Source organism: Trichomycterus rosablanca, chromosome 1, assembly GCF_030014385.1.
Source record: "Trichomycterus rosablanca isolate fTriRos1 chromosome 1, fTriRos1.hap1, whole genome shotgun sequence".
Taxonomy (NCBI): Eukaryota; Metazoa; Chordata; class Actinopteri; order Siluriformes; family Trichomycteridae; genus Trichomycterus; species Trichomycterus rosablanca.
This window is the reverse complement of record NC_085988.1, coordinates 32,467,473-32,539,561: the sequence shown is the minus strand read 5'-3', so window position 1 is coordinate 32,539,561 and position 72,089 is coordinate 32,467,473. Positions and strand designations below refer to the sequence as shown.

General features: G+C 38.6%; 3 protein-coding genes across 3 annotated transcripts in view; all 3 read left to right on the top strand.

Annotated features, from left to right (window-relative positions):
- Positions 1-9,385, top strand: part of dus2 (dihydrouridine synthase 2) — a 12,321-nt gene extending 2,936 nt beyond the window's left edge. Inside the window, exons 3-16 of the mRNA XM_063001711.1 lie at positions 1-6; positions 1,103-1,194; positions 1,277-1,320; positions 1,417-1,477; positions 1,645-1,692; positions 1,810-1,875; positions 2,925-2,995; positions 3,114-3,200; positions 3,405-3,573; positions 3,727-3,848; positions 5,226-5,369; positions 5,524-5,611; positions 7,682-7,755; positions 8,782-9,385. The exon at positions 1-6 is cut by the window's left edge and continues 40 nt beyond it. Of these exons, the coding sequence (XP_062857781.1) occupies positions 1-6; positions 1,103-1,194; positions 1,277-1,320; positions 1,417-1,477; positions 1,645-1,692; positions 1,810-1,875; positions 2,925-2,995; positions 3,114-3,200; positions 3,405-3,573; positions 3,727-3,848; positions 5,226-5,369; positions 5,524-5,611; positions 7,682-7,755; positions 8,782-9,049 (1,340 nt within the window). The 3' untranslated portion in view covers positions 9,050-9,385. The remainder of the gene's footprint in view (positions 7-1,102; positions 1,195-1,276; positions 1,321-1,416; positions 1,478-1,644; positions 1,693-1,809; positions 1,876-2,924; positions 2,996-3,113; positions 3,201-3,404; positions 3,574-3,726; positions 3,849-5,225; positions 5,370-5,523; positions 5,612-7,681; positions 7,756-8,781) is intronic.
- Positions 9,386-16,553: 7,168 nt separating this feature from the next.
- nfatc3b (nuclear factor of activated T cells 3b) lies at positions 16,554-46,087 on the top strand. The gene is made up of 10 exons (XM_062998685.1): positions 16,554-16,641; positions 25,638-26,808; positions 28,872-29,034; positions 31,671-31,870; positions 32,129-32,301; positions 34,607-34,747; positions 34,842-34,897; positions 35,009-35,135; positions 36,087-36,857; positions 45,446-46,087. The coding sequence occupies exons 1-10, from the start codon at positions 16,554-16,556 to the stop codon at positions 45,514-45,516; spliced, it is 2,961 nt and encodes a 986-aa protein (XP_062854755.1). The 3' UTR covers positions 45,517-46,087.
- A 4,937-nt stretch (positions 46,088-51,024) lies between these two features.
- Positions 51,025-64,105, top strand: amfra (autocrine motility factor receptor a). Its single transcript, XM_062991450.1, has 13 exons — positions 51,025-51,440; positions 51,527-51,619; positions 53,093-53,257; positions 53,436-53,588; positions 53,681-53,721; positions 53,869-54,001; positions 56,199-56,332; positions 56,439-56,549; positions 56,733-56,923; positions 57,605-57,708; positions 58,240-58,374; positions 59,224-59,414; positions 60,133-64,105. Exons 1-13 carry the CDS (start codon positions 51,174-51,176, stop codon positions 60,350-60,352), a joined length of 1,938 nt encoding a protein of 645 aa, XP_062847520.1. The 5' UTR covers positions 51,025-51,173; the 3' UTR covers positions 60,353-64,105.
- Positions 64,106-72,089: the final 7,984 nt, after the last annotated feature.

The following is a 72,089-nucleotide window of genomic DNA, read 5'->3' as shown; positions in this document are numbered from 1 at the left end:
TGAACGGTGAGTATGAATATTTTTTTAGTATGATGATATTTTAAAGTCCTTTTGTGTTCCTATTAAGTGAGACAAACGTTTCTTGTTCCATTTTCCAGTTAAAAGAGCTTTTACAATCTCTGCAACTGTTAGCATGGATACAAGTATTGGGACACTCGTAATTATTAAATTCTTGTTTTCAGCCTCAACAATTGCTAACAGGTGTAATAATCAGTTATATAAAGGAAATTATAAGCTTTTAACTTTGCAGCAACCTTGTAAGGCCATTTCCTCTTCCAGCATTACTGTGGACATGTGCACAAAGTAAGTTCTATAAAGACATGAAGAAACTCCGGTGGCCTGCACAGAGCCCTGACCTCACTGACACTGAACAGGTCTGGAATGAACTTAAACATCAGTTAAGGTTTTCTTGACCAACATCAGTGCCCATGCATACAAATGCTTTTTTGACTGAATGGGCACAGATTTCCATATACACACTTTAAAGTCTTGTGAGAAGCCTTTTCAGAAGAGTGGCTGTTATAGCTGAAACGGTCACACTATTTTAATACCATTTGTTTTTTTAATGGAATGTCCAACAAGTTCATGGTCAGATATCCTAATACTTTTGGCCGTATAGTATATTATCCATCAGTGAAGGTTTTTTCATGTTTAGCAGTACACGGAGCTATCCTGTAACTTGTAGGCGTAACACAACTTTTACCATGTATTATATTTTAAGGAACACTTGCCTGTCTCTTGTACCTTTAAATTGCTTGTATAATTGATTCTGTTTGGTCAATGAGCTGTAATGTTTTGTCTCAGATTACACTTTTGCAACACATCCAGTCTGGTCTTTCTGTTAATAAAAATCTGTATGAATTTGTCCACTCTCGTTGAAATGAACGAACATCCTTTTTGAATATTTTACAATTGCAACTGAATTACCAACATGGTAAAACTAAAGAACACATTATGTTTAATCATGTAACATTTGAGCTTGCTGCTGACAAATATTAAGCTCATTTCAATTAGAAAACCAAAACACTTGGAATTTGACCGAGGATGCTCAAACGTTTGCATACAACTTTAAGGTTAGTAGACTTGTGTCTTTCATTGGTAGATGTGTTGGAGACAGTGGACTTTATAGCACCAGATGAGAGGGTGATGTTCAGAACCTGTAGTAAAGAAAAAGAGCGAGTTGTCTTTCAGATGGTGAGTGTTCACCTTTCATTTTTGTAAATATAAAAAATGTATTTGTTTGATTTTAAAATGTAATTTTGTGTTTGGTTTTTAGGGAACAGCTGATCCACATAGAGCACTGACAGTGGCCAAGCTTGTGTGAGTGGCCAAGCTTATAATATTGTAGGCAATTTAATAGTTGTAATGAATGATCTAAATACATTGTCTTGTCTACAATATCTTTTTCCTGAACAGTGAGAATGATGTTGCAGCTATTGATGTGAATATGGGCTGTCCAAAAGAATACTCCACTAAGGTGTGAACTACATGTCTAATACAACAAATGTCACTAAATCTCCATCAATCCTTTAGTCTTAGAAGACTTTTCTTGTTTCTATATATCACAATAGAAAACAGTGGACTAGGTTGGATTAGTCAGGTGTGTGCTTATGTGCTAATTACTGATTTTTATGTCATATCCAGGGTGGGATGGGATCTGCGCTACTTTCTGATCCTGACAAAATTGAGGCTGTAAGTATGTTTTTTTTTTTTTAATTCTGTCATAGTTTTCTATTAGTAGATGGACTACTGTACCTCCAGTTTTTATATATCCAAAATAACTATTGCCTTTGCTGTTATGGTGTGTAGATTCTGACCACTCTTGTGAAGGGGATATCAAAACCAGTGACGTGTAAAATCCGAATCCTTCCAACTGTAAGTAAGCATGGGTTATTGAGGGGAAATATTTTTCAATTATTTAGTTTATTTATTTTTCCTTTTTTCCCCTTTTTCTCTTTAATAGCCCCGTGTCTGTGTGGGTTTCCTCTGGGAGCTCCGGTTTCCCTCCACAGTCCAAAGATACAAATTTGTCCATGACTGTGTTTTACATTAAAAACTTGATCACCTGATGAGTCTTGTGTAATGAATAATTACCTGTCCTGTCATGATTGTAACCAAAGTGAGTTAAACATGATGTTAAAATTTGATGAAATAAATAAATTAATTATCTTTAATATAGTCATATCCAAATTTTTCAAAGTGATTATTTCTTTTTAAATAAGGCTAAATGGCATAGAAGCGGTCCCACTTAAAGTGGTTTTAAGGCTAAAGTGTGCTTTTATTTAAAGGGACTTCTTAAAAAATTAAGTTTATTTTACTTTTTAACAATTTGTCTCATATGGTGTCTTAAACCAAAGGGTATATCCCATACCACATTCTATATTAAATTTTTTATTAGGATTTTAACGTCATGTTTTATACACTTCGGTTACATTTATGACAGGACAGGTAGTTACTCGTTACACAAGATTCATCAGTTCAAGTTTAATGGACCCAGACTGCTCCACCTGGTAATCAAACCCAGGACCTTCTTGCTGTGAGGCAACAGTGGTACCCACCGAGCCACTGTGCCGCCCTCCACACACACACACACACACACTCACACTTCCCCATTACACACATATCATGTCTGTGTAGATGACTAACTAGCCGATAGCACCACTGAAATTCCAACCCCGGACCTCAGCAAATTAAGATTCCTGAGATCATTTTTAGGAATACCCCCTCCTCTTTACAGTTTCTGTCCAACAGTTTCAATAGAAGCACACAAGCCTGCATTCTTAACACAATAAACTATGGGAGTTTGAAGTTAAAAAGTATAGATACAGTAAATAAATCATAATAATTGTAAAACAGATATATGAGGATACTTTGCTTTGTTTATCTTTGTGGCACTAATAATCACTTTGAAAATTCTTTTTCAGGTGGAGGAAACAGTGAGTTTGGTGAAGAGAATTGAAAAAACTGGAGTGGCAGCAATAGCAGTGCATGGCAGGTAATCATACTCTGAGTGTGATTTTTGTTATTTCATGGTTTTTAACAGTAATGTGCACATATTATGCTGTTTTGACAGCCTGTTAGTTAGCCTATTAGTTAGTCTGTCTGTTTTACAGGATGAAGGATGAGAGACCACGGCATGCAGTCCACTGTGATTACATTCAAGCTGTAGCAAAGAGTGTTTCTATACCGGTCATAGCAAAGTGAGTATCAACAAATTAGCCTCAACCTGCTCACGTTAACACACTGATTTATGTAATGTGAATTAGTATTACAACACTACTTTACATTACACATGCAGCTGAATTTACAACTCCTGCACAGCTGTTTCAAAATTACATCTGTTTTGTTTAGTTGCTCCTATTAATATAGATATTCTTGCCACTCATCTTTGTCTCTTTTTGAAGTGGTGGCTCTGTGGATCCTGTTAAAAGTTATGATGATATTGAAAAGTTCCGCTCAGCAACAGGAGCATCCTCTGTTATGTTGGCCCGAGCTGCAATGTGGAACCCATCAATCTTTAGCAAGCAGGGAATGGTATCAGTAGACGAGGCAATGGAGGAGTATATGAAATACGTGAGTGGTGAGGCTTATAAGGTTGCTTAATAAACAATTTACACTGTGCAGTGTTCTTTGTAAATATGTAGTATTTCTTTCCTTTGTGCTCTGTCCATAAATTAGATTTATTACAGCCCTTCAGTAGTGGGTGTTTTTTGTGTTCGTCTGTAGGCTGTTTGCTATGACAACAACACATTCAACAGTAAATACTGCCTGTGCCAGATGCTGAGGGACAGAGTGGAATCGCAAATGGGCAAACAGCTCCATGCTGCTCAGACCAATGGAGAAATCTGGTAAAACTACCACTGAGATTATATAAAAGCATGTATGCATGTATGTATGTATGAATATGTGTGTGTGTTTTTTAAACTCTATTAAGAATTTCAAAAACAAATGACATCACTCCTCTACATAGTCACCTTCTGATGCATTTTTCCCCAGCGTCATACCAACGTTTTAATGCCACCAGCAAAAAATGTTTTTGGTTGAGCGTGTAGCCACTGATGCACCACTGCTTTCACATAATCATCACATGAAAATCTTCTTCCCCTTAAAGCTTCTTTGATCATCCAAAAAGGTGGAAATCAGATGGTGCTAAATCCGGACATTAAGCTCTCTTTCAGTCTCTCAGACACGACCAATTCCTACTCCTCCTGTCCTCACTGTTTCCAACCTTTTGAATATGCCTGATTTCCACCTTTATATTTTTTAAATTTTTTAAAGCTTGTAATAGATCTCTGCGACCATGGGATTCTCTAAGCACCTGACTGCTGCCTACAAATCAAGATAAGACTATAAATGTATTAAGGAACCTCTAGTTTGCAATTATATTTGTTCAATAGTGGACAATTAATACCAACAAAGCATAGAAGCATACAAGCTCACAATTTCTACTGTTTGAAATTGCAGTTTAAGTCAAGGCAAAATGTCAATCACCAATTCTTAAATAAAAATGCTGTATGATGACAAAGGACCTGCAGGATAATTTATTTGACCACAAAAGTGGTTATGTACCTTTCTGCTGTGCAGCACTGCTTGCACAAACATCTCACTAAACTCATCTGGTAATTCATCACAAAAGTCAACGTCTGAAGTAAAGTCCTTGGGCAAAAAATGGATCAAACCCAAAATTTCTTTTTAATGGTCCTGACAACAAATCATTGCAGAAAATTTGTTAAGAAAAGAGACATATGACACTGGTCTGGAAAAAGTAAATTAGTCACCTTGTTTGCAAAGAAATTTATGAAAAGGTTTAAATATGATTAAAATCTCTAAATGTAAAAAACAAACACCAGAAAATATTTTAGACATTTTTGAATATTAGTTTTATTTTGGGTTTGGCTATTTCTTTATCTATAGAATATGCAAAAAAACAACTAGATAATGTTTCTCTTAAAAACAAATTATATTTGTAATCTGCAATTACAAAATGTTTTAAAAAAATGCATCAAAAAGTCGGATCAGGTGTGCTGGGACCAGACAAAAACCTGAAACTCTGCTGGACAACAGACATTCAGGATTGGTGTAGAACCCTTGCTCTATAAAGAAAATATGCTTTACCAATCAGGTTAAACTTCTAACATTTCTAGCTTTGATGGATATGTTACATTCTGAAAATGTTATTATAACGTGGGCACATGTAACAGTCTTTGTGTTCATGACTTGTGCAGTGAGGTGTTAGGAATGACTGATTTCTTCAAGAAGACTGATGCTGAGCTACAGGCTCGAAAAAAGGCCCTTCACACCAACAGTGACATTTCCAACCAGCCTGTGCTGGATGGTGATGTCATCACTATGGCGGTCAAGTTTGAAAGGTTTGTTCCAAACTAAAATAGTACAATATTGCATTAAAGTACAAAGTAGTGTTATTTTGTTAATGTAGAATTATGTATTGCATAACATGTGCATTTTAGTTTCTGTATATGATAAAGTAACACTTTTTGGTTAAATTTCTGGGTTTTTTCCCAGGAGAGAATATCCCCCTCAGATTACACCAAAAATGTACTTGCTGGAATGGAGCCGGAATGAAAAGCTAGACCAACCAGTTTATGAAACGGTAAGAGAAAACATGAAATGAAATTGTAACATGGCACAGAAAAACTTTCAGTGCTGAGCAAAAATATTTATACTATGAAATTCTATAGTACCATTTAGCATGTTACCTTTTCTGATTTGATGTATACAATATATTATTAAAGTGCACTCTGTAGTTCCCTTTTACCCTTTCCATTGATGGAAAAAGACCACAAAAGAACCACAACTAACATTAATACAGTCAGGAGCAAATACAGTGCCTAGCAAAAGTATTCGGCCCCCTTGAACTTTTCAACCTTTTGCCACATTTCAGGCTTCAAACATAAAGATATGAAATTGTAATTTTTTGTGAAGAATCAACAACAAGTGCGACACAATCGTGAAGTGGAACGAAATTTATTGGATATTTTAAACTTTTTTTAGAAATAAAAAACTGAAAAGTGGGGCGTGCAATATTATTCAGCCCCTTTACTTTCAGTGCAGCAAACTCACTCCAGAAGTTCAGTGAGGATCTCGGAATGATCTAATGTTGACCTAAATGACACATGGTGATAAATAGAATCCACCTGTGTGTAATCAAGTCTCCGTATAAATGCACCTGCTCTGTGATAGTCTCAGAGTTCTGTTTAAAGCGCAGAGAGCATCATGAAGACCAAGGAACACACCAGGCAGGTCCGAGATACTGTTGTGGAGAAGTTTAAAGCCGGATTTGGATACAAAAAGATTTCCCAAGCTTTAAACATCTCAAGGAGCACTGTGCAAGCGATCATATTGAAATGGAAGGAGTATCAGACCACTGCAAATCTACCAAGACCCGGCCGTCACTCTAAACTTTCAGCTCAAACAAGGAGAAGACTGATCAGAGATGCAGCCAAGAGGCCCATGATCACTCTGAATGAACTGCAGAGATCTACAGCTGAGGTGGGAGAATCTGTCCATAGGACAACAATCAGTCGTACACTGCACAAATCTGGCCTTTATGGAAGAGTGGCAAGAAGAAAGCCATTTCTCAAAGATATCTATAAAATGTCTCGTTTAAAGTTTGCCACAAGCCACCTGGGAGACACACCAAACATGTGGAAGAAGGTGCTCTGGTCAGATGAAACCAAAATCGAACTTTTTGGCCACAATGCAAAACGTTATGTTTGGCATAAAAGCAACACAGCTCATCACCCTGAACACACCATCCCCACTGTCAAACATGGTGGTGGCAGCATCATGGTTTGGGCCTGCTTTTCTTCAGCAGGGACAGGGAAGATGGTTAAAATTGATGGGAAGATGGATGGAGCCAAATACAGGACCATTCTGGAAGAAAACCTGTTGGAGTCTGCAAAAGACCTGAGACTGGGACGGAGATTTATCTTCCAACAAGACAATGATCCAAAACATAAAGCAAAATCTACAATGGAATGGTTCACAAATAAACGTATCCAGGTGTTAGAATGGCCAAGTCAAAGTCCAGACCTGAATCCCATCGAGAATCTGTGGAAAGAGCTGAAAACTGCTGTTCACAAACGCTCTCCATCCAACCTCACTGAGCTCGAGCTGTTTTGCAAGGAAGAATGGGCAAAAATTTCTGTCTCTCGATGTGCTAAACTGATAGAGACATACCCCAAGCGACTTGCAGCTGTAATCGCAGCAAAAGGTGGCGCTACAAAGTATTAACGCAAGGGGGCTGAATAATATTGCACGCCCCACTTTTCAGTTTTGTATTTCTAAAAAAAGTTTAAAATATCCAATAAATTTCGTTCCACTTCACGATTGTGTCCCACTTGTTGTTGATTCTTCACAAAAAATTACAATTTCATATCTTTATGTTTGAAGCCTGAAATGTGGCAAAAGGTTGAAAAGTTCAAGGGGGCCGAATACTTTTGCTAGGCACTGTATCTGCGTTCGCAATGAAAATATTGAATCAACAGTGACCCTTGGTCAAAAACTAACCCTGACGGTCTTAAAGCTTAATCAACTTGTTCCAAAAATTAGTGTTTTGCAGACCAATAATGATGGATATGTATTTATGTATTTTTTAGCTTTAAGATATATCTACACTGCTGCAACACAGCTGTTTATTTACTTAGTTTTCTCTTTCCAGGAGCAGCGCACCCAAGACAGAGCTTTCCAGTCAATAGTTACTGTGGCAAATAAGAAATATAGATCCACCCTGTGGTAAGTTCTGATTTATTACTAAAAACATTTATTATTGGACAGCACAACTCTACATCAGGAAAAGTTGGGACAGTAAGGAAAATGCAACTTTGACTTTTATTTCATTGCAGACAGTATAAACCCAAGATATTTTGGTTTTTTTCTGGTGAACTTTATTTAATTTGGTAATATACATCCATTCCTGCATTACAAACCTGCAACACATTTCAAATAAAGTTGGAACAGTAAAGCATTGACCATTTAATGTTGCCAAGACGTTTTGGCAGGGATAGCAAGTGATAAAGTGATGTCGTGCCGTCTGAGGGTTTGGAGATCAGCTTAGGCTTGCTTTCAAGCCATTTATGCACTAAAATTCCTCCAGATACCTTGAATCATTTAATTATATCATGCACTGTATAGGGAGAAATACAGTATTTCAATATTTATTTTACACATTTGTTGACAAATTGGAGATCCTCAGTCTTTTATGGATACTGCTTCTGTACCAAATCATGATTACAACTACTTGTTGAATAAAATCACCTGTGCCATTATTTAGGGTTTTTTTTGTTACCTTATTGCTAGCCCTTAAAAGCTCCCATCCCAACATTTTGGGAATGTGTTGCTAGACTAAAATGCAGGAATGGATGTATATTAACAAATGAAATAAAGTTGACCAAAGTTGAAACATGAAATACGAGGGATCTTCAAAAAGTTTCCGCACTTTTATATTTTTGTTGGAAACGGTGAGGGTTGGGAGGAGTAGTAATTGGTCGTGTTTGAGAGACTTAGAGTGAGCTTATAGTCCGGATTTCGCGCCACGACGCTGGGGAAAAATGCCACATAAGGTGGTGTAGAAAAGTGATGTAATTTGTTTTTAAAACTCTTAATAAATAGAGTTTAAGTGCGGAAACTTTTTGAAATACGCTTGTATTTACCCTATTTACGAAATAAAAGTAAATATACTGTAAAAAATACTGCATTTTTTTCATTTGCTTTTTCCATACTGTCCCAACTTTATCTAATTCGGGGTTTTTTTTTTTTTAGGGAGAAGTCGAAGAAATCTGCTGAACAAGCTGCTGCCATTGTATGTCTGCGCACACTCGGTTTGCCTGAGGGCCGTATCGGAGAGGAGAACTCGGGATTGGTAAACAAGAGAAAGAGGGAGGTGAAAAGACAGGATACGTCAGAGGACGGTGCCGTTACGGACTCTACAAATAGAAAAAGATGGCTCACTGAGCCATCAGAAGAAAACGATCAGGAATCAAATGACAGTACAGTGGTAGTAAATGGCTCCTGTGGGCAGACATCCTGACCACAACTGACCACCACGGCTCACAATATGAGGAGTGTGTCTGCAGCTTAACAGCTGAAATTCCTTTGTATGGATGAAGCATATCATCTCTAAAGATTATACACTGAGACTAACGGCTTGAAGAAATGCTTGTACTGCTTGCCTCATCTTACCCTCCTTTTATTGGAGCATTCTTGTTTTTAGTGTATTTTAAAATTGTATGTGTGTGTATGGATGGGATAACTGTATTGTGCATATTCAGACAGGGGAAATTAAAAGGGAAAAAAAAACACTGTCTCTTGGTGCACTTTGACATTTACAATTCTCAGAAACTGTACTGAATAATTAAAATAAAATAAAAAATATTTTTAACTTCACTTTATCCACTGATAGTAAATATAATTTTTTGACACATCAGTGAAAAATATCTGATTGGATTTGGATCAGGGGACTGCAAATGCCATATATTATTTTGCTACTGATCAGCCATAACATTGATACCATCTTCTTGTTTCTACACTCACTGTCCATTTTATCAGCTCCACTTACCATATAGAAGCACTTTGTAGTTCTACAATTACTGACTGTAGTCCATCTATTTCTCTACATACCTTTTTAGCATGCTTTTCACCCTGTTCTTCAATGGTCAGGGCCACCACAGAGTAAGTATTATTTAGGTGGTGGATGATCTCAGCACTGCAATGACACTGACATGGTGTTGGTGTGTTAGTGTGTGTTGTGCTGGTCTGAGTGGATCAGACACAGCAGCGCTGCTGGAGTTTTTAAATACCGTGTCCACTCACTGTCCACTCTATTAGACACTCCTACCTAGTTGGTCCACCTTGTAGATGTAAAGTCAGAGATGAATGCTCATCAGTTGCTGCTGTTTTAGTTGGTCATCTAGACCATCAGTGGTCACAGGATTCTGCCCACGGGGTGCTGTTGGCTGGATATATTTTTGGTTGGTGGACTATTCTCAGTCCAGCAGGGACAGTGAGGTGAGTAAAAACTCCAGCAGCGCTGCTGTGTCTGATCCACTCATCCCAGCACAACACACACTAACACACCCCCACCATGTCATTGTCACTGCAGTGCTGACAATGATCCACCACCCAAATAATACCTGCTCTGTAGTGGTACTGGGAGAGTCCTGACCATTGAAGAACAGCATGAAAGGGGGCTAACAAAGCATGCAGAGAAACAGATGGACTACTGTCAGTAATTGTAGAACTACAAAGTGCTTCTATATGGTAAGTGGAGCTGATAAAATGGACAATGTGAGTAGAAACAAGGAGGTGGTTTTAATGTTATGGCTGATCGGTGTGTGTATATAACTATTATGTGTCCTAATGCTGAATAGATGGGGCATAGTCATCCTAGAGGAGATATAGACCAAACCACTAAAACGCTTCATTTATGTGTTTCCACTCTGTATGCTAATTGTATTAAATTTTTTAATAAAATTTTATTAAATAATTTTATTTATTTTTGTGGCAGTTATGATATTAATGGATGTTCTTGTACTGACCAAAAGGGGGCAAGCTATAGTAACTTTTAATTACTCAGAAATTATAGGCTATGTTTGAAAGGACACATTGCTCAGTGCCAATATTGTCCTTAAAAAGTATGCACCACTCAATCATCATTTGGTATACCACACATCATTTGACTGACCGGTAATTAATTTTAATGCTAAACAAACTAATACCCCATGATAAATTTATGTCTGTAATGTAATTCTCTTGTTTCCCCAACTGGATGCAGCAGATTTTATATACACAGTATTTAATTTAATGCTTTACGTCACAGTCTCCATAATGCTGGTATTATTATAATAATAAAGAAAGAGTAAGTGGTGTTTTTTGATTTAATGGGATTTGTTAAGATGCAAATCACTAGATAAACACTGTACACCCAGCTTCATACAACTTATTTGCCTAAAAAGCGTTTTAATGCATTTCAAGGCTTCACGGCATAATCAGTGGAATTTATTTTTAAATAAAGTTTCTGGGGACGCATGATTTTTGGTTGATGATGCTTGGAAACTAGTGCCAGCCAGGCTTACCTGAAGCCAAATTCTACTACCTGGTTGTTACTTCCCACTAGGTTTCCACCTTTTATTTTAATGTGAGTAATTTGCATGTTGTGATGCGGTATGCTATTACCCTGCTTTTATAATGTAGAGCTGAGTCAGAGTAGCACGTCATCAATGTATATTTGTTTTAATAAAAATGTTTAGTTTGCATATACCACACTGGTTTTGTGTTTAATATGTGTTACAAACATTATACACCATTCCAAACACAGCTGATGCATGCTGTTAAACATGGCCTAAAGCATTTAAGGTGTTATACAGTGTATCACAAAAGTGAGTACACCCCTCACATTTCTGCAGATATTTAAGTATATCTTTTCATGGGACAACACTGACAAAATGACACTTTGACACAATGAAAAGTAGTCTGTGTGCAGCTTATATAACAGTGTAAATTTATTCTTCCCTCAAAATAACTCAATATACAGCCATTAATGTCTAAACCACCGGCAACAAAAGTGAGTACACCCCTAAGAGACTACACCCCTAAATGTCCAAATTGAGCACTGCTTGTCATTTTCCCTCCAAAATGTCATGTGACTCGCTAGTGTTACTAGGTCTCGGGTGTGCATAGGGAGCAGGTGTGTTCAATTTAGTAGTACAGCTCTCACACTCTCTCATACTGGTCACTGAAAGTTCCAACATGGCACCTCATGGCAAAGAACTCTCTGAGGATCTTAAAAGACGAATTGTTGCGCTACATGAAGATGGCCAAGGCTACAAGACGATTGCCAACACCCTGAAACTGAGCTGCAGCACAGTGGCCAAGATCATCCAGCGTTTTAAAAGAGCAGGGTCCACTCAGAACAGACCTCGTGTTGGTCGTCCAAAGAAGCTGAGTGCACGTGCTCAGCGTCACATCCAACTGCTGTCTTTGAAAGATAGGCGCAGGAGTGCTGTCAGCATTGCTGCAGAGATTGAAAAGGTGGGGGGTCAGCCTGTCAGTGCTCAGACCATACGCCGCACACTACATCAAATTGGTCTGCATGGCTGTCACCCCAGAAGGAAGCCTCTTCTGAAGTCTCTACACAAGAAAGCCCGCAAACAGTTTGCTGAAGACATGTCAACAAAGGACATGGATTACTGGAACCATGTCCTATGGTCTGATGAGACCAAGATTAATTTGTTTGGTTCAGATGGTCTCAAGCATGTGTGGCGGCAATCAGGTGAGGAGTACAAAGATAAGTGTGTCATGCCTACAGTCAAGCATGGTGGTGGGAATGCCATGGTCTGGGGCTGCATGAGTGCAGCAGGTGTTGGGGAGTTACATTTCATTGAGGGACACATGAACTCCAATGTGTACTGTGAAATACTGAAGCAGAGCATGATCCCCTCCCTCCGGAAACTGGGTCGCAGGGCAGTGTTCCAGCATGATAATGACCCCAAACACACCTCTAAGACGACCACTGCTTTATTGAAGAGGCTGAGGGTAAAGGTGATGGACTGGCCAAGCATGTCTCCAGACCTAAACCCAATAGAACATCTTTGGGGCATCCTCAAGCGGAAGGTGGAGGAGCGCAAAGTCTCGAATATCCGCCAGCTCCGTGATGTCGTCATGGAGGAGTGGAAAAGCATTCCAGTGGCAACCTGTGAAGCTCTGGTAAACTCCATGCCCAGGAGAGTTAAGGCAGTTCTGGGAAATAATGGTGGCCACACAAAATATTGACACTTCAGGAACTTTCACTAAGGGGTGTACTCACTTTTGTTGCCGGTGGTTTAGACATTAATGGCTGTATATTGAGTTATTTTGAGGGAAGAATAAATTTACACTGTTATATAAGCTGCACACAGACTACTTTTCATTGTGTCAAAGTGTCATTTTGTCAGTGTTGTCCCATGAAAAGATATACTTAAATATCTGCAGAAATGTGAGGGGTGTACTCACTTTTGTGATACACTGTATGTATATTTAAAAATGTAAGAATTAAAAGCTTTTGTTGCATGGAATGATTGCTAGCTATTGTTGCATGGAATGATTTATTAAAACACATTTTAATTACACCTATACACTTGCTTATGTGGCCATTCATGTGGCAGCAGCAAAATACATAAAATCATACAGACACTGGTCAAAAGTGTCAGTTACTGGGCCAAAAAAAGAGGGAATGTGATCTGGGTGACTTTGACCATGGCATGTTTGTTGATGCCATACAGATTGGTTTAACATTTAAGTTTTAACCACAACCGTCTTTTGGGTCTACATAGAATTGTGAAAAAACAAACATCCAGTGAGTGTCAGTTCTGAAGGTGGAAGACCTTGATGAGAGAAGTTAGAGGAGAATAGCCAGACTGGTCCAAAGTGACAGTAAAGCTACACTTTATGGACAAAAGTACTGGGACATCCCTTCTAATTTCTAACTTCATGTGTTTCAGCCATAACAATTGCTAATTGGTGTACTAAATCAAATATAAAATTATATGCTTCTGACTTTGCAGCAACAGTTTAGGGAAAACCCTTTCCTGTTCCAGCATTACTGTGCCCATGTGGACAAAGCAAGGTCTATAAAGACATAAAGAAAAGCTTGGTTTAAAGAAACTCTAATAGCATGCACAGAGCACATACAAATGCTCTTCTGACTAAATAGGCACAAATTCCCACAGACATACCTTAAAGTATTGTGAGAAGGCTTCTTGAGCAGCACAGTGGCTCGGTGGGTGGCACCGTTGCCTCACAGCAAGAAGGTCCTGGGTTCGATCCCCAGGTGAGGCGGTCCGGGTTGTTTCTGTGTGGAGTTTGCATGTTCTCCCCGTGTCTGCGTGGGTTTCCTCCGGGAGTTTCGGAGACATGCAAGTGAGGTGAATTGGAAATACAGAATTGACCAGGACTGTGTTCAATATTACCTTGTGAACTAAAGAACCTTGTGTAATGAGTAACTACCGTTCCTGTCATGAATGTAACCAAAGTGTAAAACATGACGTTCAAATCCTAATAAACAAACAAGAAGCCTTCTCAGAGGATTGGCTGTTGTTACTGCTAAAAAGATCACTTAGATGTTACTTTATTTTAATTCCATTTGTTTTTATAATGGGAGTTCATACAAGCTCATGGTCAGGTGTGCAAATACTTTTAGCCATATTGTGTATGTGACACAAATATCCACTCAAGAAGTGCAGTAAGCAGATAAGCATCTCAGAAATCATCCCTAAGACCATACAGACATATTGCTTTTTGCTCCTGCTAGACAAAAACATGAATTTATGCAAAATTCTGACCCTATTTTAATCAGACCAGGCATTGTTTTTCTAACTTTTACCTGTTCAAAGTCAGCAAGCCTTAGTATTAGATGCCTGTTTTGTCTTGATGAGTGAAGCCTGGTGTGGCCTTCTGCTGTTTTAGCTTCAAGATTGCACTTGTGATATCTGAGATGTTTTTTCTGTCACTAGTGGTTGCAAACAGTGGTTAATTAAGTTGCCGTAGCCTTCCTGTCTGCTTGAATCAGCATTTGATTCTTCTCACCAACAAGTTGATTGTGTTTTGTTTTTGGCACCATTCTGTTACTTTTGTAACAGAATGGTGCCAAAGTGCCAAATGGTGTTTTTTTTTTTTTTTTTAGATTAAATAGGGTGCATACTTCCACAGTTTTAGAATTACCCCACACCAGATAGATTTGGTCCCTGTCAATGTTCAGGTCATGGCCACGGCTTTGCCTTATAACCTTATAGCTGAAAACCATTTGCCATTGTTTCTTACGTTTTAAAACTGCCAAACACGTGATTGCAAGAACTAACATTGTTTCTTTGTGGTGTCTGAATACTTTTTAATGAATTTGGTTGGTAAACATATGCTTATAAATACCTACGTCTTGTTCATTTTTAAAATCCAAGAGTAAGAGTATATAGTGAGGCGGCATGGTGGCTCAGTGGGTAGCACTCTCGCCTCACAGCAAGAAGGTCCATCCTGGGTTCGATCCCCAGGTGGGATGGTCTGGGTCCTTTCTGTGTGGAGTTTGCATGTTCTCTCTGCTGCGTGGGTTTCCTCCCACAGTCCAAAAACATGCAAGTGAGGTGAATTGGAGATACAAAATTGTCCTTGACTGTGTACACTGATTAATCTTAAGTAATGAGTAACTACAGTTTCTGTCATGGATGTAACCAAAGTGTGCAAAAACATGACGTTAAAATTCTAATAAATAAGTGATTATGACCAAAACAAGGTTGAGAACTTGTTTCCTCACAATGTACACCGATAAGCCATAACATTAAAACCACCTCTATCACTGACTGTAGTCCATCTGTTTCTCTGCATGCTTTGTCAGCCCCCTTTCATGCTGTTCTTCAATGGTCAGGACTCTCCCATGACCACTACAGAGTAGGTATTATTTGGGTGGTGGATCATTCTCAGCACTGCAGTGACACTGACATGTTAGTGTGTTAGTGTGTGTTGTGCTGGTATGAGTGGATCAGACACAGCAATGCTGATGGAGTTTTTAAACACCTCACTGTCACTGCTGGACTGAGAATAGTCCACCAATCAAAAATACATCCAGCCAGCAGTGCCCAGTAGGCAGCGTCCTGTGACCGCTGATGAAGGTCTAGAAGATGACCTCAAACAGCAGCAATAGATAATAATAATAGAAGCGATCGTCTCTGACTTTACATCTACAAGGTGGACCAACTAGGTAGGAGTGTCTAATAGAGTGGACAGTGAGTGGACACGGTATTTAAAAGCTCCAGCAGCGCTGCTGTGTCTGATCCACTCATACCAGCACAACACACACTGCAGTGCTGAGAATGATCCACCACCTAAATAATACCTGCTCTGTGGTGGTCCTGACCATTGAAGAACAGGGTGAAAGCAGGCTAAAAAAGTATCCAGACAAACAGATGGACTACAGTCAGTAATTGGAGGACTACAAAGTGCTTCTATATGGTAAGTGGAGCTAATAAAATGTACAGTGTGTGTAGAAACAAGGAGGTGGTTTTAATGTTATGGTTGATCAGTGAGTGTAAGTACACGTTCCTGCAGCAGTGTTGTAAGCTGGTGGCTAATTTATTCAGTGTGTACAGTATATGCACCATGTTTTGTTTCTTGTCTGTCAAACAGGTTGACGTCACGTGGTGTAGCTTAGCGCCCTCCCTTGCGTAGTGGAGAAGTTTTTAATAACATTGTAGCTCTGCCTTACAGAAACGGACGTGTTTTAGAAACACCCTTGGACTTCTGCATGGAAATCCGAACAGCCGATAACTACATTACATTTCTAGCTGAAGCGAAAAAGCAAATGTTATATATAGTGAATTGCAGTTAGCGCGTACTTTGAGCGAGTGTTCCGGGTTTGCGAGCTGGCACCGTGTAAACCACACTTTAGAAAGTTGGCATCGACCGGGTTTAACACGTATTAGTAATAACGCAGTGGTGATCTGATAGAGCAAATAGAGCTATAGCGGTTTCTTCTTTTATAAACAGTTTGTATAAAGCGAATCTCAAATGCAATGACTGCAGCCAAGTACAGCAGCGAGGAGCTCGACTTCAGACTGACTTTCGGGGAGGACACACAGCCTACGGCCTTAGGCCACACTGGTGAGTCAATTTCTGCTCACATCATGTACTGTAATAACATATATCAATATCAACAATATCTCTGTACAACATGCGGGACGTGCAGCGGTTTCACCCCCTCTGCCAGCTGCGCGTCTCTGACAGAGGAAGTCGTGCTGTAAGTTTCAGTCTGAATCATGAAAGCTGCTTTTCTGCTACAGTTGTGTCAGCTTCCTCTTTTTAAAATAGCTTTCAACCCCTTTCTGTACTATGTATAGTTTTGGTTTTAAAGTTTGCCAGTGGAAATGCCATCATACTACTCAACAAGGGTTTTCTGACCTACTAAAGGACATACTTCATCACTTCAGTGGTTAAATACATATTAGACTAGTTACTGTATGCTAAAATGATACTGTACAGACATGAACTAAGCAAAATAGCATTTAGAATGAAAAAAAAAATCAAAAAAATATTTATCATATGATTAATGTGTACCGGTCAATACTGAAGTATCCTTTCTATTGCAAACAAGTTGAAAATATCTCGAGAAAACATTAAAACAGAAGTAATTTTACCACAATCTTTACTGCACACAAATAAAATTATACTGTACAGACATGAACTAAGCAAAATAGCATTTAGAATGAAAAAAAATTACAAAAAAATATTTATCATATGATTAATGTGTACCGGTCAATACTGAAGTATCCTTTCTATTGCAAACAAGTTGAAAATATCTCGAGAAAACATTAAAACAGAAGTAATTTTACCACAATCTTTACTGCACACTAATAAAATGATACTGTACAGACATGAACTAAGCAAAATAGCATTTAGAATGAAAAAAAATCAAAAAAATATTTATCATATGATGAATGTGTACCGGTCAATACTAAAGTATCCTTTCTATTGCAAACAAGTTGGAAATATCTCGAAAAAACGTTAAAACAGAAGTAATTTTACCACAATCTTTACTGCACACAAATAAAAACTCTTATACTAAACTGCTAGACTCTAGTTGTAGGGCTTAAACAAAATTTGCAGCTTTAGTTCACTTTGTAACCACATCAGTTAATTAGTCAAAATAAATGTATTTCTCAAAAAATATATCTATATATTTTTTGCAGTATAACAGGTTTTATTTCACTAAATGTTGCTATTGTTGACATAAATAACATTACAAAACAAACAAACAAACTAAAAAATTCCATATGAGTATACAGTGTGGGCCAAAAATCTGAGACCCAATTAAAAATGTGTCTATTTTAGGGATGCAAATTTTGTTAATCCACAACTGAAAGTCATTTTCGATGGTTAACCGTTAACCAAAATGCTCATAGCATCTCACTGAAATGTCTTCAAGTTTTATTTATTTATTTAAAAAAAAGGGATTTCGAATACACCGTTTTAAATCTCAGCACTGCCATCCGGCTGGGCTGGGCGGCTGTATGAACAACGTTTGGTTGTTGTTCATACAGGGCTAGGGAGTTGGATAGGGACCTCAAAACTGATGCGATTACGACCTCTGCTGGCTGGTTAATGGCGTCTGCACATAGTAGAGGAATAATGCTGATCAGGGTGTGGCTCTCCGTGCACAAAGCTGATTCGCATATGAACTCTGCTGGTGCAGGTGAAAAAATGCAGTCGCTACTGCTCACGTATCGGAGGGGACGTGTGTCAGTTCGCGCTCCTCAATCAGGGGCGGGGGTCAGCACCAGTAGAGAGGAAGCAGAACGCAATTGGGTAATAATTGGACGCGCTAAAAATCAGGAGAAAAAGGAAGAAAATGCAAAAATATAAAAAAAATAAAAACGCGTAACGTGGTTGTAATGTAGAACAGTAAGATGAACATAAACATCACATGCAAAACTATTTTGAATGTAGATTTTAAACAATAGCAAACATTAATTACGAGCACTAAATAAATTTTCTAAGCAAAAAATGAATATGCACTTCATATATTTAGGGTCTTCCTGACAGCTTGTGTAGTTATTGTAAAATGATAAGCTGAGTTCTACCTCTATATTGGAGCATAATGCAAATTATCCACATCATTGTTGTTAAAATAATGCTACAGATCCGCATGTGCAGAGTTTAACTTACAGTATGATTCTATATTGACTAGGAACTAGGGTCATAGATTAACCGATAACGGAAGTCATTGTTTGATTTAGGCTGTTGGTTAAATATGTCTTTTTAATTAATTTCCAACCGCTGACGGTTGATTCAAATTGAGAGTGCAGCTACAATCTGTACAAACAGAGTGCTTATGTGAAACACGCCCCAATTTACCCCCAAGTGCACATTTGCCAACACCAGATACAAGCTGAATTTGGAGCTTATCTGAACCTCATTCATATACCTTAAATGATGAGCAACAAAACTATTATACTGTAGATTACAATCACAAACAGTGAAGCTGTTTTTGTGCAAGTGTGGATTCTGACTTAATGTTAAAATATGCATCTAGGGATCTGTGTGTATGTTTTATCTATTTATTTATTTTACAAAAATGTGGATATTTGGCATCACTTGTTTCAGCATAAAGACAGAACTCTGATTATAACCTTATTATAACTATACTTATGTTGTCAGAAGGAGCTTTAATATATCAACCGCATTTCTAGCATGATTAGTCAGCACTTGTAATGAACTGTTCGTTACAGACTCAGTTTAAAATCTACATTCTGACAGCTGAACTGGTTCTACTTACAATGTTTATTTCTATATTACTGCCATGTGTTATTAAGTTACGCTGTTTTTTAATAAACGCATGAAGACTTGTTGAAATGAAACACAGTGATGTTTTATATTTTAATGTGACTAATTTAATACAATGTTTTTATTACAGTTTGATTAACAGGTAGAGTAAAATTCAGAATAGTATTTGGTATGGCTATATTTAAAGTAGGTGAACAATTGGTGTAAATAACTTTAACAAGCCTCTGATGATCCCCTGGCATCTGAACCCGTGCTTCAATAGAAAGTGTAAAACTCAAGGAATTTTAACCTATTGTTTAAATGAATTGACATGGTAAATTTCAATAATGTGCATACTTACATTTACTAACACTTAACACTAAGAATCGAAAATGAATGCAATGATTTGTAATAAAAACATTTACAGAATAACAGTTTACATAATGCTACAGTCTTAAGGGGCAGCACGGTGGCTCAGTGGGTACCACTGTCGCCTCAGAGCAAGAAGGTCCTGGGTTTGTTTGCCTTGTGAAGCGGTCCGGGTCCTTTCTGTGTGGTTTGCATGTTCTCCCCGTGTCTCCATGGGTTTCCTCCAAAAGCTCCGGTTTCCTCCCACAGTTAAAAGACATCAGTGTTAACTGTCCATGACTGTGTTTGACATTAAACTTGAACTGATGAATCTTGTGTAACCAGTAATTACCTGTCCTGTCATTAATTTGAGTTAGAATAGGGTTTGAGAGGTGACACATCTGTAAACAGGGTACATACATTGTGTCAGACAGACAGCAAAAGGTTCAAGAATCATACAGGTGCTTTTCAAATATTGATCATGGTCACACTTTTTCCTAAAACCGACCCAGCCATGTTTAATACAGACATTGCACAAAGCAGTGTCTCACACTGTAATAAACAAGCTTTGTCTTGAGAGTGATTATTTCAGAAATAGACTTACTATTCAATTTAGCTTTTTTAGTCATTTTGATGCACTGTTATATTTTTTTGCATCCTTAAGCATGGATAACAGCACAGCATTATGTTCCTATGTACCATTATTCAATGATTTATTTTATGCTACTGCAAAGTCAACAGTTCATACAATATAAAGAATAAATGTTTAACTGCATTGCAAGACACAACTTTAACATTACTAACATGTTATGTGGTGTTTTTGTAATGAACATTGTTTAAAAGTGATTTCCTTGCTGTGTCCCAAACCACATCCTATGTGCTACATACACCGATCAGCCATAACATTAAAACCACCTCCTTGTTTCTACACACATTGTCCATTTTATCGCCTTCACCTACCATATAGAAGCACTTTGTAGTTCTACAACTACTGACTGTAGTCCATCTGTTTCTCTGCATGCTTTGTTAGCCCCCTTTCATGCTGTTCTTCAATGGTCAGGACTCTCCCAGGACCACCACAGAGCAGGTATTATTTGGGTGGTGGGTCATTCTCAGCACTGCAGTGACACTGACATGGTGGTGGTGTGTTAGTGTGTGTTGTGCTGGTATTAGTGGATCAGACACAGCTGGAGTTTTTACTCACCTCACTGTCCCTGCTGGACTGAGAATAGTCTACCAACCAAAAATATCTAGCCAGCAGCGCCCTGTGGGCAGCATCTTGTGACCACTGATGAAGGTCTAGAAGATGACCAACTCAAACAGCAGCAATAGATGAGCGATCGTCTCTGACTTTACATCTACAAGGTGGACCAACTAGGTAGGAGTGTCTAATAGAGTGGACAGTGAGTGGACAGGGTATTTAAAAACTCCAGCAGCGCTGCTGTGTCTGATCCACTCATACCAGCACAACACACACTAACACACCACCACCATGTCAGTGTCACTGCAGTGCTGAGAATGATCTCCCACCTAAATAATACCTGCTCTGTGGTGGTCCTGACCATTGAAGAACAGGGTGAAAGCAGGCTAAAAAAGTATGTAGAGAAACAGATGGACTACAGTCAGTAAGTACAAAGAACTACAAAGTGCTCCTATATGGTAAGTGGAGCATAAAATGGACAGTGAGTGTAGAAACAAGGCGGTGGTCATAATGTTATGACTGATCGGTGTATAACATTAAACATGTGTAGTACAGTAATCCTAGATTTAGTGTTGTAGATTAAGTTATGTCGAATGCCACTTGTATAATTCAAACAAAGTTTGTTTCCTTTCTAGTGAATCTTTGTTCACGCCCAGCGTTAAGCCACTATCGCTTGACAGATTTGTAACAGTCTGGCCCCATGAGACTAAGCTAAGGTTGAGCTCTTTAAGCAGGCCTGGGTGCTGGGTAAAAAAGTTTCCAGTTTCCTGTATTTGCAGATAATGGCTCTCAATGTGTGAAGTAAAGCCCTAGAGCCTCGAAATGGCTTTTAACCCACCCAGCATTATATATTTAAAAACAGTTGTGCATGATTAACCCTTTTCCTTACTGTACATAAGCTACCTTTGTGTAATATCATGTATTAAAATCATTAAGTGTGACATACAGTGTATCACAAAAGTGAGTACACCCCTCACATTTCTGCAAATATTTCATTATATCTTTTCATGGGACAACACTATAGACATGAAACTTGGATATAACTTAGAGTAGTCAGTGTACAGCTTGTATAGCAGTGTAGATTTACTGTCTTCTGAAAATAACTCAACACACAGCCATTAATGTCTAAATAGCTGGCAACATAAGTGAGTACACCCCACAGTGAACATGTCCAAATTGTGCCCAAATGTGTCGTTGTCCCTCCCTGGTGTCATGTGTCAAGGTCCCAGGTGTAAATGGGGAGCAGGGCTGTTAAATTTGGTGTTTTGGGTACAATTCTCTCATACTGGCCACTGGATATTCAACATGGCACCTCATGGCAAAGAACTCTCTGAGGATGTGAGAAATAGAATTGTTGCTCTCCACAAAGATGGCCTGGGCTATAAGAAGATTGCTAACACCCTGAAACTGAGCTACAGCATGGTGGCCAAGGTCATACAGCGGTTTTCCAGGACAGGTTCCACTCGGAACAGGCTTCGCCAGGGTCGACCAAAGAAGTTGAGTCCACGTGTTCGGCGTCATATCCAGAGGTTGGCTTTAAAAAATAGACACATGAGTGCTGCCAGCATTGCTGCAGAGGTTGAAGACGTGGGAGGTCAGCCTGTCAGTGCTCATACCATACGCCGCACACTGCATCAACTCGGTCTGCATGGTCGTCATCCCAGAAGGAAGCTGACGCACAAGAAAGCCCGCAAACAGTTTGCTGAAGACAAGCAGTCCAAGAACATGGATTACTGGAATGCCCTGTGGTCTGACGAGACCAAGATAAACTTGTTTGGCTCAGATGGTGTCCAGCATGTGTGGCGGCGCCCTGGTGAGAAGTACCAAGACAACTGTATCTTGCCTACAGTCAAGCATGGTGGTGGTAGCATCATGGTCTTGGGCTGCATGAGTGTTGCTGGCACTGGGGAGCTGCAGTTCATTGAGGGAAACATGAATTCCAACATGTACTGTGACATTCCGAAACAGAGCATGATCCCCTCCCTTCGAAAACTGGGCCTCATGGCAGTTTTCCAACAGGATAACGACCCCAAACACAACCTCCAAGATGACAACTGCCTTGCTGAGGAAGCTGAAGGTAAAGGTGATGGACTAAACCCAATTGAGCACCTGTGGCGCATCCGCAAGTGGAAGGTGGAGGAGTTCAAGGTGTCTAACATCCACCAGCTCCGTGATGTCATCATGGAGGAGTGGAAGAGGATTCCAGTAGCAACCTGTGCAGCTCTGGTGAATTCCATGCCCAGGAGGGTTAAGGCAGTGCTGGATAATAATGGTGGTCACACAAAATATTGACACTTTGGGCACAATTTGGACATGTTCACTGTGGGGTGTACTCACTTATGTTGCCAGCCATTTAGACATTAATGGCTGTGTGTTGAGTTATTTTCAGAAGACAGTAAATCTACACTGCTATACAAGTTGTACACTGACTACTCTAAGTTATATCCAAGTTTTATTTCTATAGTGTTGTCCCATGAAAAGATATAATAAAATATTTGCAGAAATGTGAGGGGTGTACTCACTTTTGTGATACACTGTATGTACAATGTCATATTGTAATTCTGCCTTTCATTTCCCCTAACAGACTATTGTCTACTTATTTTGTTTTAGTTAAGGCCCTACCTAACTAAAATGAGCAGTTTTCCGATTGTAAAGTTTGTGTTAAGCGATTTAATGTTTTTCATTCGTGTAGCATTTAAGGGCGGCACGATGGCTTAGTTGGTAGCATTGTCGCCTCACAGCAAGAAGGTCCTGTGTTCGATCCCCAGGTGGGGCGGTCTGGGTCCTTTCTGTGCAGAGTTTGCATGTTCTCTGCGTGGGTTTCCTCCGGGTACTCCGGTTTCCTCCCACTGTCCAAAAACATGCCACCAGGCTAATTGGAAACACTGAATTGTCCTATAGATACCTAGATGCACATAGATGCACAAACCAGTGCATGGTAGTGCCGGTCTCAAGCCCGGATAAAATAGGGAGGGTTGTGTCAGGAAGGGCATCTGGCGTAAAAATTGTGCCAAATCAATGTGGATCATGATCCACCCCGCAACCGAACGGGACAAAGGCCGAGGAAGAAGAAGAAGAAGATTCGTGTAGCATTTAAGTGCCTTACGTTTACTGGTTAACTTGTAGTCCTAGTGTAACCGAGTGTCTTTAGAGTTTGCTGAGTTTATAAAGAAAGAAATAAACTGTACAGAGACAAACTATCGGGAGCAGAATACTTTACTGGCTTGTTCTTTTGGGGCACAGACTACAGAGAGATGATCATGTGTGCAGAGAAGCACACTTTTCCTTTGATTATGGAATCCCCAAAGGGACTAAATGCACTCAATACATAAACACATACATTAAACATGCACACTACACCACAGAAACGTCTGTTACACTAGCAATCCTACACCAATTCAGTTAGCAATCAGTTAGTCCAAGATGTCTAAGTCTAAAGCAGCTAAAACACTATTCAGGTAACTGAGTGTGGAAAACTCCCAACCAATTCTGTGGACGCTTGGGTGTCAAAACACGGGCAAATGTTTTCGTATTTGAGACAGAGCTGCCGTGAAATGTGGCACATGTGATTTTTGAAAAATGGGGTCTGTGAAATTAAGCACATTTTCCTGTGAATTTAGTAGGGCCCTAGTTATAGTGTTTGTAGTATTTGTAGTCCGTAGCCTCTAAAAATAGGGGTATTTTTTCCATTTCATTTTCATGTGGGTCCGACTTCCCCGGAATCACTGGGTGCAATGCAGTAACACACCTCATCCACTAATCTCCCCCAGACCAGACATAGCCAGTCATGTATGTAAGGAGATGCACGATTGGCCGATAGCACTGCTGGGGATTTGCACCCTGGATTCCAGCAGTAGTGAGCTTGCATAATTTGTCACTACGTCACCCAAACACCATATGGCATATTTTTATTATTACATTTTGACCACTCTGACCAGTGAAGTCTGATGACTTTCCTGCCCTTGCAAACTTACAGAAATGTGAATATGACCCTGGCCCTCCACAACTGCACTAGATCTTATCAATTCGTTCTGAAGTTGGTCTGTTTTCTCACTTAGCATCCTGTGTTTGGTGTGTGTGTGTGTATGTGTGTGAATGGGGTTATTTATAGTAAACTCTGGTTGTACTGTTGACAGCACTTAGTTTGCTCTCTTGTGTGAATTGGCCTAATTAGAGATACTCTTTGACAGTGCTGTTACCCACATGTATATTATAATTTGTCTGTAACAGAAGAATTTGCCATAAAAACCATGTCATGTTTTATTAGATTTTCAAACTACAAAATTAATCAGTATTGTCGTTAGATACAGATTTAGGTTTGTCATTTTTAAACTGAGATGAGTTACGTAACTGACCACATTGTTTGAACCGTCTTCTAACAAAATCTGAAATGGAAACAGTTTTGACTGATGCACTGAAATATTTTCGGAAGTTGGACAGCTGATCAGAGGGGTTCTTAAGTGTCTTCACTTTTCTATTTTGTTTTTATGTTACAGACTGTTGTTATCTGGGCTTAAGTAAAAGTTATTATAAAAATCAGGTCTATTTGTCAAGCAATCGTCAAGAATAGTTATTTTCTTTGCTTTATGATACTGTGGGTCATATATTCATATGGATGATCTATACAGTGTCCATAAACTTAGTGTTAGTAATTTAAATTACTTCATTGAATCAAGGTGAAAAATACATTGTCAAACCTGATCTAATGCAAATTTACTTGGTAACAACCCAGGATGTCCTTATTTACTGATACACTTTTGACATGACACGTTTTTCCTTGTTGTTGTAGATGTCAGAGTGGACAATGGTGGGTCCTGCTACTTCTACAGTGCACTTCAGGAACAGTCTCTTTACCAGCAGCATCCAGAGCTGCAGTATGACCCTGTCACCCAGCCATCCCAAACCCCTTTAACTGGCAGCTATGCTGCTCCATGCTCCAATGCTGTGGATTCTCCAAGCCGTGTGTTTGATTGCCCCAGTATCCAGATCACCTCCATCCCAGCCACTTGCCAACAGGAACTCGTTGCCCAGCAACAAGGGGTTGAGTCGGAGCATGACGGAGCTTCTGGTCCACTAGTATCTCGTGACCAGCTGTACTTGCCTCTGGATGGGTCCTACAGGGACACCTCGGGGCTTTGTCCAAGCCCCTGCAGCAGCTTGTCATCTCGCAGCTGGCTCTCAGATGCCTCCTCATGTGAGTCTTTCTCCCATATTTACGATGACGTGGAGGCAGAGCTGAATGAAGCAACAGCACAGTGCCAGTTTGCTTCACCACAGTTATCACCGTTGGGCTCCCCCCTGCCCTCTCCTCTTGCTTCCCCTCAGGCGTCTCCGCAAGTGTCTCCTTTGGTGTCGCCATTTGGTTCACCAAGCTGCACATTCACTGAAGATTCTTGGTTTCGTTACCAGCAACAGCAGCAGCGCCACTACTTTCATTCACTGTCTCCTCATCATTCACCCTATCAGTCACCTCGAGCCAGTGTTACCGAGGACACCTGGCTCAGTGCCCGGCCACACTCGTCCTCGAGGCCATCCTCTCGACCCACTTCGCCGTATGGAAAACGCCCATATTCTGATGGCATGCCAGGCTCATCCTCACCTCATTTCTCTCCCTCACCGAGTCCGTCTCACTCTCCACGAGGCAGTGTCACCGATGATAGCTGGCTGGGAAGCCCCGCTGCGATGGCTCCCCCCTTTCAAGCTTTCGCAGCTGACATTGACATCCCATCTAAAACCAGGAGGACCTACCAGGCCAATCACCTTCAGGATCGTACAACCCTGCTGCCAGGACATGTCGATCCAGGGCTGGAGGAGATAGGTCCTGCAACTGCATCACTGGATTCTACTGCAGAAGTGTCACTGCCAACAATGAAAAAAGAAGATATAGTGGAACATTTCTTGTCTGTTCCTACACCCTTCCCATGGGGAAAACCCAAGCAAACACACACTCCTTTGTTCAGGTACATGAATGTTCTTGCATAGAAGTCTTTGTATGTTACGTAATTTGTTAATGTGAGGATAAAAATGGCACCACAGTTTGTTTGAACCGAACAGTTCATTACGTTTATTAATTAATGGTGAAATATTTCAATATTTTAAGCAGAAGTTGGGGCAGTAGGTGAACTGCAAAAAAAAAAGCTGTGATTTGTCTTATAGGTATTTATTTAAAAGTAGTTCAGCGAAAACCTATTTATCGTTTGATCAACGTCAGTTTTTTTCTTTTGGCTGCTTCTGTTCAGAAGTTCCCACAGCAGATCATTCTCATCCAAATACCTGATTTGTCACAGTTCGTTGATGCAGGACGCCCTTCCTGATGCAACACTCCCAATTGCAAGCCCCTCCGCCTAAAACATAGCACATTCATGGCTGTGTAGACACCTGACCTGCTGATAGCAATGCTAAGATTTAAACCCTGGGTCTCAGTGATAGTGGGCTAGCGTATTTTACCGCTACACCACTTGAGTGTCTTAACTTCCTTAGATTGTCAACTATAATGATTTTTTAAAATATACTCTAAAAAAGGCACAGGGCCAACAAACTGGAAACCTTGTGGAGGCCCAGGCCAAATTAATATTATTCTATAAAAAGATGGAGACAAAAAATCTCCACAGTGATGTAAAAAAATGCAAGTTATTCTAGTCATTTGAGTGCAGTTGGTACTGCCAAGGGGGGCACAACCAATTATAAGATTTAGAGGGAGCACTTACTTTTCACATTGGTAATATAGGTTTTGAATACTTCTTTATGTGTTTACCTTTGTTGTATTTATCTTACGTTAAAATTAGTTGGAAGCCGCTCAGGTGGCGCAGCGGTAAAAACACACGCTGGAACCAGAGCTGGGATCTCGAATACATCGTATACACATGAACAATGATTGGCCTGTTGTTCAGATATGGGCGGGACTAATCACGACCTCTGCTGGCTGATTAATGGCGCATGCACAGAGATGAGAAAAGAGTGCTCCCAGGGTGTGTCTCTCCGTACACAGTGCTGAGCTGCGCTGCACTCGTCAAAGTGTAGGTGATAAGGCATGCTGCCCACGTGTCGGAGGGGGCGTGGGTTAGCTTTGTTCTCCTCAATCAGAGCAGGGATCGGCATTGGTGGAGAGGAAGCATGACGCAGTCGGGCAATTGGACTCGCTAAAAAGGGAGGAAAAGGAGAGAAAATGCACAAATAAAAAAAATACATACAAAAAAAATTGTTGGAAGATGTAAAACATTTAAATTTGACCAAATAGCAAAAACAAATGAAAATTGTTCTTGTGGAATAAGAGACATTTTAAAGTACAGTGTTTACTGCTATGCTGTGTTGACTAGATTTTAGTTCATTGTAATGCGCTGTTTGGTCTTATGGTATAAAATAAAAGTATGCAAGCATCTGCCTGCTGATCAAATTGTCTGACACGATTTGGCTTAAAAATACTAAACAGCTAACACCTCTTTGTAATTTTCATGTAAACTTTGCATCTGACAAGGTGAAACAGTTGTGTGAGAGAATATATTGTTGAGTGACTTTGTGATTTTCTGAATTACAGTACTTTTTGTATTTGGCTAAATGCAGCACAGTTGCTTAGATTTTGAGCTAAACAGCACTTTTTTGGGGGAAGGAGGTGATTTTGCCTCAAACATATTTCTTTGCCTTTGTGCGCCCTTTATATCACACAATGTTGGATTTTCATGTACCTCCATATGCTATGCTACCTGATCATCAGGCAACAGTTCATATCTCCAAACTCCATACATTCGCTGGTCGCTGGTTTAGGCAATGCTGCCATCGGCTTGCCCCTTTTGATCTGGATATAATTATTCTTTAAATGTCATGAATGTAAATGTGGTGGGTGATTTTTGGGGTGGAATCAGATAAGAAGAAGGTTGTCATGAATATATGTATATATCTATATATACAGTATATAAATCATATGTTTAGTCCTTATTTATTGAAATGTTGTCTAGCATTAGTGAATCAGTTTTGGTTGAACAGCTAAATCTTCATCATCATCTTAATATGTTTCTGTGTTTCTCAGGTCCACTTCATTACCCAGCCTGGACAGTTTTCTGCCCAGTCAGCATGGGCAGTATGAGCTAAAGTTGGAAATTCAACCCAAATCTCACCACAGGGCCCACTATGAGACAGAAGGCAGTCGCGGGGCAATTAAGTCAGCTTGTGGAAGACACCCTATCGTAAAGGTATGGGGAGCCGCATTAGCTGGTTGAGTATACCCATTTAGCCTTGAAGGTTAAACTGTGTACAACTTTATAGTGACTATTTTCTCCAAGAAATATTTTGGTCTTATTGTGGGTTGAAGTACAGTACATTTTGGGAGTTTGATTGTTTGAGGTATTTTTTCTCTATGTTTCTTGGAGCTGTCATACAGGGAACCTTTTCAGTATTGTGAATTGCATGACATTTGTAGCCCAGCTCATTAATTTCATTTAAGTGGTCTAGAAAGTAATTCCCAAATAAACTTATGTCAGCACCCAGAGTTTGCAACACACTGCAACACTAGGCAAATCAATTAAAAATAGGGGGCATGTTTCCATGATAATAATACAGCAACTCGTAGCTCATATAGCAGCTCTTGCTTTGCCATGAGCAAAATAAGATTGGCATATACCAAAAAGCATGTTGTTCAAGGGCAACTTCCTCCATCAGACTACACATAAAGCACAATTCAATTTTTCAGAGGATTATCTTTATTATCTCTGATCAAACAAAAGGTCAGGCACTGTAGGTAAATCAGGTTTGAGTGTCATTTCAGCTATATACAGGTACACACTGGGATGAAACTATGTTTCTCTGAGACCAGGGTGCAACACAGAACACAAGTGCAAACAATACAATGTACACAGTGCAGATAAAAACAGTGAGATAAATACAAAGACCTACAGTAAATTCAAGGCACATTTTTGGATTTAAAACTAAAGGTACCAGACCAAAAGACAAGTGTAGTGTTGGCCAGTACACTGTACAGTACTGAGTAAATGTACAGTAAGGAAAAGAATGTGTGAGAATAGTGTGTGTCCGTCAGCCGAGTTGCTCAGTCTAGCAGTGAGGGACTGAATCGCTCAGAGGGCAGTAGAATATATATGCAAATACATGAAAATATCAGCATGATATTCATCTGGTTCTAATTCAGTGCTGCTGCTGCTGCCAGTTAAAGTTTACTAGCCAAACTGGTGCAAACAGGTGGTAATATTTGTGAAGTTGCACATTTCGTACAACCAGCCTATTTGTTTATCTGTAATATATAACCCCAAATCAGAAAAAGTTGGGACAGAATGGAAAATGCAAATAATAAAAAACACAGAGTTTTTTTACATTTACTTTGACTTTTGTTTGATTGCAGACGAGATGAACCTGAGATATTTCATGTTTTGTCTGGTCAACTTCATTTCATTTGTTAATAAACATCCATTCCTGCATTTCAGGCCTTCAACACATTCCAAAAAAAGTTGGGACAGTAAAGCATTTACCACTTTGTAATGTTGCCATTACTTTTCACCACACTTAAAAAATGTTTTGGCAAGTGATTTAGTGTTTCAGCTTTTATTTTGTCCCATTCTTCCTGCAAACACGTCTTAAGATGTGCAACAGCACGGGCTCTGCATGGTCCTTTTCGTCTTTGGTCCGGAGCACACGGCGTCCATTTTTTCCAAAAAAAAGACCTGGAATGCTGATTCATCTGACCATAATACACGTTTTCACTGTGTGATGGTCCATCCTAGATGCCATGGTCCATCCTAGATGCCATGGTCCATCCATGGTTAACATAAGGCTTCTTTTTGCACAGTAGAGTTTTAAGTGGTATTTGTGCATGTAACTCTGTATTGTAGTGCTTGACAAAGGTTTGCCAAAGTAATCCCTCACCCATGTGATTATATCAGCTATTGTTGAGAGGCGGTTCTTGATGCAGTGCCGTCTGAGGGATTGAAAATCACGAGCGTTTAGCTTAAGCTTGCCCACTTGGCCTTTACGCACTGATATTCCTCCTGATTCCTTGAATGGTTTAATGATATTATGCACTATTATGCACTCTCTTGTCTGAATGGGTCCAAAGGGGGTGCGGGTGCCTGGGGTCAACACCTTATGAATGCTCGTGGATTTAAAATGGGATGTTTGACTAACTCATGGTCAGATGTTTACATTCTTTTGGCTGTATAGTGTATCTGACAAATATGTTGTTATCAAAGTAATGCCACAATTAATTTCTTTACTTATTTTTTTCTGTAACTGTACATTAACATATGTTGCAATGTAAACTTGCAACCTGCAATGTTGTGTAGAGGTTCGTTTGTACTTCAGAAAATAACAAAATGTGTCATTTGGCCTGGTTGAATTCTAGACTTCCCCTTAGATCTAGCTTAATTTAGCCATTTTTAATAATTTTCCAAGAAGAGCTAATGCTGTATTTGTTGACCAGTTTGTTTACTTTGGTTACCTAAGCTCCAGTAGTGAGGCATGCCCTACCAGTAACAGATGAAGCCTTAGATAAGCTGAGCTTTTTAAAGACAATCATCTGTAACATTACCCCTCAGACAGAAGACCTGGCTATATTTGTATATGTGTAGTAATCTTATTTTGGTCTGACATATTTCTCTTAGTGCCATTTTAATAGGACTGTGTTTTTTATATTAGGTTTATAACACAATAGGATGAACTTACTTCTATTAATGAACTTTTTACAACTTATAATTTAGCGCAAAGTATAATAATTTTAGCAGTACCTGGTAAAAATAATAACATTTTAATGGAGTCTTTAATTCACCTGCAGCAGTTGAAAACCTCTTATTTTAACCATGTTTTTTTTCCTCTATGTTGACAGCTTGTGGGTTACAATGAGAAACCACTCAACCTACAGATGTTCATCGGGACGGCAGATGATCGTCACGTGAAACCTCATGCTTTTTATCAGGTTCACAGGATTACAGGCAAAACAGTGGCCACTCCGAGCCAGGAGATAGTGATCACCAGTACCAAAGTTCTAGAGATTCCTCTTCTCCCAGAAAACAACATGTCTGCCAGGTGCATGTCATAAACCATGAAGATTTACATTTAGGCTGCTTTACAAAGATCACAAGTAAAACTTTTGCTTTTGCAACTGCTTGTTGTAAATTAGTACCACAGCACAAATGGATACAAAATATGCCATATACTGTACACAAGATTTCCTAGGGTTTGCATGTTCTGTATAATACACAGAGGATTTGTTAGCACAGTATGACCTGGCCTTTTTTGGTGTTGATGATGAATTAATTGTATTTTTGTGTTCTATTTTTGAAGCATTGACTGTGCTGGGATCATGAAGCTTCGAAATTCTGACATCGAGTTGAGGAAGGGAGAGACTGACATTGGGCGGAAGAACACACGCGTACGAGCTGTGTTTCGTGTGCACATTCCACAGACCAACGGAAAAGTTTTGTCACTGCAAGTGGCCTCCATCCCTATTGAATGCTGTGAGTATAGTCTCATGTTAACATCAGCAAAATCTGAACATAATATAGAGGTAAAAGTTATTCTGTTAGCCTACATACACACTGTCAGCTTTACGATGCGACAAAAGTCATTTTTTCAATGAAGAAAATCTAATAAAGGGAGGAACAACTGTTGATAGCAGAAACTGGTCAATTATTACTGCAAAAACTGTTTATTGTTTGTGCAAATATAGAAGTAGAAGTAAAGCATGGTGGGACTTCAGTTTTTTCACACTGTTAGAAATAATCACTTTTTTGGTTGCTATCAGATACACCGATCAGGCATAACATTAAAACCACCTCCTTGTTTTTACACACACTGTTCATTTTATCAGATCCACTTACCATATAGAAGCACTTTGTAGTTCTACATTTACTGACTGTAGTCCATCTATTTCTATACAAACTTTAGCCTGCTTTCACCCTGTTCTTCAATGGTCAGGACCCCCACAGGACCACCACAGTGCAGGTATTCTTTAGGTGGGAGATCATTCTCAGCACTGCAGTGACACTGACATGGTGGTGGTGTGTTAGTGTGTGTTGTGCTGGTATGAGTGGATCAGACACAGCAGCGCTGCTGGAGTTTTTAAATACCCTGTCCACTCACTTTCCACTCTATTAGACACTCCTACCTAGCTGGTCCACCTTGTAGATGTAAAGTCAGAGACGATCGCTCATCTATTGCTGCTGTTTGAGTTGGTCATCTTCTAGACCTTTATCAGTGGTCACAGGACGCAGCTCACGGGGCGCTGTTGGCTGGATATTTTTGGTTGGTAGACTATTCTCAGTCCAGCAGTGACAGTGAGATGTTTAAAAACTCCATCAGCATTTCTGTGTCTGATCCACTCATACCGTCACAACACACACTAACACACCACCATCATGTAAGTGTCACTGCAGTGCTGAGGATGACCCACCACCCAAATAATACTTACTCTGTAGTGGTCCTGGGAGAGTCCTGACCATTGAAGAACAGCATGCTAACAAAGCATGCATAGACTACAGTCAGTAATTGTAGAACTACAAAGTGATTCTATATGGTAAGTGGAGCTGATAAAATGGACAGTGAGTGTAGAAACAAGGAGGTGGTTTTAATGTTATGACTGATCAGTGTATATTGTTAGACATATTGTCAGGGGTCGACAAATTTCCTGGTCGCTCAGGACAATCAGATTTTGTGTGGACTACCTGAGTTTTTTATTTTTAATTATTCAAACTTCAATTGGCTTGGTAGGCAGCTGTTATTATTTAATTAATTATCCAAAAACTAAAAAAAACCCAGACTCGCAGAATCTTAAACATTACTGTCATATTTTTTCATTGCTGTCCTATTCAGTTAGTTCTGGCATTTTTTGATTGACTTTTACCTGTACAGTGTGTAAATCGAATTACACTCCTTTAAATTCCACTGTAAATAAAGCGTATTGCTAAAGTTCTGATTACATCTGTTATAAAAACCCAAAAAGTCTATTTATGATCACATTATTTGTCACTTTGTTTCATTTTCATCAACTGGTTAGGTTTGGTCTGGTTTCACCAATTAACACTTGTCTCAGGGTAGGAATACTTTAGACAGGGCACCAATTTATTGCAGGGCTTTGCCCTGAATCCTTGAACCAAAATCTCAATGATGGTGGACTAGCATAATAGACCATTAAGCCACCCAAGTGCCTTTAATAGTCATAACATTTAATTGAATATTCAAATTATTATTATTATTATTATTAAATTGTACGGATTGCACAGTGTAAAAGTCACATGGTGGGATAGCTGTTGAATATTTTTTTGTTCACCCATTTGTTCCCGTTCAGAAAATGATATTTGTAAAAGATCATACATATAAAAACAGCCCTTGCTATAGCTGGTCAATAATTATGAAGCTACTAAACTATTAGTGCACTTAGGTCAGTGACATGTAAAATTAACATTTCATAGTGATTTAGGCAAAATGAGCTACAACAGCATTTTATGAGAAACCTTGCCATGTAAATACCAGGTCAATCTCCTGTTGAAGTGGAAATGGCATATAAAGCTGCTCTTGTTGAGTGATGTTTGGTTCAGTATTGTGAAATCTAAAAGTGTGTTATTGCTCTTGATTATCCTCTCATGTTGTGCAACAAACACATCCAATCACAACTGATTTATCCACGATACAGAGTGTTGTGTCTAAATCATTACAATCATCACTGAAAAACTCAAGCCTTGATTAAGAATTATTAATATTAATTAACATGTTACAGTGGCATGTAGCTATCTTTTCATCTCTTTCTACTCATCTTTTTTTCAGCCCAGCGCTCAGCTCAAGAGCTTCCTCAGATAGAACATTTCAGCCCTAACTGTGGCTTTGTTTGTGGAGGCCAAGAACTGGCAATCACAGGTCCAAATATCACCCCAGAGTCAAAGGTCTTCTTTCTGGAAAAGGGCCACGGTAAGAGGCATCTACAGCTTCTTGCCTAAAGAGATCTCAGTTGTGCTGCCTTAATTGTCTGTTGGTCTTTAAAACGTGTTTTTGTCTGTTCCAGATTGGAGAACTCAGTGGGAGGTGGATGCACAAACTATTCGTGAAAAAAGTACAGATGTGAGGAAATTCCTTCTTTTGTGTTCAATTGACTGTTTTATCGTATAAAAAAATACATGTGTATTTTAGGGATTTTTATATAATTGGTTATGTTGGTGTATGCCTTTGTAGATGACCATTGTGGTAAAGATCCCTCCGTATTATAAAGGGATCCTAGGGTCCTCCACCCAGGTACAATTTTATGTAAGCAATGGTAAAAGGAAGAGGAGCCTTTTACAACGCTTCACTTATATTCCAGGTAAGGACTGCTTATACTTGTAATTTCCTCACATGGCAGTTTTTGGGTTATAATGATTTTTGTGTGCAATTACATTGTGACCGAATAAAATGGAAACTTTTTTGTGAGAGTACATATTTGTGATAAAGTATGACCTAACATTGAAAAGAACTAAGACCAGAACTATTAGCAGTATGAGGTAAGTGATACAGTGGGGGAAATAAGTATTTGATCCCCTGCTGATTTTGTAAGTTTACCCCCTTACAAAGACTTGAACAGTCTATAATTTTTATGGAAGGTTTATTTTAACAGAGAGAGACAGAATATCAACAAAAAATCCAGAAAAAAAACATTAAATAAAAGTTATAAATTAATTTGTATTTAATTAAGGGAAATAAGTATTTGATCCCCTACCAACCAGCAAGAATTCTGACCCCCACAGACCGGTTATGTGCCCATGAGGCACACAAATTAGTCCTGTCCCTGTATAAAACACTCCTGTCACAGAATTCAGTTTCTTCCGTTCAAATCTCTCAACCACCATGGGCAAGACCAAAGAGCTATCAAAGGACATCAGGGACAAGATTGTAGACCAATCAACTTTGGCTCAAGGACCACTGTGTTATGCTATTTTGAGATATCTAGACTTTTTCGTTGCAATACAGTGCAATCAATTAGCCTTGTTCCTATAGGCACCCTGTTTACAGAGGTCACACACTGTGGTCAGTCATAATCACTATAGAGTAATTAGGTTGCCCTGCCGAAGTTAAATGACCTTATAAAATTTTATGTCTAGACCACCGATTTAAAAACGTAAGTTGTTTTTCGTTGAATTTTAAGTAGATGTGTTGGATTTTTTAGAACCACAGTAAATGTATGTGTGTTTGTTATTCAGGTACAGAAAAAAACAGCATTAGTTAATATAATGATAATTCAACTTTGATAAATTAATGAGGCCTTATCTTTTTTAAGAAGTGCAGGTAAAGCAGGAATATGACAGTGTTGGAGATGCTGCAACCTATGACCCTACAGACTTTCTTGAAAGTGCCCAGCTTCCCTCTGACCAGCACAACCCTCTGGAGCAGTGGCTCTACTCTGCTGGCCCGGTTTGTGTTCCATCTTCCACTCAGCTTTCCTGCACTCCACTGGACTCCTCCCATCTTAACCGCCATTATCCTGCAGATGCTATAGCTGGCCTTCACCCAGGATTGCAGCCAGCATCACTGGATTTCTCAAAGCTATCATATCAAGGACCTCATCAAAGCCTGTCATACAATGGAGAGCCCAATCTTCCCTATGACAATGCCCCACTGGATGGAGGCAAATTATCACCACTTATGTCTGAAAATGCAACATCACTTCTGGAAACTGGGTATAACAACTCCCCTGGAGATGTTCATAATCTGAGGATAAATAAGGGCTACCTCAGCCATGCCTCAGCTTCAGGTCAGCCTGACTTATGTAGCCCCAGTCATCACAGATCAGAGCCTGATCCTGCAAGTCATCCTAGGTCCTCTTTCTCTGTAAATGCTTTAGCTTCAACTGCAGAATCTTCTACCTCAACTTTAAACAGAGAGGTACCTGTAGACCCAAAACCTAATGCATCGTCCTGCCTCCAGCAGCCCAAGCCTTCCCAAGATCACAGCATACATGTACAGAGAGTTAGCGTTAAACAGGAACAAAAGAAGGAAAAGGAGGTCAGCTTCCAGTCCATTGGGCTACAGGATATCACTCTTGATGACGGTACGAGTCTGGTATTACTATTATAATACTGTGTATATTATTTAGTTATTTGATTCTGATTTCCTTCCTCACATTTTAGGGTCACAGGTAAAAATTAAAGGGCCAAAGTATGATTTTTTTATCTTAATAATTTTATTTCAGAGCGTTATTAAGCTGTGTCACACAAACATGATAAAAGATGGTAAACAATTTGTGATCAGGAAAGTGGTAATGCAAGACACTTCTAGTGCAGTTAGCAATTTACTTAGCATTTTAGTTATAAAGGCAAGTTAATTTAGATGTACTTGTTACCAAGAATGGACAATCAATTATTTAAAAGTTAGGCCACTTTAAATCCTCATTTTGTCTTCTCAGAAACATCATTAACTATGCTTCTACCTTACTAGATTCATACACACACACACATAAAATATATATAATTTGATTTGGTAATAATGTGTTCTCCAACTGTAGTTTCCCAACCTTGTTTTATAAAACACATTTCACATCAATTGATTTTGAGCATTAAACAATAAAACATAAATCTATCTACATTTGAAAGTGAAAACTAATGGTTTACAGAAAATACATTACAAACCAAACACTTGTTTTAGTACGAAACACTGAAGCGATGGGTTAATATATTTATATGTAAACTCAAATGTTGAGTTATACTAGGTAAACTTAATGTCTTATCACAGTTTAGTCTACCTGTCATGCTAACAACAAATGGAATAAGCAAAAAAGTTAACCAAGGCTTTGCTTTTTTTTTTGCCATTTTTTAATGAGAAGCCTCATTTTAAGTATAACTATTGTCTTTTCTTTAACTACTCATTAACTTTAACTACTCTTTAAATACTCATTAATCAACAATGTCAACAAGCACTCTTGTTGGCATTATTGATTAATGGATCTGTTGTGTACAAGTCTTCGAAAGAGCAAGGTTAGTACAAGGTACTTTTAGGAAAGTAATTAAATGCGTATATCAATGTTGCCCTGCCAATAAAGACAAACTAATGCCGAGTTCACACTACACAATTTTTGCCCTGATTTTTGCTCGCCGATTGGTCACCGTTAGATGTGGCAGCTTGGAAGCAACTCTGCGTTTGCTCTGGGATCGAAACTCGGCTCTCGATTGCTGTGTGTGAACTGTTCAACAACTCGATCCGAGCGCTCGGCGACTCAAGAAAAATATCTAGCATGTTAAAAATCTGAACCAGTCGCCGATTCTAAAGCGTGTAGTGTGATAGGCATTGCGACCAGTTGCAAGTGGCAATGAGTGCTATGTGGAACTACAGCCAATGAGAACGCTGAATACAGGGTGAGAGGATACCCAGGGGAGGAGGGACAGGGGCATAATATGATTTTTATCAGAATACATCGGCAGACACACAAGCTTTACAGTATTTGTGATCTTATCATCCATGCCAAACCATAATACCAACAATGTATTGCACAAATATTTATTAACCTCCAACTCACTACAGAACAGACAATTGCTGCTGGTCGCGTAGCCAAATCCACTTAGATTCATTTATTTTTCCTACTTATTGCTTTTACACAAACAACTTTGATCGCTTATTGTTGATGTGTATTTTTGGACGTGGTATCACTAAACCCCTCATCACTTGCATGTGTTTTTGTAAAAAAAACGTTGTTTGGGAGACCAGAGAAGCTCGTCTGCAATTCCTTCCGGTGATAGATTGTGTAGTGTGTAATCCCCTATCGTCAATCACTCGTGTAGTGTGAATTACGCAACGACTTAAAAGACTCCCAACTGCAAGAGATCCAGTTGTGTAGTGTAAACTGTACAGAGATCTGAACAACGTGGAAAGTCATGTAGTGTGAACTTGGCATAACTTAATCATGTTGAGTGTAAAATACTTTATTAAAAATAGCAGGGAAGGACAATATACCTTTTTTCTCTTGGATTAAATACAGACTTGTGGTTGCTCCATGCAGCAGAAATACTTATCCAGTGTGTGAGTGCTAATAAAACCCAGACACTTGCTTGACCTGGATGACTGGTGTTTGTTCAACCCTTTATATAACAAACTGTTTTGTTTAGCAACCAGTAGTTTGCTTCCAACCATGTCAGCTATTTTAAATGAGTAATTTTAGTACACTAAAGTTAAAGTTAGTGCTGGATTTATTTTAGATCTACTATATTGAGGTGTGGTAGCAGTGGTGGCTCAGTGGTTAAAGGTTTGAACTAGTTAGTATTTAGAAACTCCATCAATGCCAAGCTGCTACTGTTAAGCATCCGAGCAATGCACTTAACCCTCAGTTGTTTGGATAGTGTCCTGTATTCGTTGCTTGTTGCTTTGTATAAAAGTATCTGCCATATGTATAAAATGTAAATGTAGATGACCCACCCTCTAGCCTAGATTTTAGACCTCTGCCAGTTCTGTTAAAATGAATGGATTGTAGCTGATGAGATTGCACATTGTAATAAGATGCTTCTTAGCTGTTGTTTTTACTGGACTTCATTCTAGGTCACAGCTGACAAACACATGACTCATAAAAACCTATACTTCAACTCATAAAAAACAATATTAATGAATATACAGTTTACAGTATACTAGTACCCATCATTATTATTATTATTTGAGTGCTTTGAATCTGTAGACAAACCTAAAACTTAGGTTTGATTCTTAGTGTAAAGTTGGCATGATTCAGTTGGGACCAGTAGCTTGGCAACAGTGGTTATTATTGTGTATTTAGCTATGTATGTCAACAGTTAAAACTATTTCTGGCTTCCTAAATGCACTTTGACATTATGATAAAATAAAGGTCATAAGTGTAGATGGTTTTGTACTTTTTGTACTGAGTTTGTTGACAGTCCTTGTTGTTTTCCATCATTTCAGGTGCTGTGATAGCAGTTTGAATGTAGAAGTGAATTACAGTAGCGGTCAATAATATTGGCACCTTTAAGTGTTTAGTATAAAAAGGGGCGGCACGGTGGCTTAGTGGTTAGCACTGTCGCCTCACAGCAAGAAGGTCCTGGGTTTGATCCCCAGGTGGGGGCGGTCCGGGTCCTTTCTGTACGGAGTTTGCATGTTCTCCCCGTGGGTTTCCTCCGGGTGCTCCGGTTTCCTTCCACAGTCCAAAAACATGCCACCAGGCTAATTGGAAACACTGAATTCCTATAGATACCTAGCCGCTAGATGCACAAACCAGTGCATTGTAGTGCCGGTCCCAAGCCCGATTAAAATAGGGAGGGTTGTGTCAGGAAGGGCATCCGGCGTAAAAATTGTGCCAAATCAATGTGGATCATGATCTGCCAAGAGCCGACCCCGCAACCGAATGGGACAAAGGCCGAGGAAGAAGAAGTGTTTAGTATAAAAAAAGCAAAAATTATCAGTGGCTAAATACCAAATTTGTATTATTACAATATTTTAATAGCATGTCCAAATACATTCAACAAACAATTTATCAGTCAAGATGCATGCAGTCATTGACCAAAAAAAACAAATAAAGAAGAAATGTAGTTATTTACATTGGCAAGATTACAGGCACCATTCCCTAATACTAGGTTGTACAGCCTTTAGCATTTTTGGTCTTAGACAATAGAGCCCTGTTTTGTTCAGTGTGTCTCCAGCTCAGTCTGAAGTTATTTGAATGTTGTATGTGGTGTGTTTGCCACATTTCAAACCACTTTTCATAGGGTTGTCTCATCAGTTGTCCTCTTTCCACCACATCCTGGAATTCCAAGGTCTTTGGAGAAAGTCTTGTACCTTATAGACTGTTTGTGCTTGGTAATAATAGCATTTCTGATCTGCTCAGACAGCTCTCGTCTCTGCCATTGTGAACAAGGAACAGAGAATAAAACTGTCGTTTTTAAGCATTAAAGCCACCATTTATAGGTTAATTAAAGTCATGTGAGCACTGACAAGGTGGGGACAGGCGAGTCTTTTTTTGAATTAATCACAGGTAATATTATGTTAGTTATTTCAGCATATATTTTACATAGTGTACCAATTAGACAGGAGTAACAATAATATTGACTATAACGGTATATGCGGATGTCGATTGACTTTCTTTCTGGGGATTTCAACAAAAAGGCACCCATGCCCCCTCCGACACGTGGGCAGCAGCCGTATGCATTATGTCACCTACACCAGAAGAGATCAGCTGCGGATCAGCTCAGTGTATGGAGAGACACACCCTGATCCGCACCCCCTCCCCGTCTCTGTGCAGGCGCCATCAATCAGCCAGCAGAGGTCGTAGTTGCTTCAGTCATGAGAGAGTCCCTATCCGGCTCAATACCCCACCCCTATATGAACAACAGGCCAATCGCTGTTCATGTGGCTGCTCAGCCCAGGTGCTGCGCCACCTGAGCTGCCACAAAAAAAGCATTTTCAATGTACTTTAAATAGGTAGTATTAAAGAATAAAGTTAGTTAACAATGCAGGTCTTGCAAGATTTAAGAACATCAGAAATGTATTTTGGAAAATGTTGATTCTGTTTACTCATGAAATTTTGCTGACAAAAAAATCTGATGTGACTGGATTTTTCTACGATAACATAACTTATAATTACAATAACATAATTACTTACACACTTACACCTAACATCCGTCTTTTTAATGCTTTTTACCAAACTGTTGAAAGAGCAGAGTTTGAAAACAGTTCGGAGTGTTTTGGGTAGTTGGTGAATTGAAAAAAAATAGCACTTTTTTGCCATTCATTTTAAAGTAAAATACATTGATGCATATTGGGAGTCTCTAGAACAGAAGCACTATTAAAAAGCCTGACAGTTTATAGCCCTTTAACACCCCTGTCTGTCATAGTTCAAGGTAATTAAGATATTTGTGAAAGGTTATTACATTAGCGATTGCATGGATGGGGTGGGCGTTCATAAAAATTCAGAGCAACCGGCTGTTATAAAAGTCAAGCCATATGCTGGTGTTTGTTTACACTTGAGCAAAGACAGCTGCCATCCCCAGTGTGTGGAAACCTGTTTGGTTTGAGCCTAATTATAGCCACCAGCTCTGCTGCATGGTGCGAAGATAGAAGAGGCCTATATGTAGCACTGCAACTAAATATATCTCAATGCTTAATCATGTTTAGTTTCTAATGTACATTATAAACATATGTGGTTCACTCATAACATGGTTAGTACTGAAGTTATTCATTATTTAGAAAGGATATTGACATTTAACGTTTAGCCTTAGCCAAAATAATAGCTTAGTTACATGGTAACCATTATTTTTGCTTTCAATTAAACCTCTCAGAATATAGCTGGTGGCTGACCTGCATTCCTTATGCTTACATACATACAGTACTTTTCATATTTTACTGTTGGTATAATCTGTTAACTAATTACTACTGCGTTTGTCACAGTTATTACACACTTGCTTGATCTATTACACGCCTCATGCTACCAGTAGTGACAAGGACACTAGCAAAACTAGAGAAGAATCAGTCAGGAAGGATAAGGAGTATTTGTCTGTGGCCACCACCTGCAAAAAAGGGTTGTCTTGCTGTTGCCTCTCCAGTGTACCTGTTGTCACTTTAATTTCCACTATTCATTCGTTTATTGTCTGTTTCACCACTGCTTTATCAGGTTTGCGGTGGGCAGTAGAAACCACAGACAGATTGCCAGTCAATTACAGGGCAAACACACTAAGGACAGTTTTAAGTAGCTCCAATTAGCCTGCATGTAAGACTTGTGGAAGGAAAGCAGAGCACTTTGAGAAAACCAAAACGGACACAGTGGAACATGCAAACTCTACACAAAACAGACCCTGACCACCCAGCCAAGGAATTAAACCCAGGCACTTCTTGCTGTGAGGCGACAGTGCGATTCTGAAAGTAAACATATTTTTTTTATTTAGAAGATAAAAAAACCCCACTGGCAAGATCTTATTAAGCTACAAGATGTTCAAACAATTCTATACTCTGTAGTATATAAGCGTAATGTAAGTTGTAATCAGACACATTGCTGTAACAGTTTAGACAGACATTTTCGTGCCTGCCCATTTCAATTGCCCATTTCAGGGGTAAATGTTTAAACTTAATTTTAAGAACCTTGTGTTTTATAGTGGTCTCTGTGGAAAATTTTACACAAAATTAAAATATTTGAAAAAAATGAACACTTGGTTTTATATTTTAAAACATTGTGTTCTGTTTTATTAGAGCTATAATACTGATCAGTTCATATCACAGTTTATTAATTTATTTTATATTTAGTACCCACTTCATTCATATTACACTGGATGCAAAGTAAGAAACAGGGCGTCCATTCATTTCGGGGCACTATACATTGATTTCTACACTCACCCACAGTTCTTACAACAGTGACTGAATGTATGGTTTAAACCCAGGTTCCTAAAACTATGATGCTGTGCAGCACCCCAACTACAACTATTTGTTATTTTATACAAACCATGATATATGTTACAATTTATTAAAATGCTACTCCTGGCCAGTGCAAACATTAATGCATTGTTACTTTATATTTGATATACTTTTAACATCTTCTATATAGGGTGTCTCTTTTACCAGACATGAAATATAAATGTACATTAACATTTGCATATGTTATTTGTTATTTAACAAAGATTTATTGACAATTTAATAACACATACTTGCATAAACTTTAGATTTTTTGTGAATGATGGGCAAATGAACTTGCTAGACTACTATAAATGTACTACTTTATTAATTATGCATTCAAATACTTACACTAGGTACTTGATAAATTATTATGCTACATCCAGAAGTGACTCTAGAAGGCAACCAAACCAAGTACAGTGTATCACAAAAGTGAGTACACCCCTCACATTTCTGCAAATATTTTATTATATCTTTTCATGGGACAACACTATAGAAATAAAACTTGGATATAACTTAGAGTAGTCAGTGTACAACTTGTATAGCAGTGTAGATTTACTGTCTTCTGAAAATAACTCAACACACAGCCATTAATGTCTAAATGGCTGGCAACATAAGTGAGTACACCCCACAGTGAACATGTCCAAATTGTGCCCAAAGTGTCAATATTTTGTGTGACCACCATTATTATCCAGCACTGCCTTAACCCTCCTGGGCATGGAATTCACCAGAGCTGCACAGGTTGCTACTGGAATCCTCTTCCACTCCTCCATGATGACATCACGGAGCTGGTGGATGTTAGACACCTTGAACTCCTCCACCTTCCACTTGAGGATGCGCCACAGGTGCTCAATTGGGTTTAGTCCATCACCTTTACCTTCAGCTTCCTCAGCAAGGCAGTTGTCATCTTGGAGGTTGTGTTTGGGGTCATTATCCTGTTGGAAAACTGCCATGAGGCCCAGTTTTCGAAGGGAGGGGATCATGCTCTGTTTCAGAATGTCACAGTACATGTTGGAATTCATGTTTCCCTCAATGAACTGCAGCTCCCCAGTGCCAGCAACACTCATGCAGCCCAAGACCATGATGCTACCACCACCATGCTTGACTGTAGGCAAGATACAGTTGTCTTGGTACTTCTCACCAGGGCGCCGCCACACATGCTGGACACCATCTGAGCCAAACAAGTTTATCTTGGTCTCATCAGACCACAGGGCATTCCAGTAATCCATGTTCTTGGACTGCTTGTCTTCAGCAAACTGTTTGCGGGCTTTCTTGTGCGTCAGCTTCCTTCTGGGATGACGACCATGCAGACCGAGTTGATGCAGTGTGCGGCGTATGGTCTGAGCACTGACAGGCTGACCTCCCACGTCTTCAACCTCTGCAGCAATGCTGGCAGCACTCATGTGTCTATTTTTTAAAGCCAACCTCTGGATATGACGCCGAACACGTGGACTCAACTTCTTTGGTTGACCCTGGCGAAGCCTGTTCCGAGTGGAACCTGTCCTGAAAAACCGCTGTATGACCTTGGCCACCATGCTGTAGCTCAGTTTCAGGGTGTTAGCAATCTTCTTATAGCCAAGGCCATCTTTGTGGAGAGCAACAATTCTATTTCTCACATCCTCAGAGAGTTCTTTGCCATGAGGTGCCATGTTGAATATCCAGTGGCCAGTATGAGAGAATTGTACCCAAAACACCAAATTTAACAGCCCTGCTCCCCATTTACACCTGGGACCTTGACACATGACACCAGGGAGGGACAACGACACATTTGGGCACAATTTGGACATGTTCACTGTGGGGTGTACTCACTTATGTTGCCAGCTATTTAGACATTAATGGCTGTGTGTTGAGTTATTTTCAGAAGACAGTAAATCTACACTGCTATACAAGCTGTACACTGACTACTCTAAGTTATATCCAAGTTTCATGTCTATAGTGTTGTCCCATGAAAAGATATAATGAAATATTTGCAGAAATGTGAGGGGTGTACTCACTTTTGTGATACACTGTAATTGCCTGGAACCCTTGGCAGCAGACATCAGTATGAGAAGTCTATTCAAACATGTGACAAGCTAAATACTTCTAATACAGCTCATTCTACTGCCAAGAAATAGGTGTGGCTAAAGTAGTTCAAAAAATTGGAAAGAGCGTTTACATGTTTTACATGTAATGTATTTTGTCACATTGTGATGGGGATAAAAACTAAATTCTAATAATACTCAAAATATGCAGACATCTTTAACACTACATGTTTTCTTTATTTCCTTTCAGTAAGTGAGATCATAGTAAGAGACTTGTTCCAGAGTCCGGATTCTGCAGTGGATTCTCACAGCTTAACGTAGCAGCACCACAAAGAATCAGGTTCTCAGACAGGATTAAACCATTGTAGATGGAGGACAGATCTACAATCATTTCTACAAAACAAAACATTTCTATGTAACATGGTATGTGTTTTTCACATTAATCTTAACCAGATTCATTTATGAGAGGCACTGTATAAACTGATTGGTGTAGCTATGTTGGACAATAGGCTGACCAAGCAAATGTGAATATTCCAGCTGAAACCCTTTTTATATAATTGCTAAATGTGCCTTTTGCTAAGGTGCCTTAATATAAGATTCAATTTTACTCTTTGCTAAATGTTGACTGTGAAGTGTGTGAAATATCTATGCAATATGGATTGTAATTAAGAATTTCTTGAATATTTGCATAGGACAACAAAGACTGTTACACTGTCACTAGTTGTGTATCAAATCTTTGTATTTTTTGTGTGTAAGAATGATTGAGATTTGCAGATATTGCAAAAATTAATTTGTAAAGCTTTTAGATGAAGTTTGTTACCTTTAGACAGTTGTTACCTTTACCAGTTTCTCAGATTTCAGATTTGTATTTATAAATTTTTAATAAAAATATGTGGCGTGTATTGTGTACTAATATTTTTATTTTATTTTTCGAAAGCTTTAAAGTAAAGCTTCTCTACTGTACATTAAACATGAGAGCATCCTCCTCACATTTTCACACATTTCAATTAGCATATTATGTAAATTATATGCAAACATACTAACTCCTGGCTCACACAGGACCATCACAGATATAATACATCATCTGTAACAATAGATAATTATACCAGAGTTGAAGCTAGAGAGCAAGCATTTGTTTTGAGCCCCATGACACCAGTCACCAAGCTAAGAAAAGCATTTAATTGTGATTAATAAATAAATGAAAAGGTAAACAGGGTTTGTAGTAAGTTTCTGGGAAACTTGGCAGCCAGATAAAAAAAAATATATGCAACTGGTTCACCTTATGTGAAGCTTATACAGTGACATCACACAGTCATCTTATTTTTACTGCTGTGTGCTGTGTGGAAGAGTCAGAGGTATACAAATTTCCTATCCAGGTAAATAAAGTACAAATACACATTCAACCCATTAAGAAATGTGGATGAGGGGGTAGGTCGGTGGGTAGCACTGTTGCCTCACAGCAAGAAGGTCCTGGGTTCAATTTCCAGGTGGAGCAATCTGGTTCCTTTCTTAGGAGTTTGCATGTTCTCCCGGTGTCTGTGTGGGTTTCCTTCTGTGTGTGAGCTTCGATTCATTCACTTAAAGAAGTGGCTTCAGAGAAAGTCTGAATGTCCTTGAGTGGCCCAGCCAGAGCCCAGACCTGAATCCAATTGAAGGAGCTGAAAATGGCTGTGTACCCATGCTCCCTATCCAACCTGATGGAGGATGCAAGGATTTGCCAAAAGGAATGGGCAAAAATGTAAAAAAAAAAAAAAAGTGTGCCAAGCTCGTAGCTTCTTTCCCAAGACGCTTTGAAGCTGTAATCGCTGCCAAAGGTGCATTAACCAAGTATTAGGCTAAGGGTGTGTACAGATATATACCCCTAAATAAACCATTTTTGTTAGTAAAATGAAATTGTATATTCTGTTTTCACTTTGTAATTATTGGCGATTGTGTGTAGATGTTTGAGGCAAAAAAAAATAACCTTTTTATAGAATGAGTCTGTAATGTAATAAAACGTGGAGAAGGTGAAAGGGTTGGGCAGACTTTCCGGCTTGACTGTATGTGGATGAGGAAGTAACTGTGTGAGTGGAGGTGACCTGTAATGTCATATTCCTGCTTTGTGTCCAGTGTTTGTGGGTGGTGCAATGTCTTGGCTTGCAATCAATGTTCTGCCTCATCCCGAAGGTATTCAAAAATTTGAGATCATGGCTTTGTGCAGGCCAGTGGAGTTCCTCCACACCAAACCCATCAAACCACATCTTTATTTTAAAGGTGCATTGTCATGCTGGAACAGGAAAGAGCTTTCCACAAACTGTTACCAAAATTATATGACTAGTTTTAAATAATGGATTTAATACACCTGTTAGCAATTAGTGTGGTTAAAGCACCTAAATTAAATAATTAAATGGGTGTTTTGTCTTGTGGGTACTGTTAAACTAGTCCTATTTATATGTACTCAAAGAAGCCACCAACTATAGTCAATCATGTGTGTCTGTGACCCAGCAGATTTTATGAATTCCACAATGAAGGTGGGAGAATATGAAAGACGTTAAAGTAATTTGTTTTTCGACAAAATAAATGTTCAAATCATTCAGTCATTAAAATCAGAAGAAAGAAGAAATCATTAAAATTCCAAAACTGCTATGACATACATGCTCCTTTGCAGGTGTATTTAAAGTAAGAAAGGTAAGGACATCGGACCCCAAAAAGAAGGGCATGACAGTGGGTAGTCAGGATAGTGTCTACAGCATACAACATTAAAACTCTAATTTATATAATTGTGATGCAACCAAATGAACTAGGAAATTTACATATTAATGAATGTTCGACTCACCACATTTAGAGTCTACTTGTAATACTTTACTACAAAAAGGATAAAATTCATCTTTCCTACTCTTTGAAATGAAAGGGTGGTGAGCCAACCACTTAGAGCTGTACTTTTTTTTGGAATGTTGACAGTGTGGACAGTTATTAGAACTTAGTAATTAACAAGCATTTCAGGGCTGGACATTCCACAATAAAGTGGTGGATGTCCTCACAGAAAGTGGTGACTAAACCAGTGAAATACTGTATTAAATAAGTAATTTTTTTTATATCTTTATAAGTCAATGACAGGCAAATTAATTAGGATCGTTACAAGCATCCGGTTAGCTTCCAAAGAAGGACAAATATCTGTGTACAGGAATTGCGCCAGACTGCAGACAGGCAGATGAAAAACTGGTCTGTCCACCCTAAAACCGGACATATGGACAACTTAGTCACAAGCTGTAAAATTCCTTTAACTTGAAATTAGTGGCATCATTTATATAATGCTCTTTAAAGGTGTTAGACTACAAGTCAACACATTTATTAACAAGAGATGGTGATTTAGGGTGGGTAGTAACACATTTTTTATTACATTTATTTAATTACTCGTTTTTATGAAAAAAGAAAAGTCAAGAGGAAAATGTATTTTACTGTATTTTACTTGACTGGCAAAAAGAAGAACTTTACAGGTAGCAAAATTAATAATGAATATTTCATTTTTTACTGGAACATTGCTTATTTCTGAATGGCTACTATACACCGATCAGGCATAACATTATGACCACCTTCCTAATATTGTGTTGGTCCCCCTTTTGCTGCCAAAACAGCATCCTGGTGCCATGTGTTCCCCAGGTAAGTGACGCACACACACCCAGCCATCCACGTGATGTAAAAGAAAACGTGATTCATCAGACCAGGCCACCTTTTTCCATTGCTCCGTGGTCCAGTTACGATGCTCACGTGCCCATTGTTGGCGCTTTTGGCGGTGGACAGGGGTCAGCATGGGCACCCTGACTGGTCTGCAGCTATGCAGCCCCATACGCAACAAACTTCAATGCACTGTGTAGTCTGACACCTTACTATCAGAACCAGCATTAACTTTTTCAGCAATCTGAGCTACAGTAGCTCATCTGTTGGATCTGACCACACAGGCCAGCCTCCGCTCCCCACATGCATTAATGAGCCGGTTTACCACTGTTTCTTCCTTGGACCACTTTTGATAAATACTGACCACTGCAGACCGGGAACACCCAACAAGAGCTGCAGTTTTGGAGATGCTCTGACCCAGTCGTCTAGCCATCACAATTAGGCCCTTGTCAAACTTGCCCATTTTTCCTACTTCTACCTCATCAACTTTGAGGATAAAATTTTCACTTGCTACCTAATACACCAATCAGACATAACATTATGACCACCTCCTTGTTTCTACACTCACTGTACATTTTATCAGCTCCACTTACCATATAGGAGTACTTTGTAGTTCTACAGTTACTGACTGTAGTCCATCTGTTTCTCTACATACCTTTTTAACCTGCTTTCACTCTGTTCTTTAATGGTCAGGACCCCCACAAGACCACCACAGAGCAGGTATTATTTAGGTGGTGGATCATTCTCAGCACTACAGTGACAATGACATGGTGGTGGTGTTAGTGTGTGTTGTGCTGGTATGAGTGGAGTTTTTAAATACCGTGTCCAATCACTGTCCACTCTATTAGACACTCCTACCTAGTTGGTCCACCTTGTAGATGTAAAGTCAGAGACGATCGCTCATCTATTGCTGCTGTTTGAGTTGGTCATCTTCTAGACCTTCATCAGTGGTCACAGGATGCTGCCCACGGGGCGCTGTTGGCTGGATATATTTTTGGTTGGTGGACTATTCTCAGTCCAGCAGGGACAGTGAGGTGTTTAAAAATTCCATCAGCGCTGCTGTGTCTGATCCACTCATACCAGCACAACACACACTAACACACCACCACCATGTCAGTGTCACTGCAGTGCTGAGAATGACCCACCACCCAAATAATACCTACTCTGTAGTGGTCCTGATCATTGAAGAACCGGGTGAAAGCAGGCTAAAAAAGTATGTAGAGAAACAGATGGACTACAGTCAGTAATTGTAGAACTACAAGGTGCTTCTATATGGTAAGTGGATAAAATGGACAGTGATTGTAGAAACAAGGAGGTGGTCATAATGTTATGCCTAGTCGGTGTATAATGTTGCAAAATATTGTTACTCATCCTACGTGTTTTATTTCGCCGTTTTGACTACATAAATACAACACTGCCACGTCAAAATACTGATTAACACTGTCGTGACCACATAGTTGTGTTTACTTTGATTCCCAGTTAAAATGTTCACAATTCTATGTTCATATAAACACTGAAGATAAGACTTTTCTAGAAATGTTAGCTCGCTGCTACATTAGCAGACGACACGTCCAACTGTCTTGCATAAGCACCGGAAGTGGCTTGCAATGACGTATGAGGCAGCAGCGGAGAGGAAGAAGGCAGTGAAACTCAGAGAAACGACTAGAACACGAAAACACCGAGTATAACTGCGCTACACCAAGTCTTAGCTAAAATTCATTTTTCTGACCGCCTCGTCGAGGAGCCGAAGGTGAAAACAGAGCGAGCATGTTGTAAAATGACTGTTTGTCCGGTTGACCTGGTTCGTGTTAATCCTCTGAAGAAGACTGTGCAGTTTGTTAGCTTTAGCCTGACAGCAGCTAGTTATCGATATAAAGCTACACAGTAAACATAGGGACAGAGCGTAATACCTCTTAGTCATTACTACTATCGGTACCATCATTTAATGCAGTTCGGTATTTGACGTTTTCTAAACGGGTAATGTGAACCTGTAGGAATGAGATTAAACGCACACAGGAAGAACAGAGTAAATAAACTCGCGTATACTGTACTGTTCACACGTAGTACACCAGTGAGCGAACTCAGCTTTTTATAAGCTGACATGCTTTGTCTATAATCCAGTGACACAAATAATTCGAAAGAAGTCGAAATTTGTTATTGTTTAAGTTTCGTCAGTACTAAACGGGGTTGTTTTCCTCCACACGCACACGGTGATTCAAATCCTAACGCCTGCTTTAACAACCTACTGCGCACCAGCGCCTGAGTAAAAACAAGCAGCTTGTGTTTCGATCTGATAAGTAAAGTGAACCTCTGACTCTGCCAGCATGCCTCTGCTGTTTCTGGAGAGGTTCCCTTGGCCCAGTTTGCAGACTTACACTGCACTGAGCGCTGTGCTGCTGGCAGGATCGCTTCTCAGTGCCTATACAGCTGTGACAGAAAGTGAAGGAGCGCCATCAGGGTCTTCAGATCAGGCTTCAGAAGAAACTCCCAGCACTTCCATAGACGATGTTAAAGTGGTGCAAGCTGACAACCTTGGAAATGTGGCCGCCAGTATGTTGTTCTATCTGATCTCAGACAGCCTGTTTGTCTGGGTAGGTCTTTTTGCCCCTTGTTCTAAACAATTACATTTATTTTCTTTGTAAGGTCATAAGAATAATGAATTGTATGTCTTCCTTAGGTTCTGGTCAATACAGCATGTTGTGTCCTGATGCTGATTGCCAAGGTCATCCAGTGCATAGTTTTTGGTCCACTGAGGGTCAGCGAGAAGCAAGTAAGGGCAAAATTGTTCAAGCACAGAAACTAATTTCTCTTATTATTACAAATTAGATGGACATGTCTGGTAAACTCAGTGTAATAGAAACAAAGTGATCAAAGCAGATTACACTAAAGACAATACTTAAAAAAATCAAGGCCTTTACTACAACTTTACTGCTCGTGAAATAAAACATGGCTAGCATTTTGTGAGAATATGCTTGCAGGGGAAAACATGATTTGCTACTGTAGCTCACCTTGTCACTATAGCCAAAGTTCTACCCTTTGCCCCTTTGAAGAAATAGTAACATATGTTAACATGTCTCAAATGTCCTGGAACAAAAAGACCTGTTGCTGCAAAATTAGAAGCAGTTAACTTTCTTTATACAAATTATTTATTTCACCTGTTAGCAAATGTTGTAGCTAAAACACACAGATTCAAAAATTAGAAGGGATGTCCCAATACTTTTGTCCAAATAGTATAAGTCAAAACTTGCATTTAAGTGTTTTTCAGGCTTTGCTAGTGAGAGAACTGAAATGCGTTGGTATACTGTTTGACAGTACATTAAGGGGATAGTTATCTTAGCCAAGTAAGCCTAATTTTGCTAAACAATACTTTAAAAAGAAAATTTTTTAATGTGGTGTGTAAAGAAAAGAGTGGAAACTACTTCTAAATGTGGCAGTATTTTTTTAAATCCGTCATGCCACCATGATAAACATAGCCATTCGGGATCAACTCATTGTCCCTTTCACAGTCGGCTGCTGCATCAGAAATTCAACGTGAAACTGCATTATGCAAAAAAAGAAGCCATATTAATTTTGCACAGAAACATCTGTGAGTTCTCTGGGCCCAAAGTCATCATGAGTCCACGTTTCAGCTTTTTTTTAAGAATAATGGATGTTGGATTCTATGTGCCATAGATGAAAAATACTATCCAGCTTATTGCCTAGGAAAAGTGCAAAAACCAGCATTTGTGATGGCATGATGGTGCATCAGTGCCCACGATATGGATCATCTGCATATATGTAAAGGTACCATGGATGCAGAAGCTTATATTGGTATTTTGGAGTGGCATATGCTGCCGAAAAGACAAGTCAGTGGAAATCAGTCCTCTGTCCCAACTTTTGTTTTAATTGTGTTGCAGGCATCAGTTTTCAAATTTGTTTATATTTAAAAAATAGTATTAAAACACTGCATTAGGGTTCAAGTGAATTAACAAATTACAAATTTCAATTTTATTGCATATTTAAAAAGTGTCCCAATTTGTCTGGACCTGGGGTTTGAAAACTAAAATAATGTTTCATTGAGGTGGAATACAACATTCGCCTTAAATTTTTCCAATGGCATAGAAAGCACATTCATTTAAACATTATGTTGCACACTTCATTCAAAGCCTCCAATGACACATTTTATGCTGGAAAGTCTTCCTCTTGGGATGTATGATAAACCTTTGTTCCCAAATGACATTGTGTGTACTTTCTGTCTTTACAGCATTTAAAGGACAAGTTTTGGAACTTCATCTTCTATAAGTTCATATTTATATTCGGAGTGCTGAATGTGCAGACAGTGGAGGAGGTGGTGCTGTGGTGTTTGTGGTTTGCTGTCCTCATCTTTCTCCACCTCATGGTGCAGCTCTCTAAAGATCGATTTGAATATGTGAGTAGATCTAGATGTTCTGTTAAAACAGTATTTGGCTGTTCGTAGTCCATGAACCAACTCAAATTGTTTACCCAATACACAAAATAATAGTGGGTTTAGATTAAACTGGTTGGAAGTTGCAGATTGCGTAGTGTAGCTAAATTTGGGTCTTTCCGTATTACTCTATGTTTTTCAGCTGTCATTCTCCCCAACCACCCCCATGAGCAGCCATGTGCGAGTTCTGTCCTTGCTAGTGTTCATGCTGGTGTGCTGTGGAGGTCTGGCTGCACTCTGTGGTCTGGTTGATCATCTCCATGGGATGCATACTATTGCATTTATGGCAGCTGAGGTAAAAAAAAAAATCACAGTTTGTGCTGCCTTGTAACAGTGGAGAGAAACTTGAAATTATTACAAGTGTAATCTTTGTCCTTTTTCATGCAGTGTTTACTTGTCACAGTGCGCACTGGGCATGTTATCATAAGGTAAGCATTCTGCGTGGGTTAATGTTCATGACATGCATACCATCTGCAATGTGTCATTTGTAGGCCATGAAACCAGATCTGACAGACTCACTCTGAGGTTTCAGAGTATGCATAAGACCTTGCATAAGACCTTGCTTGTTTTCCTAGGTACTCTATTCACTTGTGGGACCTGAATTACGAGGGTACCTGGGAGAGCAAAGGCACTTATGTCTACTACACTGACTTTGTTATGGACCTTGCCCTTCTCTGCCTTGATCTAATGCATCACATTCACATGCTGGTGAGTAGTAAAATGATTTTTCAAATGTTGAAACACATTTCCAGAAACAGTGGCTTAAAACTAAACACAAACTGAAAAGTCAGCAAGTCTGTTGCTAAATGAAACACGGCCCTCAAAACCATGTTTTTTCTTCTCAAAACCTTTTTTTCTCACCGAAACAATATCATATATCATATGCAGATATCATATGCTTTTCAAATTCACTACCATCAAAAGTATTCATGTATGTTTTGGCTTTATGAGGCAATATTACATTCAAACGCAAACAAGTGTGTGGAAATTAGTTTTCTCTTTTTCTTTTTGGTGAAGTGTAGTATTTTGTGTCCCAAAATAGCATTTGTTTACTACGTATAGCTTTTACGTAGTAATGTAGCACAGGATTTTTTCAAACTTTTTTCAAAGCGATCCACATTTCGTCCATGATTTTTACACAACCCAGGCAACACAATGCATCTTACTCTCTCTATACAAGATGTAACGTAAAGCCTCCACAAGGGGTGTTTGCATACAAGTTTATTGAATTATAGTTATTATTGTTTTAATTATTATTAAAACCCTGATGTAGCACAATTCACTAAATTTTACCCATGTAAGTAATGTACATAAGAAAACACTACAAAGAAAATCAGTGCATTGACACAAAATAGGTAACAAAGTAATTATTTGTTACTGCAGTACAGCATGTTTAGCTAAACTGAAAAATCACTCTGCATCACATATTCTGAACATCATGGATTCTGAACATCATCCATATCCACCGGCCATGGAATCCACATCTGTGTGGATGTCATTACATGCCTCCTCCAGTGCCTGGAGTTGTACCACATGCTTGTGGGGTCTGCATTTTGTACACTTTCCACCAGCATGCCCAAAATAATTACTATATTGGATTTAGAAATGGAGAATATGGTGGAAGGTACAGTACTACAAAATGTAGGTTGTTGGCGATCACCAGGATAAAACAGGTATATCATGGTGCATTTGAGCACAACTATGACCAAGTGCAGGAGCAACAGTACCCCAATACTCTTTTATGTTCTGATAAGTAACTGAAGTGTTTTTACACTTAAATTTGCACCGGTGCAACATCAGCATTACTATCAACATCATAATTGGTGATCAGTTTGTTGTTAAAGCCACTGTTTCTAGGTGACCAAGGTGTGCTAAATGTGTGCAGAGATTGTGCAAAACTGTGATTTAGAATGATATTCGAGTGAGCCCAAATGAAATTGTGCTTAGAGTTTAGCGGTTCAGAGTCTTGTTGTTAATACACAAGCTTCAACTTTTCACAACTGTGTGTATAGTTCCATCGTTGTTTGTATAAAATGGGGAAACCTTTAATTTCTGTTAACTAATAACCAGATGTCATTAGTCAATGGTTAACCAAAAACCAACAAGCTTTTATTACAATATAAAACACATTGAAGTTTACAGTATGAAACACATTGATGAAAAAGTGTAGCCTAGTGAACATGGCAGTAATGTTGAACAGTTAATATAAACGTGAACACTGAGCAGAACCAGCTTTCAGAATGTAAACAGTTGCCTGTTTTAGAATGTAAACAGGCAACTGTTGAAAATGAACTGAAATGACATTATTAACACACAGCATTAATTAATAACAATGACTTATTTGTTGATTGTCGGTTAATCATTTACATCCCTAGTTTGAATTGTGCAACGTTAATAAAAGATAACGTAGTAATCAAAAGAGGTATTGGTACTGTGTATTGTCCAATAATAAGAAGGATTTGGTATTTGAAATTTAAAAAAGTGCAAATACATTTGAGGACTTGTTAATGAGATGTGTCTTGTGGTGGTCAATTTTAGCGCAATGGTAGCAAAAGAGATACTTGATAACACTGGACAAATTGGAATAATGCTTGTTTGAACTAGAGGCCTGAAACTGGATAACTTATATTTGATTTTATGTACTTTATACGTTTAACTTGCTTGGATTCCTTTTTGTTCCGGCTCAGTAATCTACCCATGATTTAGATAACAGTCTGTGACACGTACTGATGATTTTCAATAATAGTCTTTATATAGTTTTCAGCCACATGGTATGAGTTCATGCACATTTTGAAAGGGACACTGTATTATTTGTTTGCCCTGGTCTGGCTTTTTTGCTGCCCTGGTTTAAGTAATATGGCATATGACCTATGACCTACTTTGCTTTCTCATTTTCCTTTCTCAGCTTTTTGGAAATATTTGGCTGTCCATGGCCAGCCTAGTGATATTTATGCAGCTTCGTTACCTCTTCCATGAGGTACAAAGGAGAATCCGCCGCCACAAAAACTACTTGCGTGTCATTGACAACATGGAGTCCAGGTTCGGAAGCTGCTTGATTTGGTTGTCATATAACTGGAACATTTTTTTATTTTTCCTTACTGGGATTGCATTTATGCTAATATAGTCTTTTCTGTTTATTGTGCAGGTTTTCAGTAGCCACCCCTGAGGAGCTGGTTGCCAATAATGATGATTGCGCAATCTGCTGGGATTCGATGACTTCAGCACGGAAGCTGCCCTGTGGACACCTCTTTCACAAGTAAGCCATCTATAATACATATAGAGTCTTACATCCTGAAACTAAATTGTGCTTGTTGTAAAACAGAATGGAAGGTTAAAATGGGGAATGTTTATGTGCCTTTTGTGATTTGTCTTTGTTGCTGAAAGAACCTTTGTGCTTTTTGTATAAATGTGGAAATAAATACAATCTTTGTTATTGTAGTTCATGTCTACGCTCATGGCTGGAACAGGACACGTCCTGCCCAACGTGCCGGATGTCGCTTAATATTAATGAGGGTGGCAGAGAGCGGGAAGAGGGCCAGAGGGCACCAATTGATGACAACATGGCTCCAGGCCCTGGAAATGATGCTCGACCTCAATTCAACCAGCATAACCACTTCTTTCACTTTGATGGTAAGAGCAGTCTTTGATCTAAAAATACATTAAAGAAAGAAACCAACCGATTTAGTAATGAAGCTGAAAAAAATGACCTTTATAAAACAGGAAAAACTCAGTAGTTCAGTGCTGTATATGCAGCTTATTTTGCAATAAAAAAGCTAGTCTTACCATTATGCATTGCATCATTTCTTTTTATTATCTGCTTTTTCCTGGTCATGGTTCGGGCTGGTCCAGTTGCACCAGGAAACAGAAAACACCCGTAACAGGGTGACAGTCCATTGCAGGGCTTTGGCCATCCCCTGCTCACAGACATAGCCAATCATTGTCCAGCCAGAAAATAGCTCTACTGAGATTTGAACATGGATCTCAGTGGTGGTGGGTTAGTGTGGTTCTAGTTAGCGTCTTTAATTCATTAGATATTCTTAACCTAGCATGTTTACCAACTTGTCAGCTAATTAGCTGTTATTGTACTTTATTGTCAAAAATGCTCCTTGCTATTATATCAGAAAGTACATTTTCAAACATTACAGTTCTGTTTTTGCTGCTTTATAAAAAATTTAATACATTTGTTGAATGTACACTTCTTATTTTTATGCTACAAAGTGATTCTTAAGGTTTAAATAAGAGAAAATGTGTTATTCCCAGCTCACGCCATATCTGATGCTTTACGCTTTGCATGTTCTCTCTTTCCTCTAGGTTCACGAATTGCTAGCTGGCTTCCAAGTTTCTCTGTAGAAGTAATGCACACAACCAACATCCTGGGCATCGCACATGCCAATAACTCTCAGCTCAATGCCATGGTGAGCACCTAGATTATGTGTAATGGATTTGCACTATATGGCCAAAAGTATGTGACTATAAGCCTGTTGGAGATTCTACTTCAAAATCATGGCATTAATATGGAGGTACCATCAATTGCCTAGTAGCTAGAAAAGCCTCCATGTTTTTTGTGCTCTATCAGTCAAAGGAGCATTTGTGAGGGTGTCACTGATGATGGATGATAAGGTCTGGCTTACAAATTTGGCATTCCAGTTTATTTCAAATGGTTAAATGAGGTATTGATGGGTTCTTCAACGCAACTCATTAAACCATGTCCTCATAAAGCTTTTTTTTGTGTAAAAGTCAAAGTGTTGGAGGCATTTAATCTCTTTAAATTGTGTACACCTTTTAACAAAGAGTGCCTAAACTATCTGAGCTTAATAATTAGAAGGGGGTCGTTGGCATACTTTTGGCCGTATAGTGTAGAGATAACCCAGTAGTCATTTTCAGTTCTCTTTCTTATTCTTTATCATATTAAACATAACAATGCCTGATTTTGTTGGTTTCTGTAGGCCCACCAGATCCAGGAGATGTTCCCCCAAGTTCCCTACCACCTGGTGCTGCAGGATTTGCAGCTCACCCGTTCTGTGGAGGTCACCACTGACAATATTCTGGAGGGCAGGATCCAGGTGCCCTTTCCTGCCCAGGTAGGCACCGTCAGGGTGGAATACTTGGGTGAAAGGATTTTGTTGAACACAAGATGCTATATCTAGTAAATTTAGCAGTATGTCTTGTAATTTGCTGTACTGTAAGTTAAGCTCATTCTGTTCTACATTTAAGCTCTGTACTTTCTGTACATATAAATAACAGGATTTTGAGAATACAGTCCTAAGTTTTAGAAATGCATTTACCTTTGTTGTGCTTTACATTTTTTAATAGTTTAGTAGTTTTAGCTTTTTATGTAATGTTAATGTCATGTCAGGAAGCAAAGTAATTATTTTTGATGCTTAAGAAGTGGTTGTGTAGTGGCAATCACAAATGGAAATCTTCCAAAAATGAGCCAGTATTTACTGTGCAGTCCAGGTGTTATTATTTATACTAGGTACTACTCATATGCGGTGCATGGGGGTAACACTGCGCCCGAAAGGTCTCAAATGTATTAGTCAGAAAGTGCAACTGTGTAACCGGGGTTGACCATTTGTGTCTGGGAACCATGTACATGCCATGTCACAGGCAGTGGTAGCTCAGCATTTAAGGTCCCAGACTTGTAATGGTTTAAGCCTCAGATCTACCAAGTTACACTATTGGGCCCTTAAGCAAGGCCCTTAACCTTCAATTGCTTAGATTGTATTCATCACAACTGTAAGTGGCTTTGGATAAAAAACTTCTGCTAAAGGTTTTTAATGTAAATTTTATAAATGTTCCGTTAACTTGCCTAAGTTACAGTAGAAACAATTGGAGCTATATAACTGTCCTGGCAAACTATGACAAATCGTGTGATTGACATGACAGAAAAAGGAAGTCAATTAAGGAACCATTATTTCTTCTGCCATCAGCCCCTGGAACGTGCACCCATCCAGGCAAATTTAGTGCCAGAGGAGTCTGCAGGGGCCAGTGGGGGTCCAGAGCTCCCCAATACGGAGACAGAGGACCTTGAGATGCGCGGCAGCCGCTTCTCCAAATCTGCGGATGAGAGGCAGAGGATGCTGCATCAGAGGAAAGAAGAGTTGCTACAAAGAGCACGCAGGTCAGCTGCCACCCATTAATGCTTGTATCGTAATTAATTGATTTATAGTTATTTTTATTGCATTTTAAAATCTGACTTGCATTGCACAATTGGAAATATTCAACCCCTCCTGACCCTTAAAGGTATTTAGGTAAGATCTATGCTGCTGGTAACAGCACTACCTGAGTTCTAGAAGTTTGAATCCTGAGCTTGGCTCACAAATAAAGAAGGTGCATGTCATTATGTGGACACATATCAGTGCACCCAAATAAAAAGAGGGGGTTGCATCAGGAATGTCATCCAGCGTGAAAACTGTGCCAAATTAAAGTTATGGTAGAATTATCCTATGTGGCAACCTTAACGGGTTTAAAAAGCCAAAATGTTTTACACCCGTGTTTTACAGATGGTTGCTGGACATCATATTATCTGGAGACTGTGCTTATAAGTAAATTGAAAGAAAATAATGGGAAAAAATTTGAGATTTGGTCAATGTTGATGACAAAAATCTGATTTGGACTGACTGTGATCATACCGACCAAATGAATCACCACAGCCCCTGATTAGCCGTTGGTTATTAAATTGGAACGGTACTTGATTATAACTGTATTTACTCTCCATCTATTTATTATATTTTTTATTATTGTATAACATTTTAGTTAATAGTTATTATATAACTAATGATAAACTAATATATCATAACTCATTTACGTCTTTTTTTTTTTTTTTTTTTTTAAATCAGGCGCTATCTGAACAAAAACAATGGAGCATCTTCCTTCACTTCTGTTGCACCAGAGAAAGATGAAGATGACTACCCTGAAGACAACGACGACGATGATGATAATGCTCCGTCCTCTCTGAAAGTTGAAGGTTCCAACTCTGACTTGGTAACCTTGCGCCGCAGGGTATTGGCAGATGCAGCTGAGCGGCGCTTGCAGAGGCAGCCTGACTCATCCATCTGAGAGGATTCTGCTCCTTTTCCACTTTTCCATTGCTGTATGTGACGAAGGAGAAGTAACTCCTGGTCACTTTCATCTCAAGTGAAGCAAAAACCTGCATGACACTCACCTGTGCTGTGATACAGCCGTGCCCAACACATAGCTCGAGCAGCCCTGCTGTATCTTACATAGGTGCCAGTGTTCATCCACTCTGTCTTAAGCCTTTTCAATTGCACACTGTTCATATGACACACCAGTTAGGCTGTGCTCTATGGAAAATTGTCTATGCATGTGTCACTTTTAATGTATAAAATGTTTAGTTCCTAAAGAGGTTAGGTTTGTTAAAACAATTATGGGCTTGCCTGAATAGCTATAAAAAGCGAACCTGCTTGGCTAAAGGGAAGAGTAACAAAGCAGAAGTCCAGTTCTTTCTAGTTTTGTACAGATCTAAAATGGGCTGGATCTGAATTTCGAAGTGGAGGTGACACGAATATAGTTTATCGTAGGTCCTTTCAGGACCCTAGCAATGTTTGCATTACACTGTATACATTTTAGTTTGGAAATAGTGCTTTTGTTTCTTGCATATAGGCTGTTCTGTTAAAAAGTCTAATTTATAGACTTGTCGGGGTTTTATAATTTGACCTTGAATTTAATTTGCTAAGACTTTTGTTAGGATTGAGCTAAGGGAAATGACCAGGTTTGTAGGCCGCATACAGAAGTGGAAAAATCAGAGAGAAACTTTTTTTTTTTTTTTACTTGGGGGTACAGATAAATTTGAAGCTGCCGTATATAAATTTGAATTGAATTGAATTTAAAAAACTCTCTAACGTATGTTAATTAATCCAGTTGCAAGTATCCAGTAAGTACAGATTTGAGTTCAAGGTTATTGTAGCAAGCCATGATGACGCAATATGTAAACTATTTATACTTTTTAAGGCCATTACTAAAAATGTCACATTTTATTTACTTTTCCTTCATCTCATCTTGCAGAATGTTAACTGTGAATGATAGTGCTGATAGTGATTTTTATACAATCAAAGTAAAATATGGTAAGATGATGATCAGGGAATTGGGAGACATGTATTAGGGTGAGAAAGATTAAAAGCAATATCACCTTTAGAGATTCTGTTCTGGCATGTTCTTTCTGTGGCCATATAGGTTTCAGTTATGAAATCCGATTTCTTTCCAACTTCCAGAACATGTCGAAGAAAAATAACATGCCCTTAATTGGCACTAGGTTTAAATCGTTGAGTAACTGACTGTCTGTTGATTTAGGACTCTATTTAATGTGTATTTCTGCCTTGTGTGACACCAGCCCCACCACGACTCAGTCTAAGCTGTTAAGTATACTTGAACAATACTTCTTTCTAAAATCAGTTATTGCTGCACACCTTTCCTTTATATGGGTTGATTTAAGGATTGCTACCCAAAACACATTTAATGATAATTTATATAGTACGGAAGAACATGGCATCAATCTGTGATGACTTTTGAACTGAGTCTGAAATTATCGTGCTATATACAGCCGATTCAGACTATCCCAAGCAACTTGTAGAATAACAATGTCAATTATATACTTATTCCTTAAAATACAATTCAGTCATTTAATATTATGTTTACATTTGGGAGATCGAGGAAAAAAGTCTAAATACAATCTGAATAGAGCCATCTTTAAAATTAGTCACCAAGAGAAAAATGTGTGAATGTTAGAGCTTATTTTGGATACAAGGTGTATTTAAAATCCTTTGTGGATGCTCTCCTGCTGATATGGACATTGATGTTTAAAATCTTGGTGTTTTCCATCTTCAAGGATATAGGCTAAATTCAGCCCAGACATGTCCGCAGTTTGTTAGTTAGCTAGGATTGGTTAAAGTACTGTTACTGTAAAGTGTGTCACCAAATGTAACATAATTACAAAATGCTTACCCAAATCAATAGACAGCAAGGTTTCATTTGGCAAGAAACACAGAAATGCTGGTATGTCCCATATCAGCCAACTTTGTCATTTTTTTCTGCTTGGCAAATGTGACTAGTAGTCCCATTAACCTTGGCTACTGATTTGGCCACTCCTGAAGTATCTATTACAATGTGTCTGCACAAGTACAACATCCACGTGTTTGTAAGAGATTTACCTACTTAAGCTTACAGGTCATGACCTATTTGCTTCTAACATGGTTTCTTTATCATTTTTGCCTGTAGCGTTTCCTGCTTAGACTTTGCCAGTGGTCTGATTTTAGTCCACATTTAGAGATGTTAAATATGACGCTGGAAGCCAGCTCACTGCCTTAACTATGTGTGCTCAGCGTTTAACTTTAAAACACTTTTTGTCTCTGATCTTTCGCTAATAATTTCTTGTCTGGTTTTGCTATTGTATTTAATTTGTTTGTAATGTAACTTTTTAGTTCTGTAGATGTCAAATAGAAGTGAATGTTACTGTGCTACATTTGTTTGTACATTTAATAAGAAACGGTAAGAAGTTTATAGTTGATCAGGGTATTGGGTATGTATTAAGATATGACATATGCTGTATTGTAATTTTATGTTTTGATTCTACTTATCATTTGCATAATATTTGACAAAGTTCTAGTTTAACATGAATGCTATAAAACATGTTAATAGATCAGATCATAGGTTAACTTATTTTTACCGCTTGGTTTAAACAGTGTCTTCTAAATGGATCTCAGTAAAGGAAACCACAGTGTGCATTGTGTAATATAAATCCAAAAGCTTTCTGACTGGCTTTTACATTTACATCATAAGGCCAAAAGTATGTGGACACCACATAATTATTGAGTTCACATGCTAGGTGTTAGTCACATTGCATTGCTAACAAGTATGTAAAATCAATTATATGAAATAAATGATGTGGTTCTATCTTGGCGGCAGCAATTTCAGCATGTTTTCTTGTGCACAAAGCGAGATCCATAAAGACATGGTTTGACCAGCAATTCCAGTGGCCTACACGAAGCCCTGGTTCGATATGCTATTAAAAATGTGTGTGATGAATTGGAATGTTGATTGCGAGCCAGGCCATCTTGTCCAACATTAGTGTCAGACCTCACAAATGCAACTGAATGGGCAGAAAAAGACTGTTGTTGTTGGGTTTGATGTGTGTACAAATAAGTATTCTATCTTCTGGAGAAGGAAATGTTGCAATTTGGCTTTAAGGCTCATTATTTTTGACTTAGAAGATTGGAGGTGTACCGAGAACTGTTGTCTATATAGTAGAATGCTGTCACTTGTGTTACACTGTGAACCTTTTTATTTAAACTTGCTGATTTCATTTGGCTGCCACTTTACACATTTTCTTTCTTAGCTGCCTCTATGCATGTAGTCACTGCTTGTGATACGCATGTTTATTGCCTAAACAAGTATTTCCAAAGACTGCAGCGCTGGTCATTTTTTGCTTGAGATTGGGGATTGCTGTATATGTTTCTCCTAAGAAGTAATAAAGCTCATTCTCAGAGCTCTTTGCTGTTGTTGCACAGCTTTACTTTTAATCAGTATTTCTGTAACTGAACTCATCACATCGGATTCATCACTTCATCTACATTAACAAATGTGATTTGTTTCTTACTTAATCTTATGTACTAAATCCAAATAGTTTTGTAAACGTGATTCCTCTGAGATTGTGCCTAAAGTTACCAGTGGTTCAAAGATTGTTTAAACTGTAAATAATTTTGTAATGACAAATTGTATAATAAATGTGAAATGACCCTGTATAATGTAAACTTCAGAGCAACTGTAGAGGCTTTTAATTAAATCTTTTGTACTGTGTCACGACTTGTCTTTCAGTTTGTTGAACAGTTATTTGGCTAAATGAGTTATTATGAATATCAAATTAAGTTCTCAACGAAAATTACTTAACTGAATTAAAATTAAGATGGTCTATTTTCTACATTTAGCATATTTAGGTTAGTCTAAACAGCCATCTGAGGATTTTTTTTTTTAAATACTGTCTTCGGGTGTATACATTTAGGCTGCACCTGTCTTGAGGATTAATTGGCTCTACAAAAAGGAGTAAAATAGATTTTGTCTTCAACCAGTTCAGTAGAAACCAGTACTCACAATGTCACCTCTGGTGGCTCCATTATGGAATTACATATAAACAGCATACAAAATTTTTATTACATTTTGACAAATGAAAAGTACATTCACTGACTCATTTTAGAGCAAATGCTATATATTACTATAAGACTATATACTAAAATCACTTTTTATTCACAAGAATCAGTGATTTATTAATTCTTTAAATATTTACTTGACTGACAAAAGTAGAAGGAAAAGATTTCCAGTGTTTTCACCGATCATTGTATTTTATAAATATAAATAGAGTCAAAATCATGATTTATAGAATACAGCAGAAGTTACAGCATTCCGCAATAAGCAGGTGAATTGGTAACAGATGAGAGAATTTTATATAAAAGGAGGATCCACCAAAAGATCAGTTTTTACAGACAATAATGGGTCGTGGCTCACAACTTTGTGCCAAACTTCAGGAGAAAAATGGCATTCAGTTTAAAAAGAACATTTTTCAATGCAAGATTGCAAATAATTTACTGTCTACTTAAAATATTCACTATCTACTGTTCACAAAATTTTCACAAAAGTTTTTTAATCCAGAGGTGCATAAGCTTTGTTGTTGCTTTAATTATTTTAACATAATAAGGCAACAGTTGAGACAAAAGGTGTAAGTATAGCAATCATCTTAAACCAAACACTGCCATTAATAATCTGAACATTCAGTATCATTTTTAATAGCTCATTTTGTGACCACCTGAGTATGTCACAGATGCTGGTCTGGACCTACTCTGGTTTTAAAGGTTCTTAACACTCAAACCAATTTCTCAAATTTGTGATATAAACTTTTATTTGAATTATTATTTGACTAACAAAAGTAGAAAGAAAAGATTTCCAATGTTTTCACCGATTATTGTATTTTGTAAATAGAAATACATTTACAATTCAATGTCTTCAACACACTTTTAAAAGGTGGGACATGGTCAAAATAATGATTATAGAATACTACTGTACAGTTACAGTGTTCCACAATAAGCAGGTAAATTGGTAACAGATGAAGGAATCATGATTGGACATAAAAGGAGGATCCACCAAAAGATCATTCTTTACAGGAAATAATGGGTCATGGCTCACATCTTTGGCCATCAGTTTGAAAATAACATTTTCAATGCAAGATTGCAAATAATTTAGTCTTTCACCATCTACTGTTCACAGTATTGTGAAAAGATTCAGGGATCTTTACAGTGTTTACCTAACATTATTGTATAGTTATTGCCCCTGTTTGCTCGGTGGGTAGCACTGTCCCCTCACAGCAAGAAGGTCCTAGGTTTAAATCCCAGGTGGAGCGGTTCGGGTCCTTTCTGTATTTAGTTTGCATGTTCTCCATGTGGGTTTTTCCTCCCACAGTCCAAAGACGTGCACGTGAGATGAATTGAAGATACAAAATTGCCTGTGAGACGTTAAAATCCCAACAGTAATACTGTAATAGTAGTAGCCACTGTTTAAACAATATGTACCACAGAGGTGCAACAAGAATCTATACAGAAGTCAAGACGACCACAGTGTTTCACAGTCTCGTAATCCATTAATAGAATTTGATTTATAAAAAGTTTTTCAGATGTAGATTAAGTAAAGATACCTGCTAAAAAGCAGAATGTGTAACACAGGCTGTGGTGTATGTACCAAAATTGAACAGTAGATGGCGATAAAGCTCTATATGGTGCTTAGCAGCACACCCGCCGAACACTGCAGTATATGTGGACATTAGTGAGAGATCAGCACCGAGGTTTCTTAAATGAATAAAATAAATGTAAAAAGATTTAAATCATTATTTAAAAATATATATTTATTACACACCATATTTCTCTTATCTTTCAGCATCGAAAAGGTAAGTACTGACTGAAAAATCTAAATGTTTTCATTCTCCTTTAGCGTAGTGGTTTATATTTATAGGAAGCCATGTCAGATCCAGACAAAATCCCCTTTTAGGATATAATATAAGATATGCTTATATATTTATATATAGAGATTATATATATAGATTAATATATAGAGGTGCATAAGCTTTGTTGTTGCTTTAATTATTTTTGCCATAATTAAGCAACAGTTGAGACAAAAGGTGTACATATAGCAATGCATATTCATCATCTTAAACCAAACACTGCAATTAATAATCTGAACATTCAGTATTACCTGATTTTGTGACCACCTACTCTGGTCAGGTTAATTTCTTAACACTCAAACCTCATTTCTGGAGAAGTTGGAATATTTTGTAAAATGCCAAAATATATTTTGTCCTCCGTGCCAAAGACAAAACAGTTATCAACGGAAGGTGCAAAAGCCAACATCTGTTGGGGCAAAAGCCAACATCTGTCATTGTATGGGTCTGCATCAGTCCCAATAGCATAGGTAAAATGCATGTGTGTGAAGGTACTGCTGACACGAAGGTGCATACTGGGACATATGCTGCCATCAAGGAGACATCTTGACTGGCTTGCCTGCAGTCCAGATCTATCTGCTATTATTAATGTATAGTGCATTATAAAGAGGGGAATCAGACAATGACGACTGTGGACTGTTGAGCAGCTCAAGTCTTTTATTAATCGAGAGTGGGTAAAAATTCCACTTGCAAAACTGCAGCAATTATTATCCTGTAATATTAATACTGCAAAATGTGTAATTTCTAAGAAAGGCGATTGAAGGTTTTTAAGTGAGTTTAGGCATCAAATTCTAAATTTGATTATACTACAAAAACCCTTAAGTTGGTTAGTAAAAAACATTGGAAATATTTCTTTGTATAAATCTTGGCCTAAAACTTGATCATGACCAAATTCTTGTTTATATTACATTTTCCAAAATGTAGTTTATAGAAATACATGAATGTGATTAGATGAGCATTCTCTTGGTATTTTTATACAAGCATAATGATGCATAAGTCTTGTGCACCACTAATGCACTACATGGCCAAAAGTATTTGGACACCGGATCATTACAATGTTAGACATTGCATTAAAAAAATCATGACATTGAAAAAATGTCATCTATGTGATCTTTTAGCTACAGAAACAGCCACTTTTCTGAGAATGCTTCACACAAGACTTTAAAGTGTGTGTGGGAATTTGTGCCATTTTACCCAAAAGAGCATTTGTATGGCTGGGCACTGATGTTCCAGTTCATTCCAAAGCTGTTCAGTGGAGCTGAGGTCAGGGCTTTGTCCAGTCCACTGGAGTTTCTTTAAACCATGCTTTTTAGTATATCTTTAAAGAACTTGCTTTGTGCACAGGGGCACTGTAATGCTAGAACTGGAAATGGCCTACCCTAAACTGTTGCTGCAAAGTTTAAAACATAGAATGTTCTTTATATAATTGATTTATTGCACATTTTAGAAATTGTTGTGGATTAAACACATGAATTCAATAACTAGAAAGGGTGTCCCAATACCCAATGCTACTAGTTATTTTTAATGACATTAAGTACTAGACCTTTTATACCTTACCTGTGTATTGTTTATACACTGATGCCTCTTTAAATAGCTTGTTTAATAGGTTTAATTTTGCATTCTATTTCTATTTGCATTTTATTCATAAATCATTTTTTTTTATTTAATTCACACTATATTTTCTTCACTTTTAAACATTTACAGTATTGTGATTTAAAAACATTCATACAAACAAAAGCTTTGTAATCCCTTTCTCGTATATCGAGGGTGGCGTCAGAGCACATATCATGTGTATGGTGCACCATCATTAGCAGATTTCTGCATTTAGAAATTCTGCTGCAGTTACTGTGTCACATATACGCACTTAGCCTATGCTTTTATCCAAATTGCCTAACATTTAAAGGCAGCATACAATCCAAGGGTTAAAGACCCTGTTTAAGGATCCAACAGTGCCAGCTTGGTCACTATCATACCTTCAGTCCAGCACTTTAACTGCTGACTAGGCTATTATATTTAACATTAAAATAAAAAGTAGTTAGTGCACCTACTGGCAAACAAAACTACACATACTGTATTGTGGCAGCTTTAAAATGTCCAGTCAGTTAATGAATTAAAAAACAGGCGATGTCAGAAAGAGAAAATTCAAATGAGTAGTCTCTGGATCACGCTATCAGTTTTAGGCAATCAATATGGATGTACTCATAAAAAGGCCCATGTGCAGTAACAAAAATTTGCAATTTAAATGAAAGTAGTCAGCCTGTTGATGCATTGGAAATCTATATCATTTAGTCCCTGTTGTCATATGCATGTATTAAATCTGCCACTACTATTGATTTTCTATTAGTTACACAACCACAACTATGAGTTAAAGGATTTAAAGTTCGTAAATGGATAAGGGCAAACATGATTTTGGCTAATGGTGATTGCCAAATTCAAATATGCTTGCTTTACTTTTATTATAATAACATAGCAGAGCCTATTACTTGGTTGTATATTTTTAAACATTAGCCTCTGAACTGTTTTAAATGAGCTTGTAATTGTCATCTTACCTAAAGCTATAGGTTGTCTGCTTTAGTGCAAATAAGGATCAGTCAAGGACAAAATATACATTTTTACAAGGTTAAGTGTTTTACTCTCATCTGCATATGTTACAGATAATGGCTGTACCCATTTCCCTTGAAGATCAGGAGAGTAGTTTAATTGTTTAATCAATAGTAATTTTGTGCAGCTTTCTGCACTTGAAACAGCTACAGTAAGGTAAAATATAAATAGGAGAAAAAGACAGCCTGTCGTGTCTTTTTTTAACTGAAACTAATTTATTATAATATATTTTTTAAATCATCCTGATCAGGGTTGTAGTGAGTCTGGAACCAGTGTAGTTTGGTTGCCAAATGACCTGTTTCCCAACAGGTTTACAAAAAATCTAAAATCAACAGCATTTTATGACTAATATAATTTTGTTCCTGTGGTTCTATGTGTTTTATTTACATTTACATTTACATTTTTGGCTTATCCAGAGCGACGTACAGAAGTGTTTCCACAGTAAACATTACCTAAACCTAGTTTAAGTAGACACCAGTCCAAGAACACAAATCTGTTAAAACCCTGTTAGAACCAATTAGTTTTTGAAAGAAATTAATTAGTATTAGTGAGTGTTAGTAAGTAAGTACAAGTTAGCTTAAGTGTTTAGTAAAGAGGTGGGTTTTTAATCGTTTTTTTGTTCAGATGTTCGGACAGACAGAGGAAGATCGTTCCACCACTTGGGTGCAAGAACAGAGAAGAGCCTTGATGCTTGTCTTCCTCTAGTCCTGGGTGGAGGATCAAGTCGAGCGAGACTAGTGGCTCGGAGGTTGCGTGGTACGGAGCGGGGTTTATTTATTTATAACAGTAGTTCTCGTTGCCTCTGAGTCACATGATGCCATCAGCCAATCAGCAGTGTAAGTGGTAAGTCACATGACGTGTAACTAAATTGCTTTAATTTATATCACATTTATGTGATAAATGTGTATTTGAACGAAAGCTGGTAACAGACTTGAACTGTTCTTTCTGGGGTGCACTGTGCCATTGTGGACACACAATAAATACAGGCGGGATATTCCACTAGCACACCAGCGCCGAGATTCTAAACTCCTCGGTTCGAAGCTTGCCGTTGCCACCGGTTGACTGGGCGATATCTAGCGGGCACAATTGGCAGTGCCTGCAGCAGACATGGTTTTACTAGGGCGGGATGACCGGACTATGTGGATGGGGTCTTCAAATGCTGTGTAAGGACCCTGACTGGCAGATAGAGAGGTGCCTGTGCAGAATGCATGGGTGAAAAAGGGTTCCGCTAAGGGCTGCACGCGGTCGGAGCAATATACCCACCTCGACTGCAATCAGAGATCCCCCAGCAGCGGAAGACAAATTGACTAAGCTAAATTGGGAGAAAATGCATTAATAAAATAGAAAATAAATAAATAAATACAGGCTTTTAGACTGTTAGACTGAGACTTTTTCACTCCTTGAAACACTATGCAATACACACAGTGCCAACACACTTACCTGTGCACTCACATCTAGGTATTTGGAGTAACCACCTTCTTTCTTGTGTTTAGGGTGTGTAAGAGAACCAGAGTATTCCAACCATCTCCTTCACCTCACAAAGACATGGGAAGAACATGCCAACTTAACAGACAGGACGAAACACAGGCTTCAGCTACCTGTGCAGCACCAACAGTACCTTTTTATTTTATTTTAGTATTATAACATATTACTGTCTCTGGGACATTTGGCATGTTCTATGTGGTATTCCTTACATGGATTGTCTATAATAAATAAATATAATACATAGCCCCTGTGTGTTGGTAAACAGGTGATTGGGTTGTTGTGCAATACCCTGCAATATACTGGCACCCGGTCCAGGGTGTATTTCTGCCCTGGTGCCAAGTATTACTTTAAATCCTGATCAGGATGAATCAGTTAAAGATGAATGAATACATAGTAGTTTGATCTTCCATGAGCCATATACTGATATAAAAACTTAGATTCTGATTTAGGGAATAACAGCAGTTGTGGAACTCTAGGTTTGCCTGTATTTAAACCTAATTTAACTCCAAACTAGACAAGCTTCTGAAAAATTCATGTTTCTGTGGCGTGAGTTGCATCTGTCAGGACGGTTAAAGGTGTTTGGGGTTGCGCTGAGTTTTAAAATGTCTCCCCTGAGTACTTTTACTGCAGCAGAAGAATCAATAGTGCCTCAGCTTGCTGTCACCCCACCATCTTCACTCCACCATCGCTACAAACTGATCCTTTCTTGTGTCACCTCAAACCCGTCTGATCTCCCTCACACACAACTATATGTTTACTTCTTCCCTGCCTTTCTAATACTAGCTGTTTTCCTCTCTCTATATCTCTTCTGTAGGTCTCACGGGAACTGTTGGAGTCATCAATGAATCGTGTCAGCTTTTATCTGTGATTTGTAGTGCTGGGAGTCGATTCCAGAAAAAATGATTCTCTGGTTTCAGGTATTTAGTACTGATAGACTCCAAAGCTGCAAAGTGATCCAGTGTCTGAGAAAATAGCCCTCACAATTCAATAAACGTAAGTAGTTTAGCAGTAGAAAAATGAACTTTACAACTGGCAACAAAATATGCAATAGAACAGAAATTACCCATATATATAGCAGAGGAAAGCTGCTGTGTTCCAAATACCATTTTAAATACTAAAATGGGGTGGCACGGTGGCTCGGTGGTCCTGTGTTCAATCCCCAGGTGCAGCGGTCTGGGTCCTTTCTGCATTAAGTTTGCATGTTCTCCCTGTGTCTGCATGGGTTTCCTCCGGGAGGAAGGAACCAAAAGAACATGCAAGTGAGGTGACTTGGAGACACAAAATTGTCCATGACTGTTTTTGATATTTAACTTGTAAACTGATGAAACTTGTGTATCAAGTAACTACCGTTTCTGTTATGAATGTAAACAAAGTGTAAAACATGATGTTAAAATCCTAATAGATAATAATAAAATACTAAAATGTATCCTAAATTAGATTTTAACCAGTGTTGAAGCTACTTTTTTTTTTAAATTGGTTTATGCATTTTCTTCCCCTTTTCTCCCTTTTTTACCACGTCCAATTGCCTGATTGCATCATGCTTCCTCTCCACCAATGCCAATCCCCGCTCTGATTGAGGAGAAGGAAGCTAACCCATGCCGACACGTGGGCATGCCCGTATGCATCTTATCACCTACACTTTGACGAGTGCAGTGCAGCTTAGCACTGTGTACGGAGAGACACACCCTGAGAGCACTCTCTTCTCATCTTTGTGCA

Bases quoted from the DNA above. Each gene is read 5' to 3' on its own strand.
- nfatc3b (XM_062998685.1), top strand. From the start codon at position 16,554: ATGACTGCAGCCAAGTACAGCAGCGAGGAGCTCGACTTCAGACTGACT. The intron at 31,871-32,128 runs GTGCATGTCATA...CTATTTTTGAAG, and splicing joins GAAAACAACATGTCTGCCAG to CATTGACTGTGCTGGGATCA. The intron at 35,136-36,086 runs GTAAGGACTGCT...ATCTTTTTTAAG, and splicing joins ACGCTTCACTTATATTCCAG to AAGTGCAGGTAAAGCAGGAA.
- amfra (XM_062991450.1), top strand. From the start codon at position 51,174: ATGCCTCTGCTGTTTCTGGAGAGGTTCCCTTGGCCCAGTTTGCAGACT. The intron at 51,441-51,526 runs GTAGGTCTTTTT...TGTCTTCCTTAG, and splicing joins CAGACAGCCTGTTTGTCTGG to GTTCTGGTCAATACAGCATG. The intron at 58,375-59,223 runs GTAGGCACCGTC...TTCTGCCATCAG, and splicing joins AGGTGCCCTTTCCTGCCCAG to CCCCTGGAACGTGCACCCAT.